The 71139-nt window shown below is 32.8% G+C and overlaps 5 protein-coding genes, 2 long non-coding RNA genes and 1 pseudogene across 17 annotated transcripts in view; 3 read left to right on the top strand and 5 right to left on the bottom strand.

The window, feature by feature from the left end:
• Positions 1-7539: 7539 nt before the first annotated feature.
• On the bottom strand, positions 7540-11679 carry LOC123915750. Of its 11 annotated transcripts, XR_006811964.1 has the most exons (9): positions 11242-11666; positions 10468-10523; positions 9644-9767; positions 9405-9522; positions 8925-8976; positions 8615-8817; positions 8261-8332; positions 7969-8071; positions 7540-7869 (listed from the first exon to the last, which is right to left on the bottom strand). XR_006811964.1 is itself a non-coding variant. In XM_045966971.1 (6 exons), the coding sequence occupies exons 3-6, from the start codon at positions 8937-8939 to the stop codon at positions 7752-7754; spliced, it is 267 nt and encodes an 88-aa protein (XP_045822927.1). In that variant the 5' UTR covers positions 8940-8976; positions 9405-9522; positions 9644-11621; the 3' UTR covers positions 7540-7751. The 11 variants fall into 11 exon arrangements, 4 of the variants coding, with proteins under 4 accessions (XP_045822927.1, XP_045822925.1, XP_045822928.1 ...); XR_006811963.1 differs by having other exon boundaries at positions 10468-11637; XR_006811965.1 differs by lacking the exon at positions 10468-10523 and having other exon boundaries at positions 11242-11617.
• Positions 11680-13186: 1507 nt separating this feature from the next.
• Positions 13187-13475, top strand: LOC123914920 (probable signal peptidase complex subunit 1). The gene has a single exon (XM_045966080.1). It carries the CDS (start codon positions 13194-13196, stop codon positions 13473-13475), a length of 282 nt encoding a protein of 93 aa, XP_045822036.1. The 5' UTR covers positions 13187-13193.
• An 8806-nt stretch (positions 13476-22281) lies between these two features.
• Positions 22282-31490, top strand: LOC123915825 (2-alkenal reductase (NADP(+)-dependent)-like). The gene is made up of 6 exons (XM_045967079.1): positions 22282-22457; positions 23210-23579; positions 29971-30148; positions 30378-30544; positions 30638-30720; positions 30970-31490. Exons 2-6 carry the CDS (start codon positions 23346-23348, stop codon positions 31346-31348), a joined length of 1041 nt encoding a protein of 346 aa, XP_045823035.1. The 5' UTR covers positions 22282-22457; positions 23210-23345; the 3' UTR covers positions 31349-31490.
• Positions 31491-40552: 9062 nt separating this feature from the next.
• On the bottom strand, positions 40553-43314 carry LOC123914919 (annotated as a pseudogene).
• Positions 43315-51066: 7752 nt separating this feature from the next.
• LOC123913630 lies at positions 51067-53527 on the bottom strand. The gene is made up of 3 exons (XR_006811680.1): positions 53189-53527; positions 52441-52488; positions 51067-51384 (listed from the first exon to the last, which is right to left on the bottom strand). It is a non-coding gene; the product is annotated as an uncharacterized LOC123913630 (long non-coding RNA).
• Positions 53528-57115: 3588 nt separating this feature from the next.
• On the bottom strand, positions 57116-59592 carry LOC123913629. The gene is made up of 2 exons (XR_006811679.1): positions 59238-59592; positions 57116-58537 (listed from the first exon to the last, which is right to left on the bottom strand). It is a non-coding gene; the product is annotated as an uncharacterized LOC123913629 (long non-coding RNA).
• A 3967-nt stretch (positions 59593-63559) lies between these two features.
• Positions 63560-65157, top strand: LOC123913626 (probable sugar phosphate/phosphate translocator At4g32390). The gene has a single exon (XM_045964432.1). The coding sequence runs from the start codon at positions 63862-63864 to the stop codon at positions 64906-64908; it is 1047 nt and encodes a 348-aa protein (XP_045820388.1). The 5' UTR covers positions 63560-63861; the 3' UTR covers positions 64909-65157.
• Positions 65158-70395: 5238 nt separating this feature from the next.
• The window catches only part of LOC123913628 (NHP2-like protein 1), a 4101-nt gene continuing 3357 nt past the window's right edge, over positions 70396-71139 (bottom strand). Inside the window, exons 4-5 of the mRNA XM_045964434.1 lie at positions 70774-70905; positions 70396-70678 (exon numbers count right to left, since the gene is read on the bottom strand). Coding sequence (XP_045820390.1) covers positions 70652-70678; positions 70774-70905 — 159 coding nt within the window. The 3' untranslated portion in view covers positions 70396-70651. The remainder of the gene's footprint in view (positions 70679-70773; positions 70906-71139) is intronic.

Below are 71139 nucleotides of genomic sequence, written 5' to 3'. Positions count from 1 at the left end.
TTTGCCTCGCAATTTTTCAAATTGAACTGCGTCTAGAGCCTTAGTAAATATATCAGCCAGTTGTTCTTCAGTTGAAATATGCTCAAGAGTTACAATACCTTCTTCAACTAGATCTCTAATAAAATGGTGCCTAATATCAATATGCTTCGTCCTGCTATGTTGGATAGGATTCTTTGAAATATTGTTGGCACTAAGATTGTCACAGTACAATGCTATAGCATCTTGTACCACATTGTACTCCAGCAACATTTGTTTCATCCATAATAGCTGGGAGCAGCTACTACCAGCAGCTATGTACTCAGCTTCAGCTGTAGATAAAGATACACAGTTCTGTTTCTTGCTGAACCAAGATATAAGATTGTTGCCTAAAAAGAAACAAGCTCCTGAGGTGCTTTTTCTATCATCTGCACAACCTGCCCAATCAGCATCACAATACCCTACTAGCATAGAGTTCTCACCATGAGTATACAAGATCCCATAATCACATGTACCATTCACATACTTCAAAATTCTTTTCACTTGAGCAAGATGACTCATCTTTGGCTCAGCTTGGTACCTAGCACATACTCCTACAGCAAAAGTAATATCAGGCCTGCTGGCTATAAGGTATAATAAGCTTCCTATCATACTTCTATAAAGGCTTTGATCTACATCAACTCCCTTTTCATCTTTGGTAAGCTTTAAATGGGTTGCTGCAGGTGTTCTTTTATGAGCAGCACTTTCCATCCCAAACTTTTTCACTATATTTCTAGCATACTTACTTTGAGAAATAAAGATAGTGTCTTCCATCTGCTTTACTTGGATCCCAAGAAAGTAGGTTAGTTCACCTACAAGACTCATCTCAAACTCAGACTTCATTTGCTGCACGAAATGTTGTACCATCTCACTAGACATTCCTCCAAAGACAATGTCATCAACATAGATTTGTGCTATTAGAAATTTGCCTTGATCTTCTTTCACAAATAGAGTCTTGTCATTTCCTCCTTTCCTGTAGCCTTGACTAATAAGGAACTCAGTCAATCTTTCATACCATGCTCGAGGTGCTTGTTTTAATCCATAAAGAGCTTTCTTTAATTTGTAAACATGATTTGGAAAGCTTGGATCAACAAACCCCTTTGGTTGTTCCACATACACTTCTTCATTTAAGTATCCATTGAGGAAGGCACTTTTCACATCCATTTGGAATAACTTGAATTTTAGAATGCATGCCACTCCTAGAAGTAATCTAATGGATTCAAGACGAGCAACCGGAGCAAAAGTCTCATCAAAATCTATCCCTTCAATCTGTGAGTATCCTTGTGCGACCAGCCTTGCCTTGTTTCTGGTCACAGTTCCACTTTCATCAGACTTGTTCTTGTAGACCCATTTGGTACCAATTACATTTGCATTTTCAGGTCTAGGCACCAAGTCCCAAACTTCATTCCTCTTGAACTGATTTAGCTCTTCTTGCATAGCATTTATCCAGAACTCATCAGTCAGAGCTTCCTTCACATTTTTTGGCTCAAATTTAGACACAAAACAAGCATTAGAAACTAAATCAAGTGTCCTTCTAGTAGTAATTCCTTGATTGGGATTACCAATAATCAGGTCTGTAGGATGATTCTTTTGAGTACGAGTAGAAGGTCCTTTCTTTGGAGTAGCAGAGATTTGTTCAGATGCAGTAACCTCTGTATCATTCTTTGATTCATTAGTAGTTTCACAATCTACACCACCTGTTATGGATGTTGTAGCATCTTCTGCATCATCTTCAGCAGTTTCACTTGAAGTGTCATCTATTACCACATTTATAGACTCCATCATGGTTTTGGTTCTATTATTATATACTCTGTAGGCTCTACTATTTGTTGAGTATCCCAAGAATATGCCCTCATCACTTTTAGGGTCCATTTTGGTTCTTGGTTCTCTATCAGACAAGATGTAGCATTTACTACCAAACACATGGAAGTGCTTAACAGTAGGTTTCCTCTCCTTCCATAATTCGTACAGAGTAGTTGTTCTTCCAGATCTCAGGGTGACACGATTATGAATATAGCAGGCAGTATTCATAGCTTCTGCCCAAAAACCATGTGAAAGCTTCTTTGCATGTAACATTACCCTTGCTGACTCTTGTATAGTTCTAGTTTTCCTTTCTACTACACCATTTTGTTGTGGTGTAATGGGAGATGAGAATTCATGTATGATGCCTTCAGAGGCACAAAAGTCAGAGAACCTGGAGTTTTCAAACTCCTTACCATGATCACTCCTGATCCTTAATACAACATTGTTTTTCTCCCTTTGAAGTTGAATACATAGATCTTTGAATACATCAAAGGTTTCTGATTTCTTTCTAATAAAATTTATCCAGGTGTATCTAGAAAAGTCATCAACAACAACATATGCGTACCTTTTTCCTCCTAAGCTTTCAGTTTGCATAGGACCCATCAAGTCCATGTGTAGAAGTTCAAGAACTCTGGTGGTGGTAAGATGCTGCAGCTTTGGATGAGGCATCTTGGTTTGTTTTCCAATTTGACAGTCTCCACATATGCTACCTTCTTCAATTTTGAGGTTTGGTAGTCCTCTGATGGCTTCTTTAGATATTGCTTTCTTCATGCTTCTTAGATTAAGATGGCCAAGCTTTTGGTGCCACAATTTTACTTCATCTTCTTTAGTGATTAAGCATGTTGACATATTTGCTTCTTCTTGAGGAACCCATAGATAGCAGTTGTCTTTTGATCTGACACCTTTCATCAAGATCTCACCTTCGTTATTTGTCACCAAACATTCAGACTTGGTGAAGTTTACTTTCATTCCTTGGTCACATAGTTGACTAATACTTATCAAATTTGCAGTCAATCCTCTTACTAACAGCACATTGTTTAGTTTAGGCAAGCTATTACTTCTGAGCTCCCCTATCCCAACAATTTCTCCTTTTGCACCATCACCAAAGGTAACAAAGCTGGTTGAATAAGACTTTAAACTGACAAGAAATTTACTTATTCTGGTCATGTGTCTTGAACAGCCACTATCGAAGTACCAGTCTTCCCTTGATGAAGCTCTAAGTGATGTGTGAGCAATCAGAGCAGTAATCTCTTCTTCAGGTTGAGTTGTATCACTTTTCTTCTCATTTTCACCTTTAGGTTTCCATTCTTGTTGAGTAGGGGCAGTTGTGGAAACAGGTTTGTGCTGAGGACGTCTGTTAGGGTACCCATATAGTTTGTAGCAGTAAGGCCTTATGTGCCCTTTTCTACCACAGTAATGACATCTCCAAGCATGGTGCTTTCTTCTATTTCTTGACATGGGATGCTGCTGATGATGCTGCGGCTTCTGATAAGGCATCCTTTGCTTTTGAGTTTCTCTAGGATCCATGTACATGAGGTTAGGACTGTAATTTTTGAATTTGTTGACATTCTCATAGCTAAGCCCAATATTCCTAGGCTTTCGAACATTTTTCTCTAAGATTTCCTCCAGTTGCCCATCAGCCTTATGAAGTTTGTCAAGGTGCTCATCATCTTTATACAACATGTCAGAGAATTTTCTCAACCGCCAAATGTCAGTATTTAATTTTTCAATGACTTCCTTAGCTTCTTCAAGATCAGAGGATAGGTAATTTACCTTCTTTTGAAGTTCCTCCATCTTTGAGATATTCTCAAATTTTTCTGCTTTTAACTCATTGATGGTTACCTTTTGTTTCTCAATAACCCTGCAGATTTCAAGATCAGAGGATAGATAATTTACCTTCTTTTGAAGTTCCTCCATTTTTGAGATATTCTCAGATTTTTCTGCTTTTAACTCATTGATGGTTACCTTTTGTTTCTCAATAACCCTGCAGATTTCTTCACTCTTAAGACAAAGTTCCTTGTAGGATGCAGCAAGCTCTTCATAGGTTACCTCTCCATCATCAGATTCTGTATCAGATGTAACAATACCTGTTAAGACTGAGATATGTTTAGCAGTTACAGATGTTGTATCATCTTCTGAGTCATCATCCTCAGACCAACTGACAGTTAGCCCTTTCTTTGCTCTCTTCTGATATGTTGGACACTCAGGTCTGATGTGACCATATCCTTCACATTCATGACATCGAATGTTTCTGTTTAAGTTTGATTTTTCATCACCTTTTGGTTTTCCTTGATTTTCATTGCTGCGCATAGTGCCTGGAGCATTGTTTTTGAAATTTGATCTGGGTCTCTTATCCATTCGTTTCAGAACTTTGTTGAATTGTTTTCCCAATAACACCATGGCCTCAGAGATACTCTCATTAGATTCTTCTTCATCCTCCAGTTCTTCTTCATTATTTTTAGATGAGAAGGCAATGCTCTTATTTTTCTTTTCACTTCTTCCATTTGCAACACTTTCATAAGTTTGGAGTGATCCAACCAGTTCATCCAGCTTCATCTGAGATATGTTTTTGGCTTCTTCCATAGCTGTGACTTTCATATCAAATTTCTTTGGAAGTGATCTAAGCATTTTTCTTACTAACTTTTCTTCGGGAATTTTCTCCCCCAAGGCATCAAATTGATTATCATAGTCTAGAATAGTCATATGAAAATCTTGAATTGTTTCCTCCTCCTTCATACGTAAATTTTCAAACTGAGTAGTAAGAATCTGTAATTTAGACATTTTTACCTGAGGAGTACCTTCATGAACAGTTTCAAGAATCTTCCAAGCTTCCTTTGCTGAGACACATTTTTTGATTAGTTTGAAGATGTGTTTGTCTACCCCATTGTATAATGCATATAATGCTTTTGAGTTTCCCAAAGCAAGCTCATCCTCTTCTTTAGACCAGTCCTCCTCAACTTTTAGTTCAAGTGTTGGCTTTCCATCCTTGTCCATGACCACAGGGGGGTCCCATCCTTTCAGAACAGCCTTCCAAGTTTTGCTATCCATAGATTTTAGGAAAGCAATCATGCGTGATTTCCAATAATCATAGTTGGAGTAACCAACTAGAAGCGGTGGTCTGCTTACAAGCCCTCCTTCCTTTTCAATGTTGCCAGACATTTTCCCTGGAGCTCACCCTATAACCAGAAAGGGTGCCTGCTCTGATGCCAATTGAAATCTGGCACGCAGTGAACACAATGCTGCACAAGATGCTATAGCACACGTTGCAGCAAGACAGTCGCAGAACACAGTAAATAAATAAATAAATTGCAGAACAATAAATAAGACAGGTAATTGTTAACCTAGTTCAGTGCAACGTCACCTACTCTGGGGGATACCAATCCAGGAATGAATCCACTATAATAGCTCTAGTTCAAAGCCCTCGACCAACACCCGGTACTTGACTTATCACCTAGACACTACCCGTGCAATCCTACCTAAGAACCTCTTAGATAATGAGACCCCGTCCCAAATTCCCTCTAACAACACGTACTATGTTGCTGTCAATAATAACGATAAGGATGGAGACACTCTCCTAGAAACTAGACGACACTCTTGCTTAAAAGCTTATGAGTGAATCACACAAACTAACTCCGTGCTTAAAAGCTTAGGAGCAGCTTACAACAAACAACACAAACCCAGTCCTAAACTTGCATCAAAAACGATACAAGAAAGGCTCACAAAAGACACACAACCTAAACCTTAAAAACGCACGCTTTATGAAAGACAAGGTTTAGAATACACGAGTAGAATAGCTTGAGGCTTCACATATTTATAGTCTTCAATTGTCTTGATGGGCAAGCTAGGTCTTCAGACAAATACAGCTGTGAGAATTGCGGCCCAACCCTATATTAATTTCAAAAATATAATTTGTTTGTTTCATGTTGTACCAAACAAAAAAAAAACGCCAAAAATATAATATAATTATATTTTTGTTTTAAATAACTTTCCTTTGACCGACTTCAATAAAACTTGCTGAGTAAGGCTCGTCTTGCCTAGACGCACGTGCCTGAATATATAATTGAAGCAAATCTTGACTCAGATTTGAAATAAAAATTCTGCACGAAAACAGAGCTTCAGTATGCTGCACTATAATGCTACAGCATCTCAGTCCAGCATCTGGCTGGTTGGCTTTTGCAAAATGTAGCCAATCAAAACACCAACATCAAGATTTTCCATCGGCGTTTGATGTTGTAACTGACTTTTATCAACATTTTGTGTCTGCATCGACGTCTAATGTATTAAGTGGTTGTTATCAAAAATTTGTATTACCATCTGATGTGGTAATTAATTGTCTGTTATCAACGTTTTGCATCGGCGTCTGATGTTGTAACTGCCTGATATCAACATATTGCGTTTGCATCTACGATGACATCTGATGTAGTAACTAGTTGTTATCAAAAAACTTCATTGGCATCTGATGTGGTAATTGCTTGTTATCAACATTTAGCATCAGTGTCTGATGTGGTAACTGCATGTTACCAACATATTGTGTCTGTGCCGACGTCTGATGTAGTAAATGGTTGTTATCAAAATTTTGCATCTGCATATGATGTGGTAACTCTCTGTTATCAACATATTTTGTCTCCTTCGTTATCAGATGTAGTAACTGGTTGTTATCAACGTATTGTGTCTCCTTGATAACAACCATTTACTACATTAGATGTCGAAGGAGACATAATATGTTGATAACATGCAGTTACCACATCAGACTTTGCAAAATATTGATAACAGAAAGTTACCATATCATATGCCGATGCAAATTTTTGATAACAGACAGTTACTACATCAGATGTAGACGCAGATGCAATATGTTGAAAACAAGAAGTTATCACCTCAGTTGCCGACACAATATGTTGATAATGGCCAGTTACCACATTCGACGCCGATAATATATGTTGAAGCCAATTACCATATCAGGTGCCGACACAAACACAATATGTTGATAACAACCAGTTATCATATCAAATGGCGACACAATATATTAATAATAGGTAGTTATCCACATATTGCATCAGCGCCTGCGACTGATGTGATAACTATCTATTATCAAAATTTTGCATCGGCATATGATATGGTAACTGCTTGTTATCAACATTTTCCATTGGCGTCTGATGTGGTAACTGTCTATTATCAACATATTGCGTCTGCGTCGGCGTCTGATGTAGTAAGTGGTTGTTATCAAAATTTTGCATTGCCATATGATCACTACAAAAAATGCAGCAAGCGACGACAGTTGGAAAAAAGCATTAGCGTCGGTTTAAACCGACGCTAATTGACATATGCAGCGGTTGGACAAGTGACGCAACAAGCAGCGTCGCTAGGGTATACAGCAGCGGTTCAGGTAAACCGTTGGAATAACCGCCGCATGGACATTAGCGTCGGTTGTATTGATTATGCGACGGTTCTAACTGTCGCTGTTTGTAATTATTTTTCAAGTTTTTTGAGCTTTTAGCGTCGGTTGGAACCGCCGCTATCCTCATTTTTTTTTTTTTAAAAAAAACATTTTTTTGTAATTTTTCTTTCCCATATTTTTTTTTGTTTCCCACAAAATTTTAAACCTTTTTTCTTTCCCAACTACTTCAAAATAATAATTTATAAAATTCAAAACAATAATCATTAAGGAAAACATAATTTTAATTAAAATAGTGTTTAGAAGAACTTAATTAAATGGTTAACATATTGGAGTCTAATTGATAAGTGCATTCCAGTAAATTAATATCCAAAGTACAAACATGAAATTGAAGTCACAAATAGAAGAGTTTAATCACAAATTCAACACCTAAGATGAGATATAATGATTATAAATTAATGAATATTGCACATTGCATACACCTAGTAGTAGAACCACAAAACTAGAGATAGTTTAAGGATGTGCAGAGAACTTGTAAACTTTATGCATAGACCAGCTGAGCAATAACAAAGGCAAATTTGATGGCAGCACCAACATCAAACCAAACCAACCAAAAATACTTTACCACACCTGATGAATGTAAATCACACCTAAAGAACCTGCATACAACATATATGTTGTTTCTAGTCAATATATAGTGAACTGAGTTATTAGAATGATTTAAATATTACAACATTAATAATTAAAATGGGACTTACACATCAAAATAGACTTTAAAGCAAGATGTTTCATATCAGACCTGTCAACTACAAGCCAACATGTACTTCCTGTTAACTCCACACTATCAAGCATCATCCCTTTCTATAGAAGAAAAAAAATTAACCAAACCTCAACATAGACAAGAAACCACATGCTTTAATCATTCAAACCTCAGAGTTCAATTAAAGAAAGTATTTCTTTTCTTTCTTTTGATCAATGGATTGTATAAAAAAACTGAATATTAAAGCAAAACATGATCCTAACTATGATGTATTGAAAAAATAAATATACCTTTAAATCTTCAATTAAAGCTTGGAATTGTTCATTCTCATTCATCAATTTTGCTATCTCATCACCTTTAGCCTGAAAAGAGAACCAATAGTAAAAAATTGCAATAAGGTATACAATACTCTGATGCTGCAAACATTGTACATCGGATATTAAGGCTGGGAGCATAATTAGACAAGACAAGACATGTATGCTAATAGAATATAAACATGACATCACCAGAAAAATGAGAGATCAAAATAGGGAATAGATGTTGGCATCCAGCACAGGACACTCTATAAACACAATAGAGGCCACACTGCCTCACCCAAACAAAATCAAAAGAGAATGAAAAATAAGCCAAATATGAATCCTAACCTGCAAGATTTTGCAGGTTGCTATTGATACCCAACACCCATAAAAATTACTTGAGCTACACATCAGAACTGCCTCTTGCAAAGAATTGCTTCATTAGTTCAGCTATGCACCTTCGCCACCAACGATCATGCAGCATCTTCGGCCAATGTCTTTGAAAGACCAACTAAAACCATCAATATGAACATTCAGAGTTGTAAAATCACCTGAAACCATCAATATGAACATTTAGAGTTGTAATCTTCCATGAATACAATAACATTCACATATAAAGACTGAAGACCAGAAAAAATATTCAGAGTTGTAAAATCACCTGATTTTCTTCCATTCAATACTGCACTTTCAGGTGGTTTTACACCATACACCTAGAGGGGAAAAGCAACATAAATCATAAAGTTAGCATAAATATAAATAAATCAACACAAAAACTTGTTCACATATTCAATCTCAACACAAAAATGTAAGCATGGTAAGCAAATCAACCTTGATCTCTGAGTTTTTCGGGTTAGTTGTTGACTTACAAAGAAAGGCAGATCGATTAAGATCTTTATATATACTTAAAACTTTATTCAACATGTAACTTTCTATTTTTTTTATCCTTCTTTCTTTTTTTTTTTTTTTTGAACAGATGTTAGCCTTTTTATTTACATACCATCATATTCAAAATGCATCATATCCTTTCTTAGTCCGTTCACATGCATCAGGCAGAGTCGCAACAAAAGAATTAGATTAGAGATATTTAAAGAATGGTTTTAGGTGGCACTCAAACTTCAATAAGCATAAGTAATAATACCTTGTAAGCAACTCCAGGATGAACCAAGAACTCGAGACTTATTTGAGGTTTACCACGGCACCGTCGAGTTGCTGCTTAGGACAGGATGAACCAAGAAGTCCAATAAGCAACTCCAGCCCTGCATGAACAGATGCTCAGCTTCAAAAAGAATCAAATAGGCAACAAAGTATCCATAAAAAGGATTTCATAGGCAAGATACATAACACTAATGCAAAAAGGTTGACTAAGAATATGCATACCATTGTGGTCAATAAATATTTTTCTCTGGTCATCTGCAGAACAAAGATGAGCAAGAGCCAAAGCAACTCGTCTTTGGAATGCCTTTTCTGAAACTCTCATAAGATATAACAAATGGTTCAAAACCTACAAAGAGAAAATTAAGATTACAAAATTGATCAGTGTGAAACTTGGAACTTGTATAATAAGGCTTGGTGGTTTATTGTCGTATAGAATTTATTAAATTTATAACTGATACAGTAATAGCATCCCTGTCATTTTCATGTTAATTTACAGCATAATGAGGAAACTCAGTAAATAAAATCAGTATAGTTCATATCAAATTAGGTAGATACTCCTATTTGTTCTGTTATTCAAGTGGTTATTCACATTGTTCTGGTTTCCTTAACATAGTTAACATGCACTGAAGATGCCAATGAGATATTAAGCAACGATGGAGTATGCTGTATGCCCTGTTTGTGATCAAGTCCTTTCAAAGAGGTAACAATTATTATATTGTGACCTTAGTTTGACATGATATAAATATCCCTCACATACCAACACACACACTGACACTGCTATGTGTGAATAAAGAAGGGTCTTGAAAGTATCTATACCACTTATTTCAATTGATTCAATATTAAGGAATCTATATGTACAGTCATCCCATGCTAATTACTAAAAGTATGAACTTTCCAATGTTAAAAAAAGGGTAATGAAATATAAACGGTGCTTAGTTTAAAGTGATGTTTGTAATTGCTTCTTCTTACGCTCAATCATAGACGAATTCAATGATGAATAATAGCATCAGGCCATATTCCACAATTAAACATAAAATTTTACTAACCTTGCAAAGGAACGAGATTATCAGGAACTCCAGCAGAATTTGAAGTGAATCACTCACTAAAGCAAAAAGAAAGACTTTGTTGGAGGTGAGTGTGATCTTTTGATGGTTTCATGGAATTCAACTAGAAAGATTATGTGATGAGATCTGAGTCTAATTAAGCTAATAATATACCATTTAGTATTTACATGTTTGTAGGCCAATTATAATATGTCTAGAATAAATGCATAAAAATCTGATCCCCCAAAATCCAACCATATATATCCCATTATAATCATTCCTATAATGCATTTTGGTTGAATTTTTGTTACCATTATTGAAAATTTACACGATTCTTTCATCAATAATCAATAATATGTTGTAATACAAAGATGATCTAGGTTCCTGATAAGTATGCTTTTTTATATTTTACACATTTGTTCATTATATAAATCTGATCAATATGTTTAATTAAAAAAAATGTGAAATTTGGATCAAATTGAAACGGTAGAAGAATCAATCCAAGAGAATTAACAAACTATCAAAACACTAAAAATCAAAATGCAGAAGAATCCAAGAAATTAAATCACTAAACTCAAAAACCCTAAAAATCAAACTGTAGAAGAATCCAAGAAATTAAACCACTAAACTTTAAAAACCCTAAAATCAAACTGTAGAAGAATCCAAGAAATTAACAAATTAAGCAAAACAAGAGAAGAATCCTAACCAAACACGTGGATAACAAGGGATCGTAATCGGAGATAGGAAGAGAGAGGGGGGAAGAGAGAGCGATGAAACCTGTGTTGAGGAGGAGCTGCGATGGCGACGAGAGGAACGTCAACTGTGGATGGAACTACGACGTCGAAAGGAAGGGAGCAATTTTGACGCTTCTTCTGTGGATGAGGTAAAGAATGAAAAATATGAGGGAAAAGTGAAGAAAAAAACAAGGGAAAGTAGATTAGGTAGCAGTGTTTTTCCCAAATCTACTATAAGCAATCAGCGGTGATTCAAACCGACGGTGTTAGATATAAGCCAACAGCCGGTATTATATGAACAAGAGCGGCGGCTACCAAACTGCTGGTATATGTGGAAGCGGCTGCGGTTGGTGAGCAACTGCCGCTATTTGACTGCCGGTATATGATTATTTTCTTGTAGTGGATGTGGTAACTGCCTGTTATCAACATTTTGTATTGGCGTCTGATGTTGTAATTGTCTTTTGTCAACATATTGTGTTTGCATTTGCGATGACATAAAATGTAGTAACTGACTGTTATCAAAATTTTGCATCGGCATCTGATATGGTAATCGTTTGTTATCAACATTTAGCATCACACTAGTAGAAAAATGACATATTACATAAGCATTTTACATCTGCGGAACATATGTCAGATGTGAAAAGCTATATGGAGTAGTCTTTTCATCTGGTTTCAATATCCACAGATGTGAAAAATATATAGACAAAACTTTTTACATCTGGTTTCAATGTACCAGAAACATAACTGAACGCGGTGGCAATCCTGTAATTATGGCGAAAATTATCTAAAATATATATATATATATCTGGCCATATATAGCCACAGATGTAAAAAGTCAGGTTGAATAAAAAAAAAATTATTTGGAACCAATAACTGAATAGTAGATAGACCAAGTAAAACAAAGGAATCTTATCTTCTCTTAACCAAACACCAAACACATCTTACGCGATAACACCACACAACAAACACTATCTTCTCTGCCGAAATCGATCGAACCCAGCAACCCCAAATCGACTCTCAGCCGTCTTTTCCAAGCACCGCCGTCTCTCTCTCTCTCTCTCTCTCTCTCTCTCTCTCTCTCTCTCTCTCTCTCACTCCCAGTCGTCCTCTCTCTCACTCGTAATCTCCAACCCTAGCTCCAAATCGAACCTTCTCTCACTCGTAAGGGAAACGCAGCATCGCAAACCGTCAACTCATCCTTCAACCGTGACGATCCCGAATCCGTCTATTCAACTCTCAAATACATCTCCGTTCTTGACCGGTCAGTTCCATTTCAACTCCAATTTTTCAATTTCCTTTTTCAATTTTTCAATTTAGGTTCTTTTTCTATGCTTGTATTATTTTTTGTTATTGTTATTTTTACATTTTTGTCTGGTATCTTGTTATGGCTATAGGGCAACGTCCTATTGGAATAAATTACGATTCTTTCGTGCCTATTTAAAGAAAATTACATACATTCTTTTTTCTTCATAATTTAATGAAATATATGTATCAAGGTTGCCCTATTGGAATCAGATTTCGGCCGAAACTTCGAAAAATCTCCCACATGAAAAAGTGCTCTAATTAGCGCAAATTTTAACAACGCAAACAAGATACAGTGACCTGAAAATATTGCAAATTCCTTTTCCTGTGATTTATGGCTATTTCATAAATTGTTTTTTGGTGGAAATCTGTTGTTGTTTATAATTTGTGTGGTATAGTTTTTATTTCATTTGAAGTTTCGGTGATTTTTTTGTCTGGTATATAGTGGTAAACTATAAGTGATTAATTTGAAATATGATTCATTTAAAGTTTGAGTGATTTTGTTTTGTCTGCTATATAGTGGTAAAGTTAACACAATATAAGATTAGGATATATTCTCATCGGGTACGAAACCAATACTTTAATTGGTGTTACAATGTTTTAACTTAATTTCACAACATAGGTATGGATCGTAGTTGGATGAAAGCTAATGTTAACACTAATGTTTTCATTTGATTATCTTTGCTTCATTAGATGGATTGGGAAGGGCAAAAGCTTGCAGAGCAGTTGATGCAGATAATGCTTCTTTCATTTGCTGTGATTGCATTTGGAGCTGGATATATCACGGCTTCTTTCCAAACAATGATCCTCACATATGCTGATGGTGTGGTTCTCACCACATTAGTCACTCTTCCCAACTGGCCCTTCTTCAACCACCATCCTCTTAAGTGGTTGGACCAGAGCGAGGCAGAAAAGCATCCAAAGCCACAACCATCTGTGAATGTAACTACAAAGAAGAAGTTTACAAGCATCTAAAAAGTAGGTTTATTTTTCTTGTTGCTTATGTTGGTACTAGTATCTCTTCAAATTATGATGTTGATGCTTTGATACAAGTTTACGAATCTATATTACAATGCACTTTACTTCTTAGAATACAACTATATCTCTGTTTTCATTTGGACATTGCTCGTCTCGATAGCCATTTTCCTTGATGCCTGTTTTTTTTCTCTCACTTTCTCTTGTTTTAACCTCTTTAAGATATTGATAATATAATGGGGCAGACCATCATTTTTCTGCCGATTCTTGTTGGTATTTACTTATGATTCTTGTTGGTGTTCAAAGTCAGTCCCTAGCATAACTAATAGCCACATGATTTCACGAGCTACTCAAGATATAGCCCTCAAACCCGTCTTTAGTTCTGCTTTACTGAATTGAGTTGGCATATACATAGGATTGTCATCGTTTAAGGTTTTCAATGAACTGGTTTTACATCTTAAGCTAGAGGATTCTTGTTATTTCTGTTACATATACAAACTGAGAAACTTCTCTTGTTCTTGGGTTGGTGCATTGGTATTGGCTTAGGACCTGAGAGTGTGCTCCTCTTGAGGTCTGAGGTTCGATTCTCTCTGGTGCCAATTTGGGAGGGCTAATTTAGCTTCTTCAAAAAAAAAGTCCGACTTCATTCTAAATTGTGAAAAGGAAGGGATTCGACGTCAAGAAACAAACTCATGCCCCCCCCCCCCCCCCCCCCCCCCCCCCCCCCCCCCCCCTTCCCTTCTTTTACATCCTAAATACAATACAATTGTCTTTTTGAGAGTGGAACAATCCTTGTGGATACGAACATAGATTTTTATTACTTAATGATAAATTAGTACATTTGCGAATTTTGTCATCGATCACAATTTTTAAGTTTAAATATTTGAGCGAGAATTGCAGCCGATATAAGACCTTGACAAATCAGTTTCTATTCCGCTCACCAACAGGAAGAATAGAGACGTAGAAGCAGACCGAAGGGGCGGCAGTGGCCGGTGGGTATGGTCGACGAAGCAGCGGTGGATATGGTAGACGAAGCATTGGAGGATTAGCAGCAAGATGGAATCTAATTTTAGAATAGGCATGAAAAATAATTGTCTGGTGTAAGACATATGTTGGGGCTTTTAATCTTGACATTTGGATTGTAATCTAAAGGCTAATAAATATTCTCACCATTCTCATATAAAGAATGCATTCTCACTTGTCTATAAAACATATGGGGGCATATCAAGTGAGAATGCCTTCTTTATATAAAGAATAGTGAGAATATTTATTAGCCTTTAGATTACAATCCAAAGGTCAAGATTAAAAGCCCCAACATATGTCTTACATTGAGAATTATTTTTCATGCCTATTATAAAATTAGATTCCATCTTGCTGCTAACCCTCCAATGCTTCGTCTACCATACCCACCGCTGCTTCGTCAACCATAACCACGGCCACCGCCGCTCCTTTGGTCTGCTTCTCCGTCTCTATTCTTCCTGTTGGTGAGCGGAATAGAAACTGATTTGTTGTATTGTACCCTCTTATCTCAATTCATTGGATTAAATTCAATTTTATGAAATGGGGATTTTGAAGTAAAATTGGGGAAAAGAAGACTCTAGATGTAAATGGAAAAAATACCAGTTCTTGAATCATAGATTTTTCAAGCAAATATCCATTTTCGATTTTGTCATTCTCCCAATTTTTAACAAACCGATTCAGCATAAATAAAAGAAAAAAGTTGTAACCTTTTGATCTAACACCACATAGAGAATTAATTTTTTTTTTTGACTAAGAGGTGAAGGGGGAAATAAATTGTCCAGTATCATGGTTAATGGCAATGAGAGATTGGAGAAGATGAACAACTTTTTTGGGTCAAAAGAAGATGAAAAGCGTCCTTTTGTGTGATATAGATACACATGATACTACTAGAGGCACATGATAGAACTTTTAATCTTGACATTTAGATTCTAAAGGCTAATAAGTATTCTCACAATTCTCATATAAAGAAGGCATTCTCACTTGATATGCCCCTTATAAGACCTACACTATTCCTTAATAATTTGGAATATTTATCCAACAATCAATCAATAAAAGTAATTTGTTTTTATTGATCGTTGAATAAATATCTCTAAATTATCCTAATTATCAAGAGATTGCGTAGAAAAACAATAAAAAAATTATAACATTCTAATAATTTAAGCTAATAAATCAATTAGGACATTAATCTTGCCTCCAAAGTATGCTCATGAAGCCTAGAACGATGAGGACTCAACAATCTACCTCCAGTGCTAAAAGCAGATTCTGAGGCAACTGTAGAAATTGGGATTGCCAAAATATCCTTAGCAATTTTTTGCAATGTTGGATACTTGATCCCATTTGTTTTCCACCATCCGAGAATATCAAATGTGGCACTTCTAGGCAAAACTTTTTCTTCCAAGTACAAATCTAACTCAGACTTGATTGTATATCATCAGTTTCACTAACAAATGAGTCAAAACCAATAAGAAAATTTGCATTATTATCATTTTCTGAATTCAACTCCTTATCAGTTAAATTTTCAGATGAAGTTTCCACTAACCCATTAGTTTTGGTTTGATAATCTTCAAATAATGAGCAACATAATTTCTTAATGTTGTTAATTTCAATTGAAGACAGACTTCCATAAAGCTTCTGATAGAAGTACTCTAACAACTTGAATTTAAATCTAGGATCCAAAACAATGGCAATCCCCATAATTCCATGAATAACAGACCAATATTTCTCAAATTTAATAACCATTTGTGAAGCCATATTTCTAATAGCCTCGATTGAACTAGTCTGCCATTGTTTCAAAGAGAGTTTTATTTCACAAACCAAAGGAAAAAATATATTTGTTGTGGGATATTGTGTACCTGAAAACATCTCAGTTACACGACTGAAGACTTGTAACCTACTACATATTTGTTTTGCAATCTCCCACTCACTTGTTGTAGGCAAAGATGAATACAAAGGCTTTGATTTCAAACGAATAAAAACATCTTTATACTCTAGTGCAACAACAAGCATATGATAAGTAGAGTTCCATCTAGTTTTGCAATCAAGAACAAGCTTCTTTGTGATGGGAATTTTTATTTGTCGTGCTGCTTCCCTAAAGGTTTGTTCTCTTTTGGGTGTGGCTGTCCAAAAAGCAACACTATCCCTAACCTTCTCTATACCATCTCCAATAACACTTAAACCATCTTGAGCAATTAAATTTAGAATGTGTGCACAGCACCTCATATGAAATAATTGACCATCAAGTATAAGAGTAGAACAATCAAGTTTGTTTACCAGCATACCAACAAGACAATCATTAGTGCTGCAATTATCCAAAGTGATAGTTGATAATTTTCTATCAATATTCCAATCCATCATGCACTCTACCATAACTTTTGTAAGAGCTTCGGCTGTGTGTGGACATTCTACATACACAAACCTATTTTGCAAAACAATTTTAAAAAAATGTTAACACAATGCCAAAAAAACTGTACGTAATTGATAAAGTTTACAAAATTTAAATGTCATACGTTAATATGCGGCTTTGCATATTCCAATCATCATCAATGTAGTGAGCAGTAATGACCATGAACCCTTTCTTTTGGTTGCTAGCTGTCCACATGTCAGTTGTTAGAGCAATCCTACTTCCAATCTTGTCTAATTGTCCCATAATCTTTCCCTTTTCATTTTGAAATATCTTGATGATATCATTTTTAATCGTGTTTCGACTAGGAACCTTGAACAAAGGTTGTAGACCTTCAGAATATGTTCTAAAGCCTACATGATCAACTATTGAAAGTGGATACTCATGAAGTATTATCATACGAGCAAGGTCTTCTCTTGATTTTTCTGGATCAAAATGATAGTTACTTAAATAATTAGATGACCCATCTACCTTCTTTTGCTCTCTCAACAAGATTGTTTGTCTTAAATCCTTATGTTTTCTTCTCGGGCATCTCATATAATGTTGATTTAAATGGTTTGTTCCATCAGTTCTTCTACCAGTCAGATGCTTGCTGCAATAATTGCATATGGCCTTTTCATTTCCATTAACTACTTTTCTCTTGAAGTGGTTCCAAACAGCTGATGATTTTCTTTTCTTGTCATTGTCACCAGTCAATTCATTATCATTGCCGTCACCAGCAACAGGAAGATTATCAGTTGGGGGTTGCAATTGATCCTTCTCAGAGCTATCCACATTATCAATCGGTGCACTTTGAGGTTGTGATGGAGTAGGGTTACTTTCAAATTCCTTTTGTACTTCCATGTAAAATTTTAAACTCCTAAAAATAAAGCAAGAAATAATGAATTTTCAAAATCAAACAAAATCAAATTCTCCTACAACTTCTACTGTTTATTATATACCAACTTTCAATCGATTACATCCCTTAAAATTCTATTCTAACACCAACCCAAATAACCACAAATATAGGAACACTATGGAGAAGATGACCAGAGGAGACTTACAACAACAGAGAAAACAAGCTTTGAGTCACTGGTGGCTACTAGGGTTTAGGGCATTTTGATTTTATTTGTATTACTATCACGTTTTTTTATTTATTACAATATGAGAGTGAATATAATATGACCATATATATGTCATAATCAACATTATTGTTTCTAAAAATAGCTCCTTAATTTTATACATACATAATAAATAAATATAAATATATAATAAATTTTTTGAAGAAGTATAAATATATAATAAATATATTTATATATATACGGGTAAGGGGCGGGGTGGGTACTAAGGTCCCCGTACCCGCACCCATACCCACTCATTTCTGTGGGTAATTACCCATACCCATACCCGTACCCATAATGCGGGTTTTTACCCTACCCATTATGGGTATTTTTTGCGGGTACCCACTTGGTATGGGTCAAATTGCCATCCCTAATAACAAGATTCACAACTAATTCAAGTTATTAATTACATAGCTCTTGACTTAACAAGTTCAAAATACAACTTAGGAGATATAATACATCCCACAAAAGTTATACAAGGGATTAGGCATAGCAAAATAAAACATGAAGCTTAAATTCCCGTTTCCTTTTCCTTCCTTGGAACCTGTTCATCTGAAAATAAAAACTTGACGGGATGAGATTATATCTCAATGAGTTCTTAACTAAATCCATAACCAGCCTAACCCGAGTACCCGGATTTTATAACTATTAATAATTAATAATAATGTAAATAACAATCATTATCTTTCCAACGTAATAGAATAGTTGAACACTCAAGAGGATATTATCTTGTCATTATTTTTCGTTTAACTAGAAGGCAACTGAGTGTGAGCAATGTCGGAAGCCTAGCATATCCGGATGAAATATTCATCTCAGACAACTACGTACGTTGCTTCACAACATATGTCTTTATCCTTATGGATAATTAACTAGATCAACAAATATTCTTTAATTTAATTTAAAGAAAACTAATGCTTAGTTATAGTAAAGTCTATAAACATCTTCACTATCCCTTTTGTTTCTAAATCAAAAGCTAAAGTTCTTTATTTGACAATTTCTATTAGTCCAAAATATGAGTACTAATTCTAAGTAAAGGAGTGTAAAACTAGCATAACCTTATGCTCTACACTACCTAAACTCATAATATACAATTTTGGCCACACAACAAGGCTGGCCACCTCTGTTTTGGACATTTTTTCATCCAAGACAGCTGTTGTACCTGTTAAAATGTCACAGAATTTTCCAACAATTCAAACTAACCATTTTGCTACAATATTAGTAGTTACCAAACAGTTTCAACAGTTCTAAAGAAGTCTCAACACTATTCCAATTTCAATTAACATGGAATTTTAATTAAACCATGTGCAATCATAATAAAATTATGAATTTAACATACTCTAATTTCTACATTAAAGTCTCTAAGCATAATTTTTCATAAGTTGGGGTAGAATTTCTTAACATTCTAATACATGCAACTTTTAATACTTAGGTTTACTCAAACTCTAATTTCTACCAAAATCAAACTTAATAAGAACTCACCTTGACTCTTTGAAGGTAGTTCTTGATGGGTGAGTGAAAATGATGAAGATTGGAGAAATCCCTGCCACTTGAGTTCCAACTTCTTCTCTTTTGTTAACTCGTGATGCAGACCCAATGTATAATCTTCTTCACTAAGCTTGTTAATAAGGTAGAAGGTGTTTATTCTTCTTGAATCCTAAGCATGCATGTGGTGTTAATGGTGAATTTGAAGAAAACTACATTGGAGGGGGTGGGGTTGTGTTCTGCCGAGAGGAAAGAGAGAGGGAGAGACTAAAATTGTTTTTTTTTCTTTTTTCCCCCAACACTCACTTTATGTATACTTGTTGATAGAGTTTTACAATAATGTCCCACTATAGTATAGTTTCTTTCTTCTCTGTGATACTATTTCATTTCTCATATTTACTAATAAGTCTTATTTAACATAAAGTTAATTCTAATTATTATCATCAATCAATCAATATTCTTACGATAGGATTGAACCGAATGGGAGTTTAGAGCTCTCCCTCGTCCGTGGCGTTCACGTGTCATTTCGCTCCAGCCCGCTGCGTGGGATTTTTTTCCCAAAATATACCCCTCTCCCTCTCTTATTTCCCGTAATACCCCCCTCTCAAATTTTTTTCCCGTAATGCACCTCTGACACAAGACAAACTTGATAGCACCATTTGAAATGGCTACATGTACATGTGATAGCGCCATTTAGAATGGCTACATTGACTGAAATCTGCTTTTTACTGTGTCTCCTGTACCAGATGTCTCCTTGTCACATGTAGCCATTTGAAATGGCACCATTGACCAAGCATGTAGCCATTCAGAATGGCGCCATCTCCTTGTTGTTTTTTCCTGTCTCCTGCGCGTGGCTTGCATGCATGGGAGGAGGAGATTTGAAATTTTTTGTGTTTGAAATTTTTTTAATTTTTTCTACTATCTCATTCTATAAATACCACATCTCACACATTCATTTTTCACTCAACTAACTTCATTTTTCACTCAAACGATGTGGTTCATTTTCGTTTTCAACAAAGGAAAACATCAATTGCACTTCCAAATCACCTTTTAATTTGTACCAATATTTTGTTGTTGTAGCTTCGATGGAGTCACTTGTGATGTCCGTGCATGAATTTAAATAAGCCATATGCTGGATTTGTATATGTTCATTGTTTTTTAACAAGAACATTTCTTCAATCTTATTCTTTAAAGCTGCAACCGAACTCAATTTGCTAATCGGTAACTTAAAATGTTCTTGGCGGCCTTCAAATTTAACAGAAAAATTATGGCAATCATTGGACGAAGATGCCATTATTTATAAAATAAAGAGAGTGAATAAGATAATAAAATGAATAAGATGAAGTTAGTTGAGTGAAAAATGAATGTGTGAGATGTGGTATTTATAGAATGAGATAGTAGAAAAAATTAAAATAATTTCAAACACAAAAAATTTCAAATCTCCTCCTCCCATGCATGCAAGCCACGCGCAGGAGACAGGAAAAAACAACAAGGAGATGGCGCCATTCTGAATGGCTACATGCTTGGTCAATGGTGCCATTTCAAATGGCTACATGTGACAAGGAGACATTCCAGTCAATGTAGCCATTCTAAATGGCGCTATCACATGTACATGTAGCCATTTCAAATGGTGCTATCAAGTTTGTCTTGTGTCAGAGGTGCATTACGGGAAAAAAATTTGAGAGGGGGGTATTACGGGAAATAAGAGAGGGAGAGGGGTATATTTTGGGAAAAAAATCGCTGCGTGGCCTTCTCCACCCGTCTCCTTCGTTGCCTTTTCATTGCCCATTTTAACTGCGATACCTCAAAGAACAAAAATTGTGTCTTTTTTTAATAAGAAAATATGTATTTTCATTATTATTTATAGTTGCTAAACAAATTATAGATAATAATTATTAAAAAATATTGTATATTCTATTTACTTTTCTATTAAGTCTTATTAGTCAATATATTTATCATAAAATAATTGGGATCTCGTGTAAACATGATAATAAAACTCATACCTGCGGGTACCCACCCAAACCATACCCAATTTGACGAGGAAAACTCGAGTTGACTGGGTTCGGGTTTGGGTTTTCCCCGATTTCAAAAGATGGGGTTGGGGCGGGTAATGAGTACATTGATACTCACCCTGAACCCGTCTCCGAACCCGCCCCACTCATACTAAAAATTAGATTTCACCTCTTTTAAATTATAAACGCTTAAACAATCTCTTAAATTACATTCATATATTTATTTTTTATTTTTAATTTGAGTATTAAATAAACGATTTTCTCTATTTCTTTTCTTTATTTAAAAAAAATTATTGTTGAGAGAAAATAATTTTGGAAAATTAACTTTTTTTAAATAAAAAAAATACTAAAATACAATATAAATTCATGTGGAAAATGGCGTAACCGGATACTCGAAACCCGTTGGGGATACCCGTTCCCCGTTGAATATGGGTTTGGGGTTATACTTTTCATCCCCGCTCGAATTTGAGATGAGTTTGGGGAAACCCGAACCTTAGAAGTTTGGGTTTGGGAGGGCAAAATCCGTCCCCGCCCCGCCCCATTTATCATAGTTTTAGCTAGGGGTGGACAAGACCCGCAGAACCGAGTCAAACCGGTCCAACCAATCGATTTTTTGTGTCACGGGTCGGGTGAAAAACTGCTCTAGGGTGCAAAAAGCTACAAAAGCAGTTTGGAATGGGTTAAATCGGTCGGTTTCGGATGTTTAAAATTCATCCATTGAAAACCGAACCGATCCGATCCGTAATAGTGTGTATAGTGGTACAGAGATAGACATTCATTACTACTAGACTAGACTTTTAAGACTTTCCCATTTTCCAAGTTTAATTTTACTACTACTATTACTGCACTATTAATTTATTACTACTATTATTATTTTCTTTTCCAACGGACACCCACTAACCACTCCACCACCCTATCAAATCATCACCTTCTTTCTCCCATCTCCTCTTTTAGTTTCTTCTTCTCTGTAAATACGAATCACTTCTTCTCTTTTTCTTTTTTCTTTTTGTTTTTTGTAATATGAATTAATACTCCATGTTCCTCTTCACTTAATTTGTGTTTTTTCCCAATCTAATTTATTTTCTTACCTCAATTTTGGCAGCCACGTTTTGCAACATTTATATTTAATATTTTTTTCATGAATTTTTTTGGTCAAGTTCATGAGATTCTCCTTCAGCCAAATCATCATTTATAGATGAAGAAGAGACTGTTAGATCTGGATTTCTTTACAAAGCTCCATGAACATTCTCTCTTTCTTAATATTTGCTTCTTACTTTTTAAGATCTACATGTTAGATCTGAATTTTTTGCTTAAAAATTTCTTCGATACTGTGAATTAGTAAGAAAAAATATGCATGGTTCAATCCGAATTAACCCATCCGTTTTTACCCGCAACCCGTTTGAACCGAACCGATTGAACCCATGCTATAAAATGATCGAGTTTGGGTCAACATTTTACATCCGTGGATTGGGCCGGTTTGAGGTTTTGGGCCCATACCGACCCAAACCGACCCGTTGTCCACCCCTTTTTTAGCCTAATTTTTGATCTTCCAAGGTTTTAATATTGGTATTATAAAAATTTGATTTTAAAAACGCTAGTTTACTATAATAATAAAATGGGTTGTTACAAAAATAGTGAGTTTGGAATCTGAAAATACGATATATTGGTGTTGTCCTATGATTCTACTTTTGTCCTTATTCAAAATGTCGTTTCTTGCAGGCCACCGGGTAAAGCACTTTTTCGCCGTTCATCTTTTTTAGTCCTATCATTCAACTTTATATATGCTAATTATACCACAGTGGCATATATATATATACACTAATACTAGCGGCATAGCAACTAAGGATAGGGAAACATGGAGTTGACCAACAAATACATTGTGATAAAGCATTACATAGAAGATGCCCCCAAAGAGTCTCATTTTAAGGTAAAATCTGAGGCATTAGGTCTTTCATTGGAGCCAGGTTCTGATGATGTCATAGTGAAGAATCTATATATCTCTATTGACCCATATCTCATTAACCGCATGAAAAGCCACAGTGCTTCCCATAATGCTATAAGCTTTGCAACTCCCTTAATTCCTGGCAAGGTACGTACTCATTTTGTATTTGTACAAAAAGTTGTTGATATAGAAAAATTACAAAGTTGATTTATTCATTGATAATTTGTGCGTTCCTCCATGGCCAAACCAGAAAATATAAGTTTGAGCAAAAACTCAGTTATAAATAAAAAATTTAATTACACAGAAAAATCTCAGTTTTGAACAAAAAAAATTCTCAGTTTTGCCTCAAACTAATCATTAAAAATTTCAGTTTTGTCCTAAACTAACCCTTAAAATATTAATTTATTTTACGAGAGATCTCCGACAAGTGATGGGGCCGAAGATCCGCCCATGCCTATGCAATATGTATTGGATTCCCAAAACTTATTCTGTATTAGAGATACAATTTATTGTACAATATAACTCAGTTAGTAACTCTAGCATAGTTGAATAGTGGAATACAGCTGTCAATTGTATAGTTGTAGTGGAATACAGCTGTCAACATTAGAAGTGCCACCTAAGCTGCAAGTCTAAAAGACTATAAATATGTACAGTATATTGAATCAATTCAAGAAATGAAAACTTAGATTTCAGTTACAAAATCAGTTACATTCTCTCTTTCTAGAATCTTCAGATTCTTCTCTCTTCTCTCTCACCGCAACAATGGCGGTTTTCTAATATGGTATCTACGAGCTCCTTTTTTCTTCAATCTTGATCCATGGCTTCTTCCGCTTCGCCTTCCCAATCACAATCTCAATCCGAGGCTCACCGCGTCACCGCCGTAGCCTCCAAGACGTTCAAGCATGTTGTCTCCGTCAAACTTGACGATTCCACCTACCTTCAATGGAAGCAGCAAGTTGAAGGTGTGTTGCGAGGTACAAAAATGGTGAAATATGTCGTTTCACCACAGATTCCTCCTGTTTACCTTACCGATGCTGATCGCACTTCTGGATCTGAGAATCCTGCATATACAGAGTGGGAAGAACAAGATTCTCTGCTATGTACGTGGATTTTGTCCACGATCTCCTCATCGCTCCTCTCGCGATTTGTTCGTCTTCGCCATTCTTGGCAAGTTTGGGAAGAAATTCACAGCTATTGCTTCACTCAGATGCGTACGCGTTCTCGTCAACTTCGATCGGAACTTCGCTCCATTACCAAAGGTTCGCGTTCAATCGCTGATTTCATTGCTCGTATTCGCACCATTTCTGAATCTCTTATGTCTATTGGTGATCCTATTGCACATCGTGACCTAATTGAGGTAGTTCTTGAAGCTTTACCTGAAGAATTCAATCCTATAGTTGCTAGTGTTAATAGTCAAACTGAGATAATCTCTTTAGATGAACTTGAATCTCAATTGCTGACACTAGAATCACGTAATGAAAAATTCAAGAAAGCTTTAGTAACTGAACAAGCTGCTGTGAATTTAACACAAACATCTAATGCTGATGACAAATCTCAAGCCTCTCAATCTCAATTTGGACCTTATACTGATCAGAACCCTAATTTTCCTAATAATTCAAATAGTAACTCTCAGTATCAGTACTCTGGCTTTAATAATGGTGGTCGATATGGTGGTAATAGAGGTCGTGGTTCTCGTGGTGGTCGTTTTAGAGGCCGTGGTGGCCGTGGTAATGGAAGAGGTTCTATTCAATGTCAAATATGCTATAGAAATGGTCATGATGCTAGCTACTGCTACTATAGGTTTGATGGTCCTAATTCCTATGGCTATGGAGGGTATGGTGCTCAGAATGGCTATGGTGCACCTCCTAATGTCTGGATGCAGAATATGCCTCGTCCACCTCAACCTAACTTCAATGCTAGGCCTGCATTTCCACCACAGTTTGCTAATCCAAGGCCTCAAACTCCTCAAGCTTATTTGACCGGCAATGAATCTACTGCATCAAGCTCGTTCCAGAATGGTTGGTATCCTGACTCAGGAGCTACACATCATGTCACTCCAGATGCTAACAACCTCATGGATGCTATCTCTCTATCAGGTTCTGACCAAGTCCACATTGGAAACGGTCAAGGTTTGCCTATAACCTCTGTTGGTTCAATGAGTTTTTCTTCTCCCTTTTATCCCTACACTACTCTTAAACTCAATAACTTGTTGCATGTTCCTTCCATAACTAAGAATCTTGTTAGTGTCAGTCAATTCGCTAAGGATAATAATGTCTATTTTGAATTCCATGCTAATGACTGTTATGTTAAATCTCAGGGTTCTTCTAAGATTCTTCTAAGAGGACATCTTGGTGATGATGGTCTTTACCAATTTGACTCACCTCTTCAACACAAATCTGAAGCTTCAAGTTTCATTCCTCACAAGCCTACTGCTCATTCTGTTTTTCAAGCAAATAATGGTGTCTTCTTAGAGCCAAATTCTAGTTTTTCTGTTTCTAAGTCTCAATGTAATAGTGTTGAAAAGAATAATATTTCAACTAGCAGTAGTTCTAGTAATACTACTAGTTCTGTTCATTGTTTTCCCTCATTGTACAAAATATGGCATAGTAGGCTTGGGCACCCACATCATGAAGTGCTCAAATATATCCTAAAGCTTTGTAATCAGCAATTACCTAATAAAAACTTGTCTGATTTTTGTTCTGCTTGTTGTTTAGGGAAAGTTCATAGACTTCCCTCTGTTCCTTCTACTGCTAATTACACTAAACCTCTAGAACTTATATTTTGTGACTTGTGGGGTCCTGCCCCTGTTGAATCCTTTGATGGATACTCTTATTTTCTAACCTGTGTTGATGCCTACACACGTTTCACTTGGATTTTTCCTTTAAAACTCAAATCTCATACCTTAATGACCTTTAAAAATTTCAAATCCATGGTTGAACTTCAGTATAACTTACCTATTAAATCTGTACAAACCGATGGTGGTGGTGAATTTCGTCCCTTCACACAGTTTTTAACTCCTCTTGGTATTGTTCATAGACTCACTTGTCCACACACTCACCATCAAAATGGGTCTGTTGAACGCAAGCACCGACACATTGTCGAAACAGGTCTTACACTTTTAGCCCATGCTAACCTCCCACTCCATTTCTGGGATTATGCTTTCCTTACTGCCACCTATCTTATTAATAGACTACCCTCTCCTACCTTAAACAACAAGTCCCCATTCTTTCTTTTAAACTTCAAAATCCCTGACTACAAGTTTATGAAGATCTTTGGTTGCGCTTGTTTTCCCTTTCTTCGACCTTATAACACACAAAAAATGGATTTTCACTCTAGGGAATGTATTTTTCTAGGTTATTCTCCTGTTCACAAAGGTTATAAGTGTCTAGACTCTAGTGGAAAAATCTTTATTTCCAAGGATGTGGTGTTTAATGAAGCTAGGTTTCCCTATCATGACATGTTTCCATCTGATCACTCATTCCCTGCCACCTCTTCTGGCCCTACTCTCTCTACCTTTCTTCCCACACCTAACATTGTCACTACTGCTCCTATAACTACTTCTACTTCTACTATTCAGAGTTCACCTAATCCCACTGGTTCACTTCCTTCTCATAACAACTTTCAACACTCTCCTGCTTCATCTACTCCTAACAACCCTAGCAACTCTATGTCTCCTTCTAATTCTGTCTCCAGTCATCATTCTGACTCTATCTCACTCAATTCTCCTACTCCCACTGCTACTAATCTTGGAAATGGTCCAGTCTTGTATCCCACTCCCATCACTATCATTCCTCCATCTCCTGTTACTCCCAGTTCTGAGTCTGCCTCAGTGCCTCATAACTCAAGTGCTCCCACTGTTGTTCCTCATAAAATTCATCCTCAAAACAGTCACTCTATGGCCACTAGGGGTAAACTTGGCATTGTTCAGCCCAGACTCAATCCTACTCTTTTACTAACTCATGTTGAACCAACTGGTTATAAACAGGCTATGCAACACCCTCAGTGGCTGCAAGCCATGAAATGTGAATATGATGCCCTTTTGACTAATAATACATGGTCTTTAGTTACTTTACCTGAAGATAGACAACCAATTGGTTGCAAGTGGGTCTTTAGACTCAAGCAAAATCCTGATGGTACCATTAATAAGTATAAAGCACGACTGGTTGCCAAGGGATTTCACCAGAAACATGGCTTTGACTACACTGAAACCTTCTCTCCAGTTGTCAAACCTGTCACTGTTAGGACAGTTCTGACCCTGGCTGTAACCAATAAATGGTGTATTCAACAGCTTGATGTCAATAATGCTTTCTTAAATGGGCTTTTAGATGAAGAAGTGTATATGGTACAACCTCCTGGGTTTGAAGCTACTGACAAGACTCTTGTTTGCAAATTGCAAAAGGCATTGTATGGCTTAAAACAGGCCCCCAGAGCATGGTTTGAGAGATTAAGGTCTGCATTGACAAAATTGGGATTTGTTCCCAGCAAGTGTGATCCATCTCTTTTCACACTTCATGCCAATCATCATACAATTTTCCTTCTGGTTTATGTTGATGATATAATCATCACTGGTAGCTCAAATGCTCTCATTCAGCAGTTAATTCACAAGTTGAACTCAGAATTCTCACTAAAGAACTTGGGTAAACTAGATTATTTTCTTGGCATAGAGGTTCATCATGATAAATCTGGATCTCTTCTTCTATCTCAAACTAAGTACATCAGAGATTTACTTGCAAAGGCCAACATGGACAATGCAAATGGCATGGCCTCTCCTATGGCATCTAGTACTAAACTCTCCAAATTTGGCTCAAATCATGTATCTGATCCTACCTTCTTCAGGTCTATAGTGGGTGGCCTACAATATGCTACCATCACAAGACCAGAAATCTCTTACTCGGTCAACAAAGTATGTCAGTTTCTATCCTCTCCTCTTGAAGAACATTGGAAAGCAGTTAAACGAATACTTAGATACCTAAAAGGCACTATACATCATGGTTTAGTCATCAAACCTGCTCCTATAAATACCTCTCTGGCCTTAGTTGGTTTCTGTGATGCTGATTGGGCATCAGATCCGGATGACAGAAGAAGTACTTCAGGTGCTTGTATTTACTTAGGCCCAAATTTGGTCTCTTGGTGGGCAAAGAAGCAAACACTGGTTGCCAGATCCAGTGCTGAGGCAGAGTATAGAAGTTTAGCCCAAGTCTCTGCTGAAATTCTTTGGATGCAGTCTCTACTAAAAGAACTTAAAGTCTCAATCAAAGTGCCTCAAGTTTTCTGTGATAATCTGAGTGCTGTATCCCTAGCTCACAACCCTGTTCTGCACTCAAGGACCAAACACATGGAGCTGGATATTTTCTTTGTAAGAGAAAAGGTCATCAACAAAAGCTTGGTTGTCACTCATGTTCCTGCACAAGACCAGTGGGCTGACATTCTGACAAAACCACTATCTACAGCAAGGTTTCTACAACTCAGAGACAAACTAAGAGTGTTTGACACACCCTCGGTTTGAAGGGGGCATATTAGAGATACAATTTATTGTACAATATAACTCAGTTAGTAACTCTAGCATAGTTGAATAGTGGAATACAGCTGTCAATTGTATAGTTGTAGTGGAATACAGCTGTCAACATTAGAAGTGCCACCTAAGCTGCAAGTCTAAAAGACTATAAATATGTACAGTATATTGAATCAATTCAAGAAATGAAAACTTAGATTTCAGTTACAAAATCAGTTACATTCTCTCTTTCTAGAATCTTCAGATTCTTCTCTCTTCTCTCTCACCGCAACAATGGCGGTTTTCTAATATTCTGATATAGGTTAAGTAAGTTGTTAGCCAATTTAGCATTTACTAATGTTTTAAAAATTGGAGCAGACTAGTTGTTTAAGTTAAGAAGTTGTTTTTGTTAAGAAGTCTCATATCGGCTATGAGATAACCTGAATATGTGTTCATAAAGTAAAGACAATTCTCACTTTACAAGCTGTCTAACTAAGGTTGAGTTAGACCCAACTCTCAATTCTAAAAGTTTCAACCAACGACCAATTCACATGTTTTTTTTTTTTAAAAAAAAACTTTGTATCCAGCCTTAAAACCGACTAATCCAAGTGGACCAATCCACCGCCCACTTGCGGGGGCTCCATTTAAAGCCAGAGTTTTTTTGCTCTGTATGGACTTAGCTCACCGAAATTGACACCAAGAGGAATCGAACCTGGGACCTTGAGATGAGCATACTCCAAGGACTCAAGCCAACATCACTAGACCAACCCCAAGTGGGTTACCAATTCACATGTTGATTTGATTCTTATTACATTACGGTCTAGTTGAACTAGATTAAACCATTGTTGATTCAACATGTGTTCATTTGTATTTATGTTCCATTATTTTATTTATTTATTTGTCATCCAGTTCAACCGTTGAACAGATTGATCCAATTGTACTATGACTTGAGGTCTTACTCTTACCAATTCGATATTGTGTCTGAATTTTAAAACATTGTTTTGTTTCTAAGCTTGTTGTTATTGTCCTTTTTGGGCACTTCTGCAGGCTATCGACGCTCTTGTTATTGGAAAGGTTATTGCTTCTGGGAATGCTAAGTTTGAGAAAGATGATGTGGTTCTGGGAGTATTCACTTGGGCTGAGTACAGTGTGGTTAAGGAACAAAGCATAATAAAGAAATTAGAGTCCTCTGAATTTCCACTCACTTATCATCTTGGAGTTCTTGGTAATTATTAGCACCAAACTACTCTTCATTTCTGGTTTTTAATTACTGTCCTGAAGTTGTGAGAGTATAAGAAGAAAAATGTCAAGTGATTGGAATGAAATGCTTCTTTGTTGTTTTGTCTACATTGTGTATCAAATTAATTCATATACATAAGAATTGAGAAAGATTTTTTGAAATGAAATGCTTCTTTGTTGAAATGCATATCATTGATGTCCCTACTTTATTGCAGGATTTAGTGGATTGACAGCTTATGGGGGATTTTTTGAAATTTGCAGACCCCAAAAGGGTGAAAAGGTATTTGTTTCAGCAGCATCTGGTTCAGTTGGAAATATTGTAGGACAATATGCAAAACTTTTGGGTTGCTATGTTGTTGGCTGTGCTGGTAGCCAAAAAAAGGTGAGGTTTATTAGGATTTAGGATCATACCCTTTAGAACTTGATTTGGGCTTTAATATCAAAATACTAATCCATAAATGGTTTTTTACCTTAGGTTGAATTACTCAAAGAAAAACTAGGATTTGATGAGGCCTTCAACTACAAGGAAGAAATAGATCTAAACGCCGCTGTTAAAAGGTTTGTTGGTGATGTCAGATATTGCGAAATAAAGCCAAATACATTAGACACGACATTAACGCATATGCGTGGGCACTTATAATAATTTAAGAAAACGAAAGTGGTTGAATGTAACTACATCTGTTAGATACCGGACATGTCTTTTATCTGAAGTGTCGGTGCTATTAGTGAGATTGAATATAAGTTCAAAACTAAGTATATTTCGTGAGATTGAATTTCTTTAATGTAATTTGTTTTTAAATATTGCAGGTACTTTCCTGATGGAATTGACATATATTTTGATAATGTTGGGGGGAAAATGCTAGAAGCAGCAGTTGATAACATGAAAGCATTTGGTAGAGTGTCTGTTTGTGGTGTAATCTCTGAGTATACAAATGCCGAAAACAAAGCTTCACCAAACATGTTAAACCTCGTGTACAAAAGAATCACCATCAGAGGATTTTTAGCTGCTGATTTTATGAATGTTTTTGGAGATTTTACTGATAAAACATTGGACTATCTTCGTGATGGTCAGTTGAAGGTGATTGAAGATAGGTCATTGGGTGTAGAGAGCATCCCTTCTGCATTTGTTGGGCTTTTCAATGGAGATAACGTTGGAAAGAAAATTGTGGTTTTAGCAGATGACTGATCGTGCAATGAATAAGGCTAAAATGTTACTACTCGATGAAATTTATCTTTTAAGAATAAGAGTGTTTTTAAAACCAAACTTTCTTTAACAGAAAATGGGATGGTGGAAACTTCATAAATTTATTGAAAATAAGTTTCATACACATTGCTAGAATTCAAAACATTTGACATTTAACAAGAATAAATTCGAGGGTCACACTTTCAACCATAGTTTTAAAATTCAGACGGATCATCGGATTGTTTGACGGTTAACCCAATCAATATAAAATATATATATATATATATATATATATATATATATATATATACACATAACATAAATTCCACAATTTAAAATTTAAAATAATAAAAAACTTTATTTTTAAGCTTATGTATTAAGAAAATAAGAAAAACCATTTTATGATTTTTTTTATAATAAAATATTTTATGTTTATTAAAAGAGTTAGGATCCATTAACACTAGTTGTCAAAACTTTATTTTGGCACCAAATCTAATCCGTTAATTTTTTTTAATCTAATGGTTGTGATCGATTCACTTAAAATATCATGTTTTTTTTTATGAAACTTAAAATATCATGTAATTGTGTTTATAGTGAATTGATTCCTAATTATATGTTTTTTCTCGACCAAATCTTTTTTTTTAAAAAAAAAAAAAGAAAAAAACTCTTGTAACAAAAAAAAAACTCAAAACGCTCTTCTATCTTGTTTCCTCTATCAGTGAAGAACATGAACAATAGAGGTAATCGCGGTGTGGTTTGATTCGATTTTGAGCATAAAAATCATCCTAACTGCAATATAAAAATGCACTCAATTCGTTTGGTTCGGTTGATTTTTAAAAAGTCATCCAAACAAACCAATGCGATTTGGATTGGTTCGGTTGGTGCGGTTTACAGCATAACGTTTCAGTACCAAACAATTTTAAACATAAAAAAAAAAAACTTGAAGTTCCAAAATAACATTTTTAGTACCAATAAAAATTGTTTATCCAAAATAATAATATAGTATCTTACAATTTTAAATATCCAAAAAAACAACTTGAATTTTCATAATAACATCACAGTACCGATAAAAGTTGTTTATCTAAAACTAGCGGGTCAGGCAGGCGCGGGTTTTGTCTAACTTATGTCAAAAAAAAAAGATATCCCTTATTTTATGTTCAGTTTGTTAATATAAGATTTTTGCTGCTAAAAAATATATGTGTCTTATATTATGGTGAGTTTGTTAATAAAAGATTTTTGTTGCTACTAAAAAAAATCAAGGGTATTGTTGGTATTATGAAAAGTTCACACCAAAACTCATTGTATCCTCTTTATATATAGTATAGATATAGATAACATTACAACACCAAAATAACATTACAGTACTGTTCTGGTGAACACTCAAAGGGAATTATATTATTAAATATATGAGAATAATATTACATAAGTTATCAAATATGGACTGATAAAAATATGTGTTGTCCTTCTTTTACAATGTAAATGTGAAGCTATTTATAGGCTGCAAATTTGCTTAATTAGTAAAATGGTCTCTTAAAGACATTTTTGGTTTCAGATTGGTCCCTTAAAGACATCTCCGTTAATCAGTTTGGTCCCTAAAAAGATGTCTGAATAGGACCAAACTGATTAACAGATATGTCTTTAAGGGACCTATTCGGACCTTTTTTTCTTTAAGGGACCTATTCAGACATTTTTTTTCTTTAAGGGACCAATGTGAAACCAAAAATATCTTTAAGGGACCATTTTACTAATTAAGCCGCTGCAAATTCCTTCTTCTTCAAGTTTGATCTCCTAGAACTTCGGCCACCACCGTCTTCTCCAGTGAACCAGCGCAAGAATAGGGGTGGTTATCCTTTCCTTCGTCCCCAAGCTATGAAGGTTATGGGGGTGATGATTTCTTCCACGAAAAGTTAAGCAGTTGACCATTTGGGAGAAGAAGATATTTTGGGCGTGATTCAACGTTCAAAACCAGTTGACGCCATGATACTTCATCTCGCCACGTCATGTTGTTTCGTCATCTCGCCTACTGGATCTTCATGGATAACTCTGATTGGGCTTTGTTACTTTTGGACTTATTGGGCCTAACTAATTTATCCCTTAGCCCATTGTCCAGTCCACAGCCCCCCATGCACGAAGCTCGGCGAGGTGAAGTGCTGATAAGAGGATTGAACGCACGTTCTTGAAGCTTCTCTGAAGGGGAATAATTTAGCACGTTTTTCTCATGCTCCCTCCACGTTCTTTCGCGCGCCTATACGCCCATTGCCGCTCATTTTAAGGAGGTAACTGCCATTAGGGTTTCCTATTAATCCACTTCTGAAGTCCCACGATGTACGCTTCCCTTCCTATAAATTCAGTGCTTCAAGTTGCATTTGAATAACCACTTTCCAAACAATCAAACTTCGCAAACACCTTCTAAGTCATGTCTGCTACGGGTTCTTCCTTTGAGTGTGGCCAATCTCCGGCCTCGCTTGTTATCAAGAGACTCTATTGTATGCTATGCATTGATACAGAAGAGTTGATGGAGAACTTTGATGACTTTTCTAAATTTATGAAAGAACTTAATGACTACGCATTGAGGCTGAACAAGGAGGAGAAACGCTTTCTGGATAGCGTTCTCCGCCTTCAGAAAGCACTAACTTCTGATGCTTCCTTCGTTATTGTTGTGGAGAATGTCAAAGAATGCCACATAGAGGTGTCTGAAGTTGTTAACAATCAGATTGAGATTGTGAAGGAAACCATGGAGGTGCAAGAAGAGATTCTGGGGATATGCTTCAATGAGGAGAAAAGGGTGGACGACCGCCTCGAATTTCTGCAAAAGGAGGTGAAGCCACTTCTGAAAAGGAAGAAGGCTCTTCAGGGGGAATTCCAGGACAATGTTACTAAGCTGATTTCAAGGCGCCGCTCCCTAGTTGACCTGCCGGAGAAGCAAAAGGAACTAAGGGGATATGAAGCCCATTGACGCCAATATGGAGAAGGCGAAGAGGTGCAGAAAGGCTTTAGAGGAGATGCATCATGACGCCGTGACGGTTGCCAAGAAGCTGGGGAGCCCTGTTGTGGAATGAAGCTTTAGTCCGCCCATTTTTTCTCATGCTTTATGTATTTGTTTGTCTTTCCTTTTTGTACTTTGAAATTTCGTTGTATTTTCCTTCCGTACCTTGAAGTTCAGTTGTACTTTTTCCTTATGATAATGAAGTTTATTTCCCTTTACGTATCGCCTTCCTTTGAGATCTCACTTTCTAACAAACTCACTAATCAAAGATTAATTCTTGAAAAGATAAAAACGATTCCCAAGTCGGTCAAACTTAAGTAGTTGCAACCGTCCATACATTTATTGCGGGCTGTTGATAATGATGCTAGGTTTAGGCAAGAAATTGCCTATAAATACTTGTTGCTTTCCCTTTTATTTTCACTAACTCACCTCAAGTATTAACGATGGAAAGAAAGAATACCAAGATGAATGTTGTCAAAGGGTCAAAATCCCAGAAAAGGAAGAAGATGGTGGAAGTATCTACTTCCAAATCCACACGTTATAGGAAGTCTAAGGAGGTTAAGGTGGAGACCATAATCCTTTCCTCAGATACCTCAAATTCTGACGGTACAGATGAAGATTACGCCGAATTTTTGAAGACGTACGATCCTCAAGAATCTTATCTTCATGCTGTTGGTGTAAGCCCTAGAGGCCAATTAATTATGATTGCATGATACTTGTATTGAATAATTCATTTATTAAATAAAGGCTCTTCTTTATTATGTTTATGTGTTAAAATAATAAAGTCCCTAGAATAGTTAGTTCGTTAAGTTGAACGTTAAGTATGACTTAATCGTGAGAATCCATTAAACATAAGAACATTATTCTTATGGCATCCGTAGTCAAGCTTTAAAGTGAAATGGGATAACATTAAAGCATAGAGACTATTATGTTGGTAGACTGATGATCACATCTCACGGATCATAGATAAAGAGTTATCAAGTCTTCACAAAGATATAAATGTTAAGGGTAACATTTGTATCGGATTGACCCACCGTGAGAATACTACATAGTGTGTTATGAAATGTCATAAGATATTCTCATAGTGATAAGTGGTGTATTCCACCCTTCGACTTGAAATCACTATGTACCCTAGATGTAGGAGTGTATTACCTTGTTGCCATTCAAACATTATCCGTAACAGGATGACTATAAAGTTGGTTGATGGGTATTCCACGAATCATGCTGAGGGACATGAGTGACCTAGATGGAATTTGCCCCTCCTACATAACAGGAGATATGTCTATGGGCCCAATATTGAACTTAGCAAGGGTGACATACTATGCCTTGTGTTCAATATAGACATAAGGGTAAAAGGGTAATTATACACAAGATATTTATCACGAAAAGGTTTGTCAGATCACGTGACATTCTTGTGACTTGGGTAGCAGTGATGTGTTGCTAGATACCGCTCACTATTTATAATATTGAGATTAATATTATTGCCAACGTCATAGGAACCTACATGGTCACACACATAAGGACAGTTAATGGCGAAGAAATAAGTATGACTTATTAGTGGGGTGCGATTAGTAACAGTAGGTTATTGGGCTTGCGAAGTCCAATAACCGCTTTGGCCTGAAGACAAAATAAGAAGCTCTATAAATAGAGCCGTATGCAATTCAGTCTGGTGAACACACACATAATCCGAATTTTGGAGAAACCCTAAAATTCTCTAAAACCCTAACCGCACTAAATCTCCCTCTACCGTCGTCTTGCAGCTAGCACTAAGAGGTGAACGGAAACTGTTCGTGTGGACCGGCTAGAGGTGCTGCGATCGTGCGGTGCTTGTGATCAACTCAGAATCGAGGAATTTGTTCTTCAAAGGTAATAACCGAAACCCTGATCATGTCCATTCGCAAGGATCCATCGAAGGAAAATTTTAATTTCCGCTGCGTTTTACATCTCTGTTTCGCTACGATTTTTCCTCACACGCTTCTTCGTCCAGTGAAGAAGATAGGTGGGATGCAGCTGATTGTGGTACTCATGTTCTTACATACAACATATATAGAGACGTTGGGTGGGATGCAAAGGCTAACAGAGTTAGGAGTGTGATTTCAGAAGCAGGGATGAAGAAGAAACCTGGATGCAGCATAATAGAAGTGGGTAATGAAGTTGAAGAGTTTCTTGCTGATGATCAATCTCATCCACAGGCACAGGAAATATGCAGGTTACTTGATTCAATTCTCAAGATGGCGAATTTAGAGCACTTCTAATGGGTGTAAAGCTAATTTTTACTGCCAAATTATCTTATTGATTTAGTATCATTGTAGTCTTTTGCAAGTGCTATACTTACGAGCTATGATAAAGAACACAATATATAAATTGTTATTCGTATAAAGAAATGAGTTTATACTAGAGTATGTCCTTGCATAAAGAATTTGGAGACTTGTTTAACTTTAGCCTAATAAAGCCTCTTGACTTGAGGCTTTATTAATTGAATCTCATGATTTGCTCTAATTATACAAAGTACAAAAATTGCATTGATGACTTGTCATTCAATAATCTGTAGTGATTTATATGAAATAGCCAGTACATTTTGATTTTTTTTACTACAAATTTGGTGTTGCATTACAGATTTTGTGTAAAGTATTCTACAGAAGTAGGCAATTTTATTTTCCATTCTGTTACTCATCTTTCATTTTTCATTGCATAGTAACCTCTTGCCTCTCACCTTGTTTGGTGATGAAAAAGTAGCAAGAAGCAATTTAGCATATTTGTATTTTGAAACACGGGTGTCAAGAACACTAATTCGAATGAAAATTATCTGCATCATAAACCATTGAAAATTGGTTTGAGTCTTTCAACTCCCAAACCAGGCCCCAAGTTCAGTGATATTTCTTACGACAGAATGCTGTCTATGATGCTTGAATTTGCTTAACTGAACAACATGTCAGTCACATAATGTAATCATCAGCATTTCGTCCCAAGAATTTGGCATCTATCTATCTTATCGAAGACATGTTAGTTCCTTCCAAATTTCATAGCAAAAGTAGCATGTTGCTCTCAAGTGTCCACCATTCTCTAGTAGTCATTAATTGTAAGGAAATGTGAGTGTTGTTTAGGACGGTTGTTACCTGAAATTAAATGGAGGTCATACAGATGACTGTGTGAGAGTATCTTTCAGGAGAAGACATAAAGCTGGCATAATACATCAAGACAATTCTGGGAAAGTTATCCCAAGTTCTCAACCTCATAGACAATATGCAGTAAAATGTTGAGAAAACATCATCCACGCAGTACCTGATCAAAATCAAGAATCAAAGTTTAACTTTGATTACCAGGAACTAGAATTACCACTTGTGAGTTTCTTTCTCTAGATTTCCCTATAGTTCTGACTTTTTTCAGATTTATGTAAACCCCTAATCTTTTAAAAACAACATTGGAGACTAGGAAGTTATTGCTTAAGTGGGAACTCTTTAGCATTGAGAAGGCTTTTGGTCCCCAAGTATGTTATTTGGGGCAAAGTTTTGATGGGTCTTTTTTTTTTTTTAATGGCAAATTGTTAGTATGTTAATTGTTATGTTAGTTTTGATGGGTCAGTTAAATTGACACCTATAGAAATGAGTTAAATATTACTTTTTTCTTTTCAATTTTACCATTTATATAAATTATTTTATTTACAATTAGTTCGTCTTTAGTTAATTCGATTATCATTTTTCATAAATTGCAGTTTTGGTCTCCAACGTTTCCTAATTATGCGATTTTAGTCCCCCTAGTTTCAAACGAGCGATTTTAGTCCCCCACGTTTGCCCCCTTTTGCATTTCTAGGTCCCTTTGACTATTTTGACCAAAAAATTGATGACATGAAATTTTGGTAACACATGTCTTAATTTTATTGGGCAACCTACAAAAATATTTTTTAAAAAAAAAACTAAAAAATCCAAGGAAGGTCACGTGGTATTTTTTTGTTAAAATATTAATCTAAAATTAAAAAACAATAATATTTTTTTTGCTAAAACAATTTTTTAGTAGGTTGTCTAATAAAATTATGACATGTGTCACCAAAATTTCATGTCATCAATTTTTTTTGTCAAAATAGTCAAAGGGACCAAGAAATGCAAAAGGGGGCAAACGTGGGGACTAAAATCGCTCGTTTGAAACTAGGGGAACTAAAATCGCACAATTAGGAAATGTGGGAGACCAAAACTGCAATTTAGCCAAAAAAAATACTGAAACTCTATATTTTCTTCGAATTTTACATGTCGCTTAAACTTGTTTTTACCATTTTATCATTCCTTATCAATCAAATACCTTAATATTTTTAATTTATCGGATAGAATTTTGTAACTTCAATTATTTTAACGATGAAAACAGAAAGATTAACATGTTAGAATTAAAATTTGAAACCATTTTGATACCAACCATTGTTCTATTTTTATTTTATTTTTGCCAACACCCAACACTCGGAGAGGAATATTGCAATATGAGCAAAGGGGAGGTCTATTCTTTATTGGTAAAGCGCCCAACAAGTTAGCTGACCCATGTGGAACAAACCGCTAGACACGCCATTGTTTCACTTTCAACTGTGTGTAACCAAAATTCAAACGTGAACCTGACCTTGGCCCCCAGTTAATAATTAGCCACTACTTTGCTGTATACTGCTTCTCTTATACACAAGTTTACAACATGATCCTCACATGATTTATGTACCAAGAAAACAATAAAATTATGCCCTTGTGATCTTTTACGATCATGTGCTCATGATTCACACTTATTTCTTACAATGCCAATTTGATTTTACTACTAGTAGCGTTACATTTAGGGCCTGATTGATTCGAGGTAAATGAAGGGGAGAGGGTAATCTTGACAAAAAAAAAAATCTTTTTATTAAATATATTTTTTTAAAAAAAAAAAACGTTTTTTATTCTTAAAAAAGAAACAAAATTTAAAAACAAATATTTTTAAAATGTCCCCTCACAATTTTAAATGTTCTATGAATTTTTTCCTCACAGGAATTTTTTTCCAGTGGATGGATGGAGGCAAAAATTTCCCCACAGGCACTTCGGGTGGGGATCGGGGACGAAGCATTCGTCCCCATGGATTCTCGGAATCCGTCCATATATGCTTTTTGACATGATTTTTTTGGATCATGACTTAATATTTTCTCAAAAGTAACTTTATTTGTCTAATTTGATTGGATATTTACCAATTATCAACAATTTTGAGATATTTTGGTTATGAACTTTTGTATAATTATGAAATATTTTGGCTATTAGGTTTTGTATGATTATTAGTAGCCAAATGTTTTTTGGTTATGAACTTTTGTATAATTATGAAATATTTTGGCTATTAGGTTTTGTATGATTATTAGTAGCCAAATGTTTTTTTGGTTATGAATGCATTATGTGTTGTTTTTATTTTTTTAAAAAGAAAGATGTAAAATGTTTTTTGGTTGTGAATGCATTATGTGTTGTATAGAAATTTTGTTAATATTCGATATCCGTGGATCTTCGCGGGTACTGTGGGGATGAGGACAAATATTCCCCGTGGAAACGGGGATGAAGACAAAAACTCTCCCACGGACACTTTGGGGCGGGGAACGGGAAAACTTCCCCCGCACATTCCCCGCCTCGTTGACATCCCTGGTTACATTTTAGAAAATCATACCAAATTAATTCACAAAGGATGCTTGGTTTTCTAATCTATGATTATATCCTTTTTGCCATTCTAGTGAATTTGCTGATTATTCCCGCAACTATATAGGCTATATACAGTGCCGGTCCCGATGATTTGGAGGTCCGGCTTAAATTTTAAAAGTGAACCCTTAATAAAAAAAATTAAAAATTCAAAAGAATAATCTTCATTTAAATTGTAAATAACATCAATAATATATAAAAAAATTGAACAATTAGTAAACTAACCTTAATTCTGAACAAGTTTTTATGTATGTTGATTTGTTTTTTTAGGTTAGTGTTGATTTGTTGTTTGCGGTGGAGTGAATGCTTTTTTGGAATCCTAATTGTGTTCATGTTACTGTGCATATACTTTTTCCTATTTACTAGAACATCGACCCCGCACGGGTCTGGTTAGCTCTAAGATATATAATGATTAAATAAAATATGATAATTCCAATAATGTAAGGTATATGAAAAAAGTTGAGTAACATTAAACGATAGTTCAACAATAATTTTGGATAAATACTCATACAAAGAAAATTATGTTATATTACGGAAGACTTCCTTATAGACCACATTCGAAGTCTTAGTCGTATCTTCACCGTTGTCATCGATCATCAATATTTTTAATCCTTTTCAAGAAGTAACTCTTGAAATTACAACATACAACTGACCATATGAAAACACTGACGACGGAAGATATATCCCAACATACTTTAAAGATTGTCCCTGACTCTTATTAATAGTCATCGCAAAAGAAATCATTATAGGAAATTGTCTCCGTTGAAATTTAAAAGAAATTCTCACGTCAGATGGTGTCAGAGAAAATCTAGGTATGAAAACCTGATCACCAATATTACTTCCTGAAATAATTTTTCCTTCAAGAACACGTTTTCCCAATCTCGTAATAATAAGTCTTGTTCCATTGCATAATCCTAATTTTTGATTCAAATTCCTTAATAGCATAACTGGAACTCCAACTTTAAGTCTCAACTTGTGATTTGGAAGTCCCGACGTAGAAATCGTGTTCAAAAATTCGGGAGTATGACAACATCCACTGTTTGACCGTCTACATTTTGTGTGAGTGGAGTATCATAACTCAAATATGTATTTTCTTCACCAGAAATTAAATCCAACATATAATCATTTATTGTGTCGACTATTGAATTTTTAGGAGCTAATATAGCTCTATTTTGGAAATACGTTATATCGTTCATGTTTTGTAAAAGTTGGGGATAAGTGCTTTCAACGATAGAAGCAAGAGGATCACCTGAATTTGGAATCAATAAATCTGATGGAATGTCAAGTTCTAAATCATCGTCGTTGTCATCTCCAATTTCTCCATCGCCAACACCCAAAATCCATTCATAAAACAATCTTTTTTGTTCAACGTCTGCACTCGAAGCACCACCGAGAAGCCTCGTGTTTTTAATCAATGTTAAAACTTCACAAAAATTCCAAAGAATCGAAGAATTAATAGTAGCATGAACAACTTCTGGGCTTGTACCTTTGGGTATTACTGGTAGAATTTGTCTAAAATCTCCACCAAAAACAACAACTTTTCCACCGAAGGGAATGTGTTTATTTTTTTCATCAACAGACTTGAGAATATCTTTTAAAGTTCGATCAACAGCTTCGAAATAGTGTTTGTGCATCATTGGTGCTTCATCCCATATAATGAGCTTTGGTTTTTGTATTAATAGCGCCAAAGGGCTTTTAGGAACTATGGTACGTGTTGAGAACTCGTCAACATTTAGAGGAATACAAAACCTTGAATGTGCTGTTCCACCGCCAGGTATAAGCAATGAGATCGACATCGACTCATCCCAATCTTTAAGGAAGAGATCAGCGATCCCACTTGAGGCAACTGTTAAAACTATCTCACCTTTTGAGCGTAATGCGGCTGACATGACCCTCCAGATAAATGTCTTCCCTGTACCGCCATAACCATAAAAAAAAAAAACACACCAGGTTTATTTTCGTTAACTCGTGTCATGATTATGTCATATACTTTACGTTGCTCTGAAGTCATAGTTGACATCAATCTAACATGTTCCTCAGCTAATGATTGTCTGTTATAATTCAATTCGTCGTGTATTAAACTATTTTGTATATCAGGAACTAATGATGTGTCTGCTCTAGGCATTGGAGGATAATCTTTTAAACTCTTCCCACAACTACGTAACATCATCTCAATATCTGCTAGTGCATATTGTATCAATTGATCATCAGTTAATTTTAAATCTGCAATGTTAAAATCAAAATAATGAATGTGATTAGTGACATGACTATGGTCGTGTTTGGTTGTATTGTAAAAAAAATTGATTTAGCAGGATTGAGTTTGATAATAACTTTCCAAATCTCACATGATAATTATTCTCTAAATTTATGATCCGGTAGAAAAAAATCATTGATCAAGAAAGCCATAAAAATATTTCGTGATGAATAATATAGTCAACAATAATTTTGATAAGATATACTTTTAAAATTGATGGTACTTATCAATTATTGCACATAATTTTAATCACAATTGGTATACTTGCCATAGTGGTTGGAAATATTGTCTCGCACTGAAGGGTTGCGGGTTCGAATCCTAGTCAAGACAAAATTGTATTATTTTTTAATAAAAATTGCAAGATAAAATGGAGGGAAAACAAATTAGGGTTTAGGATTTGCTTGTGTATACAAGCTTATAATATAAAAGATTAGCCTAATTCATTCGATAGAATTAAAGTAAAATTACAATGGGTATAAGAAATTTTTTTTTTATACCCCAACATTTATCTCTCTACCCCTACAAACTAACCAATATTCCTATTTTACCCCTTACATAAAACTTAAAAAAATGAGTTTTGAATATTTAGCCACAGTTATGCCGTGGCTAAATGTCACATTTTTTCGGAATACTTTTCCCTAAGTCTTCCGGTAACAAATGTAACCCGGAATAGCTAAAAAAGTGTTCTGGAATGAGTTAGCCACGGTTAAACCGTGGCAAAATATTAGAATATGCAAAATTCATCCCTTCCTTCTTTCTCACCATGACCAGAAATTATTAGGGATTGATGTGCTCTTAAACCTAATTAAAAAACCCCCAAATCCATAAAACTAAATCATGTTGAAGTTTTAAGAAATCAACAGACCCATTTGGTATACACAATTGATGAAAGATTGAATTTCAAGAAAAATAATACCTTCTGTTCTTAATTGACATGTGAGGTAATTAGGGTTTTTTTGGATCTATAGATACCACGGTATTGGCTTTGGCAATGATAGCGTCTGATATCTTCGAATTTTGGTATTTCAACACTTTGCAAAGCTTCTTCCATCGTTGATGAAACGAATTGTTGGGAAATTGTAGTGTTCGATTTGAAGGAGAATGAATGAGTGAAGGTACACATGATTAAACAAAACATTCCAGATCTAATATTTGCCACGGTTAAACCGTGGCTAAATATTACCGGATCACTTTTTTAAACTGTTCCGGTTTAATGTTCCGAAAATTTTGACATTTACCCACGGTTTAACCATGGCTAAATGTTTGAAACTCATTTTTTAAAGTTTTTGGAAGGGGTAAAATGAGAATATTGATTTGTTTGTAGGGGTAAAGAGATAAATGTTGGGGTAGAAAAATAATTTTCTGGGTATAATATTGCAGTATAAAATTCTTTTTGAGGCCCAGCGATGCAGCACATTGTGCACCGGGCCTTGGCCGGCCCTGGAGCCTATATAGCCTATAGGATCAATAACTATTCTAAACCTCTTTGTTTTTCTTTAGCTAAATTGCACTTTTGAAGTTTTAGAAACTTGCAATTTTGGCTCCTAATTTTTAATCCTAAATCCAAAAATAGTAAAACAATGAAAACACTTTTGGTCTTTCATATGCAACAACTGCAGTCTTTGAGTCTTTCATATGCAAATTTGTCCAATGGAGTTAATTGGTGTTGGATCTCGATTAGATTTGACGCCTATATTTGTAGTTTCTTTCTTTATGCTAGCCTGCTAGGCCTGTCATGTTATGCTTGATAGCAGAGGAGTTGGTGGTTGTATACCAGATGTAATGGTTCTGGCGTTTGGGTGATTGGGAAATTGTGACATCATAATGTATGAATTTTGTAAGATGGTGGGTCTATGTAGGGGTGATCGTATCCGAACCAATCCAAAAGTAAAACCGCAAATCGAACCAAACCAAACCGAAAACCGCAAAAACCGCATTTGGTTTGGATGTATTTGGATGGCTTTCTTACTGAACCGCAAACCGCAAAACCGCAAAAACCGCGGATAACCGCAAAAACCGCATTAAGTTACTATTATATATTTATATTCCAATATCGTAAAAGAAAATATATTTATATTCCAATATACATGCCCAATTACCAAGTCAGTCGACCAATTTAATCGAACTTCAAGTTGTTTTTATTTTTTGTACTGAAATTTTATTTTGGTGTTGTAATGTTATTTTAAATAAACAAATTTTATCGGTACCGTGATGTTATTTTGAAAATTCAATTTTTTTATATATTTAAAATTGTAAGTTACTATAATGTTATTTTGGATAAATAATTTTTGTTGGTACTACAATGTTATTTTGGAACTTCAATTTTTTATTTTTTTTTTATGCTTAAAATTGTTCGGTACAATCGTTATGTTTTAAACCGCACCAACCGAACCGATCCAAACCGCATTGGTTTGGTTTGGTTTGGTTTGGATGACTTTTTAAAAATCAACCGAACCAAACCGAACCGCATGCATTTTTATCTCGCGGTTAGGATGACTTTTATGCTCAAAACCGAACCAAACCGCACCGCGATCACCCCTAGGTCTATGTATTAGTCTTTGTTTGGCATATCTTTATCTTATGCCTATTCTCTTTCAATAATAATATTTGCTTTTGTCTTTTTTTAACTAGAGATGATGCAAATAGATGATTCAATCACTCATTTTCATTGTGAAAACAACAACAACAACAGCAGCAGTGAAATAGATGATACTTTCACTTATTTTCGTTTCAAAATTGACCTTTTGTAAAATGATTAAGATAGAGAAAATGCTATTTTGAAAATTAGAGGGTTAAAATCACAAGTTTTTAAAATTTAGAAGGTTAAAAATGCAATTTAACATTTTTCATTTTGGTAGATAGTTAAACCTCTTCGTTAACCCACTTTGTTTCATTAACAGTGTATTTGATCCAGGGTAAATAAATTATAATTTTGTTATAACTTAATAAATTTTGTTCTAAATATAGTTCAGTTTGTAGTTGTAAAGAGGTTGCTATGTACCGACTCAAGTTTGAATCCATGATTCTACAATTTTGTTTTTTTTTGACAAATACAATTTTTTAATTTAAAATGTAAGTCTAGCTACTACATTATGTAAAAAAAAATTAAACATAATTATTATTTAATGGAAATAACCTTGAATAATATAATCTCGATTCTCATTGGACAATTACTTGGCTGAGAATAAATTATTAGTATTATTTTTTGGATCAGAAGAACAGATTATTTTTATCATCTTCATTAAATTGTTTTGAGATAATAATAAATTAATTCATTAAAAATAAAAGTTATATTAAAAAAATATTAAGATAGAATTTTAGCCATTAAACTATCTAACTAATAAAAATAATCCGTCTACATCTAACATATATAAATACTAAAATATATAAACTGATTTTTGCATATTTCAAGGGATTATTAGAACACGTCTTCTTCATTGCTTCGTCTACATCTAACATTTTCTTTTGTGGATATGTACATCTATTTTTTTCTTTGGTGAACCTACATCTAATATTTCCACACTTGTTTATTGCTTTAAGCGCACTAATAAAAAAAATAACTTTTAAAAAAAAACTTGCTTATTGCTTTGACTTGATCATTATTAAGAGGATGCCCGGCAGTTGTTTGGCAGAAGGTAGGCATGCAAGAATATATTATATTGATATTATTGTGAAAAATCTTAAAAATTATATATATATATAAAAAAAATAGATATGATTTAGTCTTAAAAATGTAACTCGTTGTCACATTGGTCAAACTAGTATCCGGATCCGTGCCAAGCACGGGTTAAAAAATGACTATAAAAATTAAGATTTTAATATTTCAAATTTCATAATTATCTAACACAAAAATTGATAAATTACACTAATATATATGTTTAATAAGTCACCAAATTTTTTTGTCTTTAAAAATCTATGTAACAAATTTTGCTACTTCAAAAATTAAAATGCCAATAATTAAATAATGACTAAAATTTTGGAAAAAAAAATAAGCCCAAAAAATCATTTTTTTTAATAAGGGATCTAAATTTTACTTTTATGAAAATATGAAGACCAATATACATTTAAATTTATTTTTATTACAAAAACAATTTAACACAATTCAAATTTGCTGCGCACATAAAATAAAGTGGAGTAGTTACATTCGAAGATCATCTTTTTATTTCTAAACTTTTGACTTTCTGCATTTTATTTAAAGTAAAATAGTTACATGCGAATATCATCTTTTTCTTACGGTTAGCCTGACATAATTCGGTTCCTGCTTTATCCTTACTCAATCATCGGAAGTTTGACACTTCCTCTATTTTTACTCGATGTGGCCTCCAGGAAACGACTTTCCTTCATTGTGTTCAGGACTATACATTCTCTAGAAACCTTTGGCACCACATTGAATTCAATGAACTTTCTTCTCTATAATTGACGCACATGATTAGCTCCATGTGTCCCCAAGCTAATTCCTTCTCGGCTGGTGTTTGGTGTATGGAGATATCATAATTTAATTTATTTAAACAATGAATCTTGTCCTTAAATCAGCTATACTTCAACATCCAGAGCTTGGTAGAGATTTTCACGTCTTTTTTCTCCTCTAATCACGTTGGTACAGGTTCATCAAATGGAACAATGAAAACTTCTCTTGTGTGGTTCTCAACATTGACGGTAGTTGTGTAGGTTCCCCGATTAGAGCTAGTTATGAGGGTCTTATCAGATACAATTTATATTTTTACTTACCAGACTTTTCTGGCTTCATTCGTGAGTCATCTGACATGATGCTTGCGAAACTTTATGTTGTTTATAGAGGTCTTACATTGGCCAAAAACTTGGCTATTGAAGAACTTGTTTGCTACTCTGACTTATTACTCTACATCAAATATTGAATGTTAATATTCAATATAAGTATAATATTACAAAAGAAATAAAATTCAAGATAAAGCTTGTTATAGTGATTATAACGCAAAATTTAAAATCATGAAACAAATCAAATGAAACCGATTCGGTGGTAAGATTAAACATTGGTCTTGGTAGTGGAGTTTGGATAAAAATCTTCGAGCTATTGTCATTTAAATGAATGACTTTTTTTTTTGAAGGAATTTATATGAATGGCTTATGACACATATAGAATGTTAACTAAAGGCAGGAGATTAAGAATTGTCATAACTAAAGGCAATTAAATGACACATATATGAAACCACGACCGATTGACCACAATGTACAAAGCAAATGGAACAACATGACATTTTCTTATAACCACAATAATAAAATATACAAACACAACAACACCAAGAACATATCCACATAAATTTTATTCCAAAGCTTGACATTTATGTCAATCTTATTAATGAGGTGATTTCTAATAAATATGTTATATTTCAGTACCTTCCAAACCTTGACATTTTTTTTGTTCTTATTTCCACTCAGTTATTCACCGGAACATATCCACATGAATTTCATTCATCTCTTTGGGTAATAACATGTTGCCAGCATAATGTTGCGCAAGAGATGAAATACATCTTAAACATTTCTTTACAACAACTTCACTTTCAAAAGTACACCTTCCACCGATTTAGAAATCACATCATTATTGAAATCAAATCACCAATGGTCTCTTTGACTCAAGGACGACATGAAAAAAATAGAATTTAAAATCTGGATACTTGTTGATATTAGCACAAAAGTCAGCTTATGAATTATTTTTAAAAAATAAAATGAAAGTGCAGTGACAAAAGGAAAGGTTTTTAAAATACAGGGACTAAAACTCAAATGACCCGTAAGTACATGAACCTTTTGCATATTTAAGCTCCAAACGAATTATGTAAATTCTGATTTTGCATAAATTGTAATTGTATAATTTGCTTACTTCATATCCTGCAGGCTGCACTAATACTATGCTGAAATTCTACCTAACTCAAACAATGAAAGTGTTAAAGTTGTTGATTATGAATTGTTGGAAATACATCTAGAAATTAGGTCTCAAATTTCAAGCTATAATCCTGACATCAGCTTCAGAATTATGTTCGATGTGACTCAAAATTTGCAAAGTTAAAAGAACATAAGATCTTTGTGCAAAACTTGTGAAAACAAATAAGTGCAACACATTTGATATGGTTTATAAGCTTCTGAAGTTGGCTTTGGTCTTACCGATAGCAACTGCAAGCATCAAACATGTTTTTTCAACTATGAAATTTGTGAACGTGTTTTTTTTTGCCACACCAATATGTCAGGTTTGGATCCGCCCTTGTACCCAAGAGAACTTGATGCATGCAATGGATTTAAAGAAATGAAAACACAGATAGAAAACTATTCAAGAGAACTTGAAACACAAAATTTGAAGCATGAAGAGAAGAACGATGGTTTTGTTGAACTTAATGATAAAGAGAATGATAAATTTTAGGTTGTTGACTCGTATTGTTTGAGTGTTACCTCGTAGGCAAAGTAAAAGTGGAATTAGTAAGCTTAATACATTTATTGCTGCATTTCCTTGGTTAATTAAAATCAAATACAAAAAACAAACAAATTCAGTTTAGTTTTTTTGGTTTAGTTAATTTTTTTACTTAAAGCAAAATAAGATTGAGTAACTTTCACTTTGATTTGATTTTTTGGGTTCATCGATTTTGTCCAAATATTTCTGCTTACTTAAGTATACTAACCTCTTTTTATTGAAAAAGATGCATAATCAACACTTAGCAACATGATTTTTTTTTTACAACACTTAGCAACATGAAATGAAACCTAAAAAACTATTATTTTTGCCACATTTAATTGAATATATGATTTCTTTTTTGACAAAAATTGAAAATATGAATTTATATGAATTAATGAAACATTTAATTTCATAATTTAAAAAAAAAAATGCAACTATTCTTTGAACTCTAAGGTGTTTCATGTCTTAGAGTAAGTATCATTCCGTCTACCTTAAATTCTTTTTAATAAAAGTTAATATAGAAATGAATTTGAATATATTTTTTAACAGAATTATTTAGGATCAAAGTAATTATTTAGGAGTATAATTCGAATTTTTTTCTAGAAAACACATTTACATTTCTTTTTTACCAAAAATCATTTAAAATTTGAAATTGAATTGACTAATTAAACACTATCCGTGACTCATTAAGTCTAGGATATTTCACTATTATATTCTTATTGCATATGAATAGTTTTTTCCTTAAAAAAAATCAGAAGAATCATGTAGTGTTTTTTTTTTAAGAATCATGTAGAGTTTGACATGTATAAGTATATGATTAGTACGTTGACAGAGTGTTAAATTTTTTTGCATTAGAAGTAAAAAAAAAAAAATCATTGATTATTTTGATTATATATAGAAAAACTGACAATTTGAAACAAAAAAAAAAAAAAGAAATTGAGAAGATCTGATTTTCGTTCCTTTAATTCATGATTCTGAATAATTAATTGAGAATTGTGACATTTATTGTAGTTCAATTTTTAATAAATGTCCATTATTAAGTTGAAAAAGTTATGGTAAGAGAAGTCAAGTCAAAATTCTGGGACATAATTAAGTGTTTTTAATTTATAATGATATTCAAAATTCACATGTATTTGAATTACAAAATTGGTCTCAATTTTACTGTTGGTTTAATTATTCGGTAGAGTAAATCTTCTGACAAAAGAAATAAAACATTCTGATTTTATTTTTTTACAAACAAAAGAGTGATTCATTCTAAGTTAATCATCTTAGAGAAGAGTAAAAACAAATTTTTATTTTCTAACAAAAGATTTATCTACATTAATTTATCTATATTTTCCTCTAACATGTCTCAAAAGTTTTTCATCCATTTTAATCTCCTTGTTGTGGTCGTTCTTCTACAACCATATAAAAATAAAAATAACATTAAAACCAAACTCAAAACAAAAATTCAAATAAAAAATATAATCCAATGGGAAACAATCGCATCCATTCAAAGGACACATTAATGTCACATAGAAGCAAAGCTAATAAACCATATTCACATTATAAAAGAAAAATCACTTTCGTATCGCACAGATTATAAAATGCACTAATGTCCAAAGAGTTTCCAAAGGAAAAATTAGTGGTGTTATATGTCCGGTAATCAATATTAGACCACACTTACATATTAGTCTTCACAATATAATTTGATATAATTTGGTTTTACTATTTCATTAGTAAAAAACATGATATTAGTGAATAGTTGCTACATACATAGATCTCTTACATTAAAATAAATAGGATATAACAACATGGTCATATGGTTTGGAACAACAAAACGTTTTATAACCTTTGCCAAACTTTGTTACCTTGAAAGATAATCACATTTATCAATAGCATGATCCCCATGTAAAAATATTAGGAATAAAAAGTGTTAGAAAAATATTATTAAATATAAGAGTAAAACAATATACATATAAAAAAGTACGATAAAAAAGTATAACAACAATGGGATGGTAAAAATTGTGGTTGTTGTAGAAAATTAATTGATTGATATGCCTTTATATAGATAGATATATGAAAGATGGTTTTAGAGATGCATCACAATATTAAATAAAATTTTGTGTAGTACAACTATGTTGTAACACCCCCTTTTCAGAGACTGAAAAGAAGAGCGTCACAGTTCTCTACCCAAATTTAAATGCTTAAATACAAGCAAATAAAATTATGCTGGTTTATTTTTGGTAAAGGAAAAGTATAAGTGAGAAATGTTCTCGAATATAAGTACTATTATTTTTATTTAAGAAAGTTTTCAAAATTCTCTTTATATAAATTATTTAGTAAGTCCAAAAATAATATGCATCATTTATATCAAACAATCATCTAGTAATTTTGCTCAAAGGATTTTCAAATATAAAACATTTTCATTTCACATAATTATCTTACAATTTTTCAATATGAAATAATAAAAGATAAATTCCTACAAAAGACTCTAACCCACAAATGATCACAAGCTGGTCAAACACTAAGATACATGTCACCTAGGGAGTACTCCAATAACGTCATCAATACATATCAAAGAGATCTTTCTCTTCGGACTCCAAAAATAAACTAGATCACTAATCAACACTAACGGTCCTTGTATTATAATTAATGTCTCTCACAATCACGTTTTCCTTTTCTCAATGAACTTCAACTTGAGGCCTTAGAATCCTGCACTAACTGTTGTAAGGGGTGAATCACTCGTACACAAGTTACCATCGTGATGATGTCACAAGGCTACACATAATATTATACAAGTATATACATTTTTATTTAATAGTATATATACATACCTGAGTATCTAATCATATATTTAATTAAATAGAATCAAGTAGTCAAATAGTCACATATAGTCAAATAATCACAAAGTGAATTACACAAACATTATATCATCATCACTAATCAACAATTAGTCAGACAATGAAAATCAAATATATCAATCGCCAAATATAACAATTATCAAATATATCAAACATCGAAATTGAATCATTTAAAATATATACAAAATCTAATCATAATTCTTCACTCGAAGTTAGTCTTCTAATTTGGTTAGTATTATCTTTATTCAACCTACTCCATGGAGACCTCTAGTATGAGCGTAAGGCCGTTTCAACTGCCATAACATGGTCGTTTGCAAATCAACATATATCAAATATGTCTCAACCATTCTGGCCCGAGCGCTACACCTTATTATAGATAGTCCTGCACAGTCAGGTTTCACCACGTCGGGTTGTATGATTTCCTCCAGTCAGAGTGGCTATCTCTGACTATTGGTAGGAGTTCAAAATGCCGGTGATCCCCATTAGGTCTTGAGGCGACCCAGCCGAACCTATCCTCAGTCTTACATACATTATAGTACTGTAAGAAACACCCTGTTTTGCTCTTCACCTATCAAAGGTGATTATATGTTCAACTTTTCAACTTAAATTTTCTTTGTCAATATCAACTTGACATATTAATCCTCAAAACTCACCATACAACTTATGAGAGTTAACCTCAATTTTTCACCATAACACTCAAACACATGAACATTTTCAACTCATATATTGCAGAAGATTTATTCACACATATAATCAAACTAAAATCAATCACTCATCATTTAACATTTTGCATATACCTTAATGAATATAAATTACTATATAAAGTACACAACACCCCTAGTTATAACTAATAATATATATACAAGTAACACATTTCTTGTGCCCATCGAAACTTATTATTAGCGATTCCCCTTACCTTAAAGCTTTCCAAAATAACTCGAGCAATCACCTTCATCTAGGATACCTATTAACTCATCAAAACAACTATTTCTTAACTAACTAGAATTATAATTAAATTCTAACGATACTAATGTATTAAAAGAAATCATTCAAGAACTGGAACCTAAATTAATTAAGAGTATTACATGACATCTACTTCTTATTTTCATACGTGTATATGAAACAGAACACTTGATATTTTATAGCTCATCATATTAGTTCAAAATTTTATCTTCAGAAGGACTCAATTATGTTACTATCTAGCTAGATAATTAAACTTTGCTTAATTAACACTTATAGATGTACAAGAAAACATTAGTCAATTGCCTAAGTTAAAAACTAGAAGAACTATGTAACTAAAGTCATGAAAATATATATTTAACAGGTCCTCTGTTTTATTTACAATCTGACAAAGCTACATATTAGTTAAGGGTTAAAGAAACCAAACTTTAAAGCTATTGAAAATAAGGTAGAGTAATTAAAGGTTTTAAAATGAATGAAAGAGACTTGGTTTTCTAATCACAAGACTTGAATAAAAGTAAAACAATGAAACTTTCATCTTTTATTGTGTTACATGATCATGGTGAGAATTAGACAAAGGCTTTGTTACTACCTAGTTAACTAACTAAAACTAACTGACAATAAAAGAAAACATTGATTTATCTACTAAACATCAACGAAAAAAAAGAGTATAAGAAGAATGAAAAGAAAGAAGAGATTCAAACCTTAATTGAAATTCCTAGCTTTTTGTGAGTTGTGAGAGTGATAATTGTGTGTAAAAAGTGAATGTTAAGACCCTATTTATAGATTTCTAATTCTACTGCTACATGGTAAATTCTCAGTCCACGTTTTCACTTTCAATTTGTGAAGAAAAATTAGCCACCTTGTAATGCATAGGTGTAGTTCTTATCTTAAAATTAAATGCATGCTTATCTCTAATCTTTCATTTTATTTTTCATTAATTTTAATAACATAGATATTTTTCTGGTCTAAAAGATATTTTTATTTTCTTTTTCTACGATATAAATTTATACTGTTGAGTAAACTACTGTTCGAAATTCGGTAGAATTTTAAGCCTAAACTTTTATCATAGCCTACTAAAATATTTCATGATTGATTTCTAAAATTACTTTTCTTAATTTCACAATCTAGAGAATATATTAATTATCAGTCTGCACAAGGTAAAAATACTATCAAATCACACCTAAAATAATTCGGAAATATTAGGTATCACAATGACATATTTTTATAAACTATTTATTTTTAACGGTGTATACTTTTACACTCTCAGTTCTAAAATTTCAACATAGTTTACATTAAATTAATAGATTATACCTATAGGTTTTCTTTATCTAAAGTTCGTTTCCAAGAAAATAATTATTTAAACATTCTCACACTTTAGACACGTAACTAGGACTAGCATGATATTGAATACTCATTGAATGTATTATTTTCACAAACTATTATAAAAATATAACTAAATCATCAAATTAATTTTATAAAAATACTAAAATTAACAATATAAGAAAAATACTAGTTTATAAAATTTGGGGTGTTACATTACTACCCCTCTTAAAAAAATTTCGTCCTCGAAATTAGTAAGTAAAGAAATTTAAAACATCTATATTTAGAAAATTTTGGTTACTTTAAATTTATATCCCTAAAAGCATATGTACATAATCTTTTCAGTTTAGTTACTCAAAAGAATATATAGTTCTTTAGCAAATCTTTTAAGATATCATGTTCCCATAGTTTTTTTATAACCTTGCTAAAGCTACAATTTAGAACTTACAATTTTATTATACCAGCTCAAAACCTAAACATATTCAAAAAGATTTGATGTAACTAATTTTGTTTCAAGTAAAGCAATACCTACCTAATGAACTAATCATTATTAATAATTGACTTCACTATTTCAACTATATTAATAATCTTTAATAATAATAATAATAATAATAATAATGATTCATTTAAGCACTAAAATTATATTGTCATTACCTTTCTTGACATTGAAAATTACTATTTACTATTCTTAGCATTAGATATAAGTCTTTCAAACATCATATAGTGTAATAAAAACTTAACCATCACTATTCTTAATACTACTTATAAAATTCATTCTTATAAGTTCAACTTCCATAACTAATTTTTTGAATTCACATTTATCTTCAAAAATATATGTATTTATATCTTAACTACATTTCTAAATCTTAGCAATTTTCTAATCTACAAATAAAGTTCCTAGTCCAATAACTATACTTTCAACTTTATTATCTTTGTTATATAAAGCTAAATTTTCAAACTTAGATGCCACACAAGTTCATTCTACACTTGCAAAATTAATCACAATTCTATGTATTGAAAATTTCTAATATCTAAATCAAAATTCATAATCCGATCAATATTTTTCAATTTCCAACTTTTTTTTTTCTTCCTAAACTCGGTATATAAGCTAAGAATCGATAAATCCAGAAAACCAATCTCCCTTCCACTAATAAAAATCCAACTGAAGGTAGAACAATTTATGTATAGGCTGAGATGTTTTTCCTATATACCACCCAAACTCTTTCTATACCATTAAAATTATATCAAAAGATTAGTCATGCTTTTACTATAATTCTATCTTGGTAGAAACTAAAGTTTCATCCAAAACTAAAATAAAGATTCTTCTTTTAAGAAGTTCATAGGATTAATATATACCTACTATATCTTCTCCACTATTCCAAAGTGAACCACTCAACTTAAACCACAACACCATTTCGATATTAAACCTCCACTTATATTGTTTCACTCTCCTCAAAACTTATTATTTACTATATCATTATTTGAAGCTCAAGTCTTCATACTTACTTAGATATCTTCCCTTAACCATACTATCCAATAAAAATTCTTTTGCCAACTATAGTTCTTACAACTAACTCTAAATCTACTCACTTTTTCTTTTCTAAAAAAAAAAATCTACTCATACTTTTTCTTTTGAAAGATAATCTATTTATATTTGCAGCAAGTGTGTGCTATATTTTCCAACTAAAAGTATTCAATCATATTCTTAATAACTAAAATTAAACTTTCTAAAATAAACCACAATCAAATACCTCAAACTCATGGTAAACTATATTTTATTTTCACCTATCAAAATAATCATATTTCATCAATTCTAAAATTTACTCTAATAATAATCTTGTATTGGTTCATTCTATAGAACTAGTTTGTTTCAGATAACTTACTCCAAAGTAAAATTGACCATAGACACACTCTTCCAATTTTAACATAATTAACCTTAACTATGAGTCTTAATTTATTTTATTTTTAATTTTTAATTTTGAAACAACACAATTTTATTTATAATAATTCCTACATAACTACAATAAGTGCCTATAATAGGGGAAACACAACAAGAACAAAAATTGTGAAAATATAGTATGACAAACAAAACATAGCAAAACCAATACACCATACTAGAAACCAAAACAATCAATTTGTACTTACCTAACCACAAAAATGCAGCAACGCGGCAGTTAGCCTAATAACTAAAAAAAATAAGGAATCCTATATATACCATCAAAAACAAAGACTAGCAAAGCAAAATCTCATGTCCCTATAATTTTAACTTAACAAACTATTACTTAAATTTTTTTAGGATTTACTATGATTTTTTTTTCTCCTTATCGTAATACCATTTCTAAAAATTGGCATCCGCGCTAAAGTCTACTAAATTCCATGCTCACATATTATTCGACTAGCCATAAGCTAACACAATGTTACATATTCTTGAACTACATAATCACATACATATATGACCATTGATTCTCTTAGTGAAGTAAAACTTTAATCCATAAGACTCTCAAACAAGCAAGACCTTACTATACTCTAAGTCTATCATAACATTATCATAATTATTAGTCATATAAAATTAATGTTTCCCTAAACATTCTAAGATATTTCTATGATTTCCTATTATTACTCCTTCTCTATGAACTAGTTATGCATATAGAAAATCATTAGATCCCATTATTATCTATTTATTTATACTAGTCAACCAACTATATTCTCAATAATTTAAAGTATCAATATCTTTCAATGTAGTTTCTTAGTCTACTTAGAAAAAGAAAATTGACTAACCATCAGGAGTTCTAATCATTCCGACATATATCCATGTTGTCATCATCTGCACTAAAATGACTCACAAAATTTCCATTACGATTAGACCATCCTTATACCCCATATACAAACTTAGAATGAAAACACTTTTATCTTAACTACAATTAATCCAACAAGTCCGAACAAAGATCACACCACAAAAGCAAACAAAGATCACATAACAAAAGCATCATGAACCTATTCCCCAAAGACTCCCGAAAGACTCGACCAGCTCTGATACCACTAATTGTAACACCCCCTTTTCAGAGACTGAAAAGAAGAGCGTCACAGTTCTCTACCCAAATTTAAATGCTTAAATACAAGCAAATAAAATTATGCTGGTTTATTTTTGGTAAAGGAAAAGTATAAGTGAGAAATGTTCTCGAATATAAGTACTATTATTTTTATTTAAGAAAGTTTTCAAAATTCTCTTTATATAAATTATTTAGTAAGTCCAAAAATAATATGCATCATTTATATCAAACAATCATCTAGTAATTTTGCTCAAAGGATTTTCAAATATAAAACATTTTCATTTCACATAATTATCTTACAATTTTTCAATATGAAATAATAAAAGATAAATTCCTACAAAAGACTCTAACCCACAAATGATCACAAGCTGGTCAAACACTAAGATACATGTCACCTAGGGAGTACTCCAATAACGTCATCAATACATATCAAAGAGATCTTTCTCTTCGGACTCCAAAAATAAACTAGATCACTAATCAACACTAACGGTCCTTGTATTATAATTAATGTCTCTCACAATCACGTTTTCCTTTTCTCAATGAACTTCAACTTGAGGCCTTAGAATCCTGCACTAACTGTTGTAAGGGGTGAATCACTCGTACACAAGTTACCATCGTGATGATGTCACAAGGCTACACATAATATTATACAAGTATATACATTTTTATTTAATAGTATATATACATACCTGAGTATCTAATCATATATTTAATTAAATAGAATCAAGTAGTCAAATAGTCACATATAGTCAAATAATCACAAAGTGAATTACACAAACATTATATCATCATCACTAATCAACAATTAGTCAGACAATGAAAATCAAATATATCAATCGCCAAATATAACAATTATCAAATATATCAAACATCGAAATTGAATCATTTAAAATATATACAAAATCTAATCATAATTCTTCACTCGAAGTTAGTCTTCTAATTTGGTCAGTATTATCTTTATTCAACCTACTCCATGGAGACCTCTAGTATGAGCGTAAGGCCGTTTCAACTGCCATAACATGGTCGTTTGCAAATCAACATATATCAAATATGTCTCAACCATTCTGGCCCGAGCGCTACACCTTATTATAGATAGTCCTGCACAGTCAGGTTTCACCACGTCGGGTTGTATGATTTCCTCCAGTCAGAGTGGCTATCTCTGACTATTGGTAGGAGTTCAAAACGCCGGTGATCCCCATTAGGTCTTGAGGCGACCCAGCCGAACCTATCCTCAGTCTTACATACATTATAGTACTGTAAGAAACACCCTGTTTTGCTCTTCACCTATCAAAGGTGATTATATGTTCAACTTTTCAACTTAAATTTTCTTTGTCAATATCAACTTGACATATTAATCCTCAAAACTCACCATACAACTTATGAGAGTTAACCTCAATTTTTCACCATAACACTCAAACACATGAACATTTTCAACTCATATATTGCAGAAGATTTATTCACACATATAATCAAACTAAAATCAATCACTCATCATTTAACATTTTGCATATACCTTAATGAATATAAATTACTATATAAAGTACACAACACCCCTAGTTATAACTAATAATATATATACAAGTAACACATTTCTTGTGCCCATCGAAACTTATTATTAGCGATTCCCCTTACCTTGAAGCTTTCCAAAATAACTCGAGCAATCACCTTCATCTAGGATACCTATTAACTCATCAAAACAACTATTTCTTAACTAACTAGAATTATAATTAAATTCTAACGATACTAATGTATTAAAAGAAATCATTCAAGAACTGGAACCTAAATTAATTAAGAGTATTACATGACATCTACTTCTTATTTTCATACGTGTATATGAAACAGAACACTTGATATTTTATAGCTCATCATATTAGTTCAAAATTTTATCTTCAGAAGGACTCAATTATGTTACTATCTAGCTAGATAATTAAACTTTGCTTAATTAACACTTATAGATGTACAAGAAAACATTAGTCAATTGCCTAAGTTAAAAACTAGAAGAACTATGTAACTAAAGTCATGAAAATATATATTTAACAGGTCCTCTGTTTTATTTACAATCTGACAAAGCTACATATTAGTTAAGGGTTAAAGAAACCAAACTTTAAAGCTATTGAAAATAAGGTAGAGTAATTAAAGGTTTTAAAATGAATGAAAGAGACTTGGTTTTCTAATCACAAGACTTGAATAAAAGTAAAACAATGAAACTTTCATCTTTTATTGTGTTACATGATCATGGTGAGAATTAGACAAAGGCTTTGTTACTACCTAGTTAACTAACTAAAACTAACTGACAATAAAAGAAAACATTGATTTATCTACTAAACATCAACGAAAAAAAAGAGTATAAGAAGAATGAAAAGAAAGAAGAGATTCAAACCTTAATTGAAATTCCTAGCTTTTTGTGAGTTGTGAGAGTGATAATTGTGTGTAAAAAGTGAATGTTAAGACCCTATTTATAGATTTCTAATTCTACTGCTACATGGTAAATTCTCAGTCCACGTTTTCACTTTCAATTTGTGAAGAAAAATTAGCCACCTTGTAATGCATAGGTGTAGTTCTTATCTTAAAATTAAATGCATGCTTATCTCTAATCTTTCATTTTATTTTTCATTAATTTTAATAACATAGATATTTTTCTGGTCTAAAAGATATTTTTATTTTCTTTTTCTACGATATAAATTTATACTGTTGAGTAAACTACTGTTCGAAATTCGGTAGAATTTTAAGCCTAAACTTTTATCATAGCCTACTAAAATATTTCATGATTGATTTCTAAAATTACTTTTCTTAATTTCACAATCTAGAGAATATATTAATTATCAGTCTGCACAAGGTAAAAATACTATCAAATCACACCTAAAATAATTCGGAAATATTAGGTATCACAATGACATATTTTTATAAACTATTTATTTTTAACGGTGTATACTTTTACACTCTCAGTTCTAAAATTTCAACATAGTTTACATTAAATTAATAGATTATACCTATAGGTTTTCTTTATCTAAAGTTCGTTTCCAAGAAAATAATTATTTAAACATTCTCACACTTTAGACACGTAACTAGGACTAGCATGATATTGAATACTCATTGAATGTATTATTTTCACAAACTATTATAAAAATATAACTAAATCATCAAATTAATTTTATAAAAATACTAAAATTAACAATATAAGAAAAATACTAGTTTATAAAATTTGGGGTGTTACATATGTGATCTGACATATTTAATTTTATTTATGAATGAGATGAGATTAAAATTGATTAGTAACTGATGCTAATTTTAAGGAATAAATATTTTAAATATTTTCATTTCATAAGTTTTCATTTAATTTCGTTTCTTCAACAATAGTGCATAAAAGATTTTTTTTTTCTTCTTGTAGTTGGATGTTAATTTGATGATATTTCATATTATTCTATATATTACACAATTTTTATTTGTTTTGTTCTCAAGTCATATTTTATTTGTTTTCTATAAAATGGATCCTAATATGTATAATAATAAAAATTAATTATTATATTTTTCATTATATATTTCTCGTCATATTTATGAATTTTTCACCATTTTTATTTATTGCCATGTATTTCTCATTATATTTAATTATTAATTTATTTATCTACGTATTTATTAAATTAAATAATTTTTATTTAGACAAAATATAAAAAAAAAATATAGAAGGGACCACTTGTTATTAATGTATGATACTCAAAAAGTGGTATCACCATTGGGGAAAAATATGTATGAGTTGCATAAATATTATATGGCGTTGTAGGGATCACTTGTTAATAATATATGATACCCAAAGTGGTAACACGTTTTCTTTTAAATCTAAACAATATGTATGATGCTCTAAATAAAATAGAAGTCTACGTGCAAAGACAACTAATTGCAACAGGTAGGTAGTAACACGTTTTCTTTTAAATCTAAAAATGAGATTTGCTTTATTGTTTTTGGTTAATACTACCTTTATTGCTAAAAAATTATTGAATGAATTATTTGGATTCTTTCCCTTAATATATTTTAATTTATTGTTTAAAATATTATTAAAGGAAATAATTTTGGTTTCATTTCCCTTAATGTATTAAATGTAATCCTTAAATTAAGAAGGAATGGATTACCTTATGCATTTTTAAATTAAATTAAAACCATACATAAATATAATTGAATTGAAATTGAAATGTTTCTAGAATAAAAGAATATTCTATATTCAGGAATTTCTGATATATTATCGAAAAAATCAAACAATTTTGAAATAGAATTTACCAGCTAATATGCTATAATAAAGATTATTCTTTATTTATTAAAAGTTTTTCATATAGTTCGATGAATATTTTGGGTATAAAACTACAAATTCAATGATGTTCTTCAATATATATGTCAAATAATCTTATGACACATTGTTTTGTATATTTTTACGGTACATTGTTTTCTATTTGATTGTTGTCAAATATATATAAACATTTTTTTTTACAGAATATATAAATATAATTCAAATATGCAACTTTTTTTTTTATATATATGTTACTATTAAGAACCATGTAAAATAAAAACTTACTAAGGGCATGTATTTAACTTTGGGCACATTGAGTAAAAAAAATAAAAATTGGGCACATGTATAATTTAAATATTGTTTTATATTTGTCATTACTATTGAATTAGTTTAAATCCTCCCCAACAAAATTACATTGTGAACTTATTTATAAAAAATAAAAAAAAAGAAAAAAAAAAGAAAGAGTATTATAGTATAGTCATATAAAAAGTATTATAGTATAGACATTTTTAATCTTTAAATTACACAAAATATTGGATGTAGTTCATTCAAGACTCATAGAAGCGGAGGTAAACAAAACTTTTGCACATTTTCGTTAATGCATTACTTCAAATAATCATACATGTTTCCTTTATAGGTGTGATGTCAACGGATTCACATGTCAAATTGATAGGTTGTCAATTTGTTCATTACACCTAAAATCAAGAAATTTATTCAAAAGGTTAAATAAGATTCGGACCGCCACTTTTCTGAAAACATGGTTCTTGCCTTCCTCTTTCCTTTCAAATTTCGTACGTAGGAGATCAAGACACACCTATATATTACCTATAAACACATATGTATGTAAAAAACAAAAACATAGGTATCGAAAAAAAAAAGTATAGGTAGAGAGAAAACAATTAAAAATAAAGATGATCAGAAAAAACTAAAACCTTTAAAGAAAGATTTTAATATATGATCAAATATTTCTTTCCAAAAGCTAATGAACCTGTATAAAAATTTGAATAAAAGAATGGTGAAACAAAAGAAAGGATATTTGAGCAAAAGAAATATTTGAAATTTAAAAAATGAAAATTCATGCCAATATATAAATTAAAATGAAAAACAATAAAAAAGAAGAGAGATGTGTCAAAAAAAAAAAGCAAGAAGAAGAACTTGAGGCAGTGAGCATCGGAGCATGATTTAAATTGTTGAATAAAACTTTATAGGAGACTCACTATTTATAGATGTAAAATAATAACATAAAATGTAATAATAATAATAATAATAATAATAATAATAATAATAATAATAATAATAATAGGACATGATAGTAGAACATAAATATAGAATGTTGCTTAATTTATATTTGGTATAATTCAATTCTTTAATATTGTTTAATTTTTTTTAATGCAGTTTTGACATAATTGTAAATCAGTAATCATATTTGATCAACAATCATAATTGTGAAAATAATTTAGTTAAACACATCTACTATTTGGGAGAAATAAAAAAATAAATACAAAATAAATCGCCTTTTACATTTATTTTTATCACAAATACAAAATGAAACGCCTTTTTTTTATAACCATATTAAAAAAAAAACCTTTTTATTTGAGTAAAAATAAATTTATATTTGATAAAAATATAATATTTAATATTTATAAAATCAAATATGAATGTACATCGTTATTTGAATAAAAATAAATGTATATGTGATTAAAAGTATAATATTTTAAATTTATAAAATCGAATATGAATGTTTAATATTTAAATGGATAAAAATAAATTAATTTATAAAATCGAATATGAATGTTTAATATTTAAACGGATAAAAACAAATTATATTTTCACTAATCAAATATGAATTGTTTATAAAATATATTAATTTAGTTAATTTAATTATTAATTATTGTAATAATAGCATTTAATATCAAATGTATGAGAAGAGGAGAGGGAAAGGCAAATAAGTTTGGTTTTTTACATATTATAGATTATAGATGTCTCTAAATATATTGAAATTGCAAACACATATACGAGTGTCTCTTTTGCCGAGTAGTCAATTTAATCCTCGAATGTATTATTTATTGGTCAAATTAACTTTTTTGGTTTGGGGTGAGTTATGACATCAAGTGGTTAAAACCTCATTCCTATTATAGTTGTGGGATCGAAACGTGATTCTCCCTATCAAGTTTCGCGTCAATCAACACTGAACCAACTAACAACCTGTAAATATATTTGTAACTTCAATACATCCCCAAGTTTCGGATCAGTAAAGGTTAATTAATTTTCAGGTAAAATTGTCTTCTTCTTGCTTTTAAATTGTCTATTTCTGAACAGGAAGGTTAATTATTTTCCAGATAAAGAAAAGGTAAAATTGACTTTTACAATTGAACAAAAGTTAAAAGAAAGCCCAATTTTTCCGGCAGGAAGCAATGAAGGAAGCACCAAAATATGGTAATTCACCAAACAAAAACGTTTACTAAACTCACTCAAAACAAGTCTTACGTTTCTTTCGTAGAAATACAGAAAATGAAACTCCAACAACCTTAAATAGTCCAAATCTCTTGCCACTCCTCCAAACAACACAATTAACTCATCAAATCAAAACTCTAGATTCTCCAAAATTCTCAAATCTCAAATCTCATTTCAATTAAATCATCATCATAACCCAAATCTCCTTCATAATCATAACTTCATTCCCAAACCCAATTCACCAGTCACCACAAACACACCCAAAAAAACAACAATGGCTGTATCCGAAGGTGTGATGAAAAAAGTGCTTCTTTCATACACATATGTATCCATATGGATTTTACTAAGTTTCTCAGTGATTGTCTATAACAAATACATTCTTGATAAAAAAATGTACAATTGGCCATTCCCAATATCACTAACAATGATTCACATGGCTTTTTGTTCTTCTCTTGCTTACATCCTCGTAAAAGTCTTCAAAATTGTTGACCCAATTTCAATGTCTTTAGACACTTACCTTAAATCTGTGGTCCCCGTTGGTGCACTTTATTCTCTCTCCCTTTGGTTCTCAAACTCTGCTTACATTTACCTCTCAGTTTCATTCATTCAAATGCTTAAAGCACTTATGCCGGTCGCCGTTTACTCTATCGGCGTTTCGTTTAAAAAAGAGTCTTTTAAGAAAGAAACCATGATCAACATGGTTTCTATTTCACTTGGCGTCGCTGTAGCGGCTTATGGCGAAGCCAAGTTTGATGTTTTTGGCATTACGCTGCAGCTCATGGCTGTAGCGTTTGAAGCTACGCGCTTGGTTTTAATTCAGATTCTTTTGAACTCAAAAGGGATTAAGTTGAATCCTATTACTTCACTTTACTACATTGCGCCGTGTTGTTTGGTTTTTTTGACGTTTCCTTGGTTCGTCATGGAGTACCCGTTGTTGAGGGATAAGTCGAGTTTGAGATTCGATTTTTGGATTTTTGGAAGTAATTCTTTGTGTGCTTTTGCTTTGAATCTCGCTGTGTTTTTGCTTGTTGGGAAGACTTCGGCTTTGACTATGAATGTTGCTGGTGTTGTGAAGGATTGGCTGCTTATTGCATTTTCTTGGTCTGTGATTAAGGATACCGTTACACCGCTCAATTTGATTGGTTATGGACTTGCATTTTTAGGGGTTGCATATTATAATCACTGTAAGTTGGTAGCTCTAAAGGCCTCTGAGGCTCAGAAAAGTGTTCAGAAAGATGATTTTGAGGCTGGAAATTTGTTGGAAGAGAGAAATGGGAAAGAAGATGAAGAAAGTACAAGGAAGAATGAGAATGGGAACTGACAGAATTGTTTATCTGAATTTTGGGTACAAAAATTGTTATTTATGTCATTATTATTATTATGTATTTTCTTTGTATTCATATCTGGTGATATAGTCCATGTTTGGGGCTGAGACTATGGAATGTCCCTTTTAAATTTTAATGAGTTTATGACTAGTGAATGAATTAGGCATTATGGATATTTACCAAACAAATTGTATGGAAAAAATTATGGATGATGAGCAGAATTCATGGTTGTTAACTTCATTTCATGTTTTTTTTTTTTACAAAATGTTGTTATTTTTTTTTAGTTCATCTGATTGTAGTAGTTTAAGTCACAGTTCAGCAACCACAACTGCGGCCGAAATCTAAGCATGCCTCCGACACTCAATAAAACATGTCCCGTGTTAAATGTTAAAGAAAATCACGAGACCTAGCATTAGTTAAAAAAAAATTATATTATAGTCCAGATACATCTATTAATCAATGAATTAAAAAATACATTTTTGCTTATATTTGTGGCCGGAGGAAGTATATTTTATGCCACACAATTTGTTCGATTTGGATCCTCAGCTGTCATGTTCTCTGCTGCAATGTCTGCTGCAAATATGACAGCCCTTGGATTAAATCAAATGGCCATGATATAAGATTAAAAATCTGATATAAGATTAATGCTATGTACCAAAATCTGATTTCTATGGCTTCTTCTTTGTTTGAAATGTGGCTACTGTACATATCACGCTCATCTCTGCAAATCATTTGGATATTCCAATCTCTTGTACTACTCTCAAAATCAATTTTCATTTCAATTATAAGTAGACACTTAAAAGAAACAAGGTAATCTAACAAAATAATCTCATCAAAGTTGAAACTAGAAGGATTAGAAATTGAAAAGTAGGATGAAATCAAGCAAGGTTGGATCTGTTAAGGGATTTGAAACTAGAAAAGATTAGAAATTGGGCTATCAGTTCTTTTGTTGATTGCAGCTTCACCCACCCCACCACCGAGCCGTGAATCGCAGCTTCATTCATCTTGCCGTCGTGCTAGCCGCACCGCTTGCTCGTTAAGTTCCTTTCTGTACGCATAAAAAATTTATTCCAATGTTTTAGTTTCAGATTTTTAATCTTATATCATGGCCATTTGATTAATCCAATGGCTGTCATATTTGCAGCAGGCATTGCTGTAGAGAACATGACAGTTGAGGATCCAAATCGCAATTTATTCCACTTAAGCTATTTTTAGGAGTTTAGCAATCGAAATAATCTAATGATTTTGGAGATCACTGACACTACATCACAATTGAATGAAGTTTCGTTGATAGCATTTGTTTGCAATTTTCTATCATAATATCAATCAATATCGTGCACAAAATCAACTACGCTTTCACAATTTTGTTTAAAAAAAAAAATTGATGTTAGGGTTGGGAGTGTGTTTAACAACAAAATAGCAATTGATAACTATCTTCTTCACAAGTTGTAGTTTGCCTCATCATTACTTTTCTCATTTTGGTATAATGAGTGTTCCTTTCTAATTGAATTTTCTAAATTTTTAATGTGTTCTACTCCCTACGATTTTTTAAAATAGACTTACCAATATTTTATCTGTTTTTCTCTCTTTAAATAAGGTCATTCACTTGGTCAAAAGACTAAGGCACTGTTTGGTAAGTCCAATAAACTAGCTTATAGCTTATTGAACTAGCTTATAAGCTTGTTTGAAAAAAATGTTAAGTGTTTGGTAACGAGCTTCTCTAACTAGCTTATAGCGTTTTTTGATATGCTATTTCAAGTAGCGTATGAGCTTATAGCTTGTAGCTTTTTCATTTTATTTCATATTTACCTTCATTAATTTTATTTATTTATTTTTTAAAAATTATAATAACTACCCACTAACACTTACAAAAAAAAAATACCCACTAACCATGTATTTTTATTTCATTTTGTACTTACGACAACTAAATTTGTCAAACACTTTAATTCTATTCTACTAGCTTTTCAACTATAAGCTATCAGCCATCAGCTATCAGTTATAAATTAGCTTATCAGCTAACTTATAGTTTATTTTTACCAAACAGACCCTATCAGTAAAGTGTTTCATAGATAGATAAGATCTTAACTCTTCCACTTTTTATACTCGTATACGCCATATTTTTACGAACCAAAATCTTAGTTAATACTTAATAGTATGTTTATTATTTTCTTTTTTGTTGCACAACCACTTTGGTTTGCTCTTTTAGATTTAGTTTGCATGTGAGATCAAAACTCCAAGATTAAGCCACTGAGATTTATTCAGGGGTTTGAGTAGTATACTATAGGTTATGGGTTTGATCCCCAACTTATTGTAAAAAAAAAACTGCAAGACTTGTATATTTATTTTGGTATGTAAGACCATCTCCTGTACCTAAAAAAAATATCATCTCAAATGATAGTATCCATTAGATACTTATTAGATACTACCATTAGAGCAATACTCATTGAGTACATAATAGGTACCAGTACTGCTTCTCAAATAGTTACCCTCTCTCCTCATTATAATATATTTTTGTGTGACCTACTTATAAAGATGTAGAATTATTGATGAGATATAGAGTTATTAGCGGGACCTATTTAGAACTTTTTAAGAGGTGCTGAGTTGGAGGGATTGGGTACTATTAGGTACTCCATCCGGACACAAATATTAGCAAAAAAAACTGTTTACGCGGTGTTTAAGAAATTTAATTAAGTGTAGTTAATTTTCTTGATTTAATGCACAAGATGAGTTAAGTTTACTAAATTATCCCTTTTGAAATGTGTAAAAGTGAAATAAATCCATAAAAAAATAAAATCAAATAAGGATATATTAGGAATAGTAGTATTAATTAATTTAAAAGTAAACTTTTGTTTATAATAATAATGACCAAAATTTGAAGTGTTTTTTTGTTTATAAATGTGACCGGAGAGAGTGCTATTAATGCTAACTAGTGCCCCTGGGGCACTGGTTAAGGAGATAAATAAGGTATGAATGTATTAGAAATTGTGTAATTTACATTTTATAAGTATAAAAAATGCTATTTTCAGTGCAAAAATTACTTCTTTTAGTATTCTTAATTAGTGCCCGGGGATACTGGTTAGCATGACCCTTATTAAAAATAAAAATAAATGAGTGACGTATACACGTGAGATCTAGTTAAATACTCAAATTTAAGGAGTTTTATTTTGGATGCTCGCTCTAACACGTAGCTATTCACGAGATAAATGATCAGTTAATGGATTGCAGTGACATTCAGAAAAAATAAAAATAAAATTAATGGATTGCATTTCCTTACACGTTTGTAACATCCACTTTTTATTGAACGTGGTTCATGCATAGTATTCATCGTGGAATCCTTTTTAAATGTATCCCTCCCACTAATAATCATGTTGCAAGAGGATTATTTATAACGGTACTAAGTCTTCAAGTGCAAGAAAAATTTAATACAGTATTGTTTATTAAATTATCTGAAATTGCTTCAGAAAAAACGTATTCATTGCTTTTTGAATATATCGATGGGTGTGATAGCAAGCAAGCTGTTTTGATCGATCAAGAGTCAACAGAGGAATTCAACTGTAAATGAGACCAAAAAAATTGGAGTTTAAAGATTATTACTGTAAAACTCTTGCACAATCATCCAATCAGATTTTGCCATGTAAACATATATATACATGATGAAATGAGATATTATAAAAAATAATTTAATAACAAAATGTAGTAAAATCTGATTAGTTAATTATATAAAATAATATAACACATTCAATCAATAATCTTTTAAACATTGAAAGCAATTAAAATATTTTAATCGAGTAAATTTGTGTGATTTTTTATATCCAGTTAAAAGATTATTGATTGAATGTGTTATATTATTTTATATAATTAACTAATCAGATTTTACTACATTTTGTTATTAAATTATTTTTTATAATATCTCATTTCATCATTTTTAGAAAAACTAAGGTACGGATACGTTTCTATAATTTTTTTAATATAATTATATATATATATATATATATATATATATATATATATATATATCAAATAATAGAATTTATATTGTTAAAACAAATAATTAAACAAAAAAAATCACACCACATTTTAAAAGTAATTTAAATTATTCGAAACATCAAAATATGAAATTAAAAAGCTATTAGCTCAAAAAGAGTCAATTATTCCTCTCTCCATCATCACTAAAAAGAGCGAGCTTTAGTTAAGTTCACCGCGAGAAAGATTAGCAATTTAATAAATCACATTCATCTCTACGAATATCCCACATTTTTGTTGCACATTCATCATAAGTATTAATACTCCCTCCGTCCCGATTTATAAGAGAAAAAAAAAACACACTTATTAAGAAATGCCTTTAATATTCTAAAATCTATCAAAAACATAATTTTGTTTCCAAAAGTACCCCTATTAACTTATTCAATAAAAAAGCAAAATCATTTAATATCCTACTCCTAATTTCTAAGTACCCCTAATTTCTAAGTGCATCTCGGTACTCCATTTAAAAGTAACTCTGCAACTCCATTATATCATATTCATTCCATTTGAGAATTGCAAAACGTGACCCACACAAAATTAAACTCCAACATCGGTACTGTATTACCAGTAGCACTGCAATCCTAATAATTAATTGTTTTGGAAAATATAACAAGGGGTATTTTTGGAACTATACAATTAAATTGGTCAAATTTGAGTATTTTCCCTTATAATTTGGGACAAAAAAAATGGTCTTTTTTCCCTTATAAATCGGGACGGAGGGAGTATTTCTCTTTCTCGAGAGAATACGAAGATTGATATGAATAAAAACTAAATTTTCATCTCTCTTTGAATTGACTATATTCCTTTTCAATGAATGAGTGAATAATTCTAGTGACTACTTTGTTATTATAAACAAATAAAAAACTTAAATTTTCCTATAAAAAAACTAATAATAAAAGAAAAAGGAGAAAAAAAAACCATATTTTTTTGGATTGGTGTACCACACACATACCTTTGCAAAAAAAAAAAAAAATAGGTACGGCATCGGTGCGTACCGGTACCGGTACTCTGTTTAAAATAGAGTAGACTCTGTCTAAAATGAAGTAAACATGCAACATAGCCTACTTCACAAGTTTGAATTGACGACCTCACAATTGTGAGTTTCATGTGGTGTTTGTCACTTGACTCAAATGACTACATCCGTCTCGATCCAAATAAATCTTTACACGGTCTACCAATTATCAAATCGAACGCAGAGAGCAAATAGAAAAAAATTCAATTTGCCATGTGACAGAAATGAACCAGGTATCCCCATATCAAGGATTAAACATTTGAGAATTAACTTTGGTAATTGAAATGAAATTGCAACCATTGTGATCTAGTACGAACTTGAAGTGGGTCCAAAACGGGTAGGGGCAATCCATCAGTTCCTACCAGGGAATGGTTGCAAGAGAAAGTTGACTTCTAGTCATTACGAGTTCACGAGCAAAAAATAAACGGGTATGTCCGATAGAAAAATATGCACCCAGATAATTAAAATTTACTTAGCACCCAAATAACTAAAAACACTGAAACTGTATATAATACACAAGTATAAAGCATTGCAAGCACACACCAACTTAAAAATTGCACTTTCAATCTTCAAACAGAGTGGAGATAAGTATTAAAGTAGGTTTACATATAAAGCACCTTTCCGAGTTGAACACAACTCGTCCAGTCAAAGCCTCAAGGAGAATCTAGCAAACTCATGAAGCCCATCATACCGAAATCAGTCTATCAGATTAGTAGTTTCTCAATAGCATCCTGCATATCAAGAAATGCCAAAATATGTGTTACATTATAACAAGTAACATAGTTGGTGGCTACATGAATACTATAAAGCAAAACATGGTGCATACCTTCAGTTGCAGTATTTGAGATTTCAGTTGACTTCCCTCATTAGTGGTCACAGAACATGCAATCACTGGCCTGGTCACACCACATGCTCGACCGAGTGCTTGTTTTGATGGAACAAATACATAGGGAACATTCTAAAAATTGAAATAATTACATGGTTAATAGACTATTTCCCGCTTGCATATAAAAACCACAATAACATGAATGCATAGAAATTGCAGCAGCTTAAATAGTTAAGATAAAACAAAACAAGACATTACAATTTGGCATATATATGTCAGATCACAAGATGAAATAACTTCTATAGCTATTTATACTTAAGGCAATCACCTAGTCTCATAAGGAGGTTGAGTCAACACAATACCGCT

This window comes from Trifolium pratense, linkage group LG3 (assembly GCF_020283565.1).
Source record: "Trifolium pratense cultivar HEN17-A07 linkage group LG3, ARS_RC_1.1, whole genome shotgun sequence".
NCBI classification, from domain to species: Eukaryota; Viridiplantae; Streptophyta; class Magnoliopsida; order Fabales; family Fabaceae; genus Trifolium; species Trifolium pratense.
Note: the sequence above shows the minus strand (reverse complement) of the source record. Positions and strands in the feature narration are given on the sequence as shown.

Bases quoted from the DNA above. Each gene is read 5' to 3' on its own strand.
- LOC123914920 (XM_045966080.1), top strand. From the start codon at position 13,194: ATGGATTGGGAAGGGCAAAAGCTTGCAGAGCAGTTGATGCAGATAATG.
- LOC123913626 (XM_045964432.1), top strand. From the start codon at position 63,862: ATGGCTGTATCCGAAGGTGTGATGAAAAAAGTGCTTCTTTCATACACA.
- LOC123915825 (XM_045967079.1), top strand. From the start codon at position 23,346: ATGGAGTTGACCAACAAATACATTGTGATAAAGCATTACATAGAAGAT. The intron at 23,580-29,970 runs GTACGTACTCAT...GCACTTCTGCAG, and splicing joins CTCCCTTAATTCCTGGCAAG to GCTATCGACGCTCTTGTTAT. The intron at 30,721-30,969 runs GTTTGTTGGTGA...TAAATATTGCAG, and splicing joins CTAAACGCCGCTGTTAAAAG to GTACTTTCCTGATGGAATTG.
- LOC123915750 (XM_045966969.1), bottom strand. From the start codon at position 8,677: ATGTGTAGCTCAAGTAATTTTTATGGGTGTTGGGTATCAATAGCAACC. The intron at 8,333-8,614 runs GTTAGGATTCAT...TTCTCTTTTCAG, and splicing joins CAACCTGCAAAATCTTGCAG to GCTAAAGGTGATGAGATAGC. The intron at 8,072-8,260 runs GTATATTTATTT...TTTCTTCTATAG, and splicing joins CTTTAATTGAAGATTTAAAG to AAAGGGATGATGCTTGATAG.